The following is a 56952-nucleotide window of genomic DNA, read 5'->3' on the forward strand; positions in this document are numbered from 1 at the left end:
TAGCTTATAGTAATATACAAAAGTGAAGTTGTTTTTATTAATTAAATTAAAGCAATAACTTTTGTCTTTTAACGTTAGGGTTTTCACATTGATATAATTAGATCAAAATCAAGCAAGTTAATCAATTTGTATGTCCACGTCACATAACCAAAAATAATTAATCAATTAATAAGATCCTCTATTTATTTTTTTTTTCCTATCGAGGCGTTCGGGCTAACTTGCGCGTATCTCAATTAATCTTCGAAGATCATTGAACTAATCCTTGGGCCCATTGAACATCCTACAAACCCAATTTTTTTTATAACCAAGGTGTTTGATTTAGCTTGTGTACATCTTAACTAATCCCCAAGGTCTATTGAACACCCTACAAGCTCAATGTTCCAAGGTAAGCTATAAATGTGATAGGTGGCCTTAAGTTGGTTTGAACCCAAGAAATCAATGATGAGAATAAATCTTCTCGGCCACCAAGCTAACATCTTGGGGTTTAAGATCATCTATCTATTAAATAAAAATGAGTATGTATATAGTTTGCTATAAAGAAAGGGGAAACATAGTAAGAATAGACCTGAAAAACGACATGCCGTTCCCACCAAGTTGGATTGAAAGTATTTTAATTGGTGTTGGTGGGCAATTAGATCTCTTTCTCTACATTTCCAAGTTAAGTTGTTTTTTTATTTAAATAATTGAAGAGCATTATATTGAGGTTGGAGAACCCTTTGTTCAGAGCCCATATGTATATTTGTCCTATTGCTCTTCAAAGAGCCCGTTTTTGGTCCATATTTCAATTTTTAGTCCAGCCCAAATGAAAAATGGCTGCCAGTGAAGACTGGACAGTGACTCAACTTGGGCCATGTGGACGGGTATATCATGCAGAATATGATTAAAATAGAACTACCGTTTGATCTTTTTTGATGGGGAGTAAAAATAGCTTCCCATATAATACACAATATATTTTCATTGTATAATTTTTTTTTTATTTGTCAGCTTATTTTATAGAAATTTGATAAACGGGCTTAAATATGACTTAAGCCCAAAAACTAGCTCAAAAGAAAAGGAAGTCTAATCCAATCACTTATATATCTCATAACAATCCTTAAATTGCACCAAACTACGTATATACACAATCAAAACAAGAGTGGTACCAACCCTACCATATATCTACATTATAACAACCTCTAAATTCTAAATTGGGAATGTGGAACCATCCAAACAAGAGCGGCTCTGATACCATGATAAATGAGTTGGGGTAGAACTCAAACCCAAAAACTAACTTAAAAGAGAAGAGAACTCAATCATATATATATATACCTTGAGTCCATAACAACACATTAAATTGACGATATAAGACAAATACAATTTAACGATATCAATTGTAAATATGAAGGAAAAAGGTGGAAGAATGTTGTTAAACTTTTTTCACCTAACTATGTAATACACAATATATTTGATCTTTTTTGATGGGGAGTAAAAATAGCTTCCCATATAATACACAATATATTTTCATTGTATAATTTTTTTATTTTTATTTTTATTTATCAGCTTATTTTATAGAAATTTGATAAACAGGCTTAGATACGGTTTAAGCCCAAAAACTAGCTCAAAAGAAGAGGAAGTCTAGCCCAACAACATATAGATCCCATAACAATCCCTAAATTGCACCAAATCACATATATACATAATAAAAACCCCTAAATTGGCGATGTGAAACAATCAAAACAAGAGTGGTGTCAACCTTACCACATATCTAAATCATAACAGCCTCTAAATTCTAAATAGGGAATGTGGAACCATCCAAACAAGAGCGACTCTGATACCATGATAAATGAGCTGGGGTAGAACTCAAACCCAAAAACTAACTTAAAAGAGAAAACAACTCAATCACATATATAAACCGTGAGCCCATAACAACACAGTAAATTGACAATATAAAACAAATATAACTTAACGATATCAATTGTAAATATGAAGGAAAAGGTGGAAGAATGTTGTTAAACTTTTTCACCTAACTATGTACTTGTAACTTATAAATCATACATTAACAAAATTATACAAATTTGTTTGGTCAGATTATAATCCAATCCACATTCCTGAAAAAAAATAAAAATAAAAATATAAGATAAGAGTATCATTGTAGCTCACCCAATATGCTATATCATCCTACTCATGCCTTTAAATTAACCAAATCAACTAGTCAAAACCATCCATTAATTTTAATTAATACATAAGTTTGACCCCAAAATTAATTTCAAATACTTACAAGAACAAGACAATAAATATATATAAATGAAGATGGCTCTTGAAATGGAGTAGAAAAAAAGGAAACTAATTTTGTTAGTGAGTTTGTTGACCTAATGATAATGTTGTTATATATTGTTAAATTTGATGACTACAACTTTGTGTAATGGTCACATAATAAAACCAAAGCTGCCCAAATATTTATTTTATTTAAGGAGGCTATATTTTTAAGATTTTTAGAATGTCAAAACTAGTTGCCTAATCTAGCATGGTGGTTGGTCAATACATACCCATATTAGATTAACCATTTTATATTTGGTGGGTATTAAAAATAATAAAAATCCAATGCGTATTTTGAGGATAGATTTCTTCGAAATGTTGTGTATTAAGATTTTTCGTATAATTCACTTGGCCTGTCGTCATATAGTAAGATTATCTAGAGATCTTGTGTATGAGTCTCTTCAGTAGTCATTTATCACATTTGTAACTTATCTGACTCATTGAATTTATAAGATGTTTAATAGATCTCGATAATTTATTAAGATGTGCACAAACTGGTTTAAATATCTCAATTACCAAAAAAATAATTTTTTTTTTAAATATAATCTATAATTCATGCAATTCATATGAAGTTATTATATGTTAATAAAATAATTTAAATGGCAATTAATAAAATCAAACAATCTTTTGATGATAGAGTAGGAAATTTAGGGGAGTGGTTTTGTTTTGTGATAAGATAAACATCATGAAATTATCACCTACTTACTTCATTTCCTTCAAAATTGGCTCATCTTCTTTACATTCTTGTTGACCATTAAATACCCATTTATTTATTTAAAATTTATAATTAATAATCCTCAAATTTAGATTATTTATATATACACTCAAGGTGAAATTGGTTTAAAAATATTCTATATTAATTAATTCTATAAAGAATTTTCTTTTTGAGTTCTATAAAGAATTATTTTAATATGATTTTGTATCAATTTTATACTATATTTTAACTTAAAAAAAATTAAAAAAAATCACTTATTTTAAAAAACTCATCTAAGATTGACTCGAAGGGAAAAACATATTATTATCTTTATAATAAATACAATTTCTTAGAAAAATCCAAAAAGAGAGAAAACGGCAGCGTTTTATGAGCTTCCCTCCTGGTATATAAAGCAGAAAACAAACCCAACACACAAAACCTTCAAAACATAACTGAAACTACTTCTGAAAACCGAAATTAACGTTGGTTTGGTTTAATCGCATTACACTACTTTACTTTACCAAGTTTCTGAATTTCCCAATCACGACTTCATGGACCCCGAAACGCATCGTGTCAGTCTTGACGAGTCGTATCGGCCTCTCCCTTCTCTCTACTTGGCTTTTCTCTCAATCTGGTTCTTCTCTGCTTGTTCTTGGACCATTAATACCTATAAAAACCGCCATTTTCAGGTCATTTTCGTTTGTTTCGTTGATAAAGTTATCAATTTTGTGAAATTTTGAGTGATTTTATTAGTTGGGTTGGTTTTGTTTACTCTTTTCAGTTTTTCAATTGTTGGCTTCTGGGTTTGTTAATGTTGATGTGAGTTTAAAAATGGGTTCTTTTTGGTTTTGAGTTTTTGTAGTTGTTATGGACTTGTATTATGATTGGATGCTTTGGTTGATTTTTTTTCGTTTGTTAATGAGTTATTGTGCTTATTGTGATTGTTTTGAATTGTGTTAGAGCAGACGAATAACTTACAGTGGACGCTGGCCTCTGTTCCGTTGATTAAAGCATTGCAGCTTACTCTATCTTTCCTCTTCTGGTAAGTTTTTAAATTCTTTAGCTTTTGTGTGAAGGCGTTTTTGTAAATTTTTTGAAATATTTTCGTGAACTCTGTTCTTTTCATTGCTGCATTATGGATTGTGTTTTTAGTCAGCCGTGATCAAATATGGTAGCAGGAGAGGAGAGCTTATTTATTTCTGAACTGAAAATAGTATATTTGGGATACAATTTTTGAGTTTTATTATCAAGTTGTGGAATGCTGATTGCTATAATAAGATGTGTAGATAGGTATTATATATCTTACGGGCATACCATAACTATAAACAAATGGAGGAATTCGCATATTTTAGACACCTATCGAATTATATGACTACAATTTTTCAGTTTTGTTATCAAGTTGTGGAATACTGATTGCCATTATAAGATATGTAGATAGCTATTACATATCTTACAGGCATACTATAATTATAAACAGATGGAGGAATTTGCATATTTTAGACACTTATCGAATTATATGACTACCATTTGTATGGCTCTGGTTATATTGCCTTTGTCAATCTTAAAAGTATTCATCGTTGAAGTCTTTGAGCAACATCCTTGCAGGTATTCGTGTTTTCATCTTCAGACTTGCTCTCTGTGGATGTCCTTTGGCGTGTATATAACAGGAGTGCTATTTCAGACAGCTTCTTTTGTGTCCTTCTTGCTAATATCTCATGGATACTGCATCATGTGTGAGCGTCTTTCAGTAAATGAGCGCCGTACTACAGCTGCACTTGGGTGTGTCTTTTACTTGACTCTGGTTGGGTATAGAGCTTCTGTACCTTATTTCACTGTGAGTTTCTAGATTGGTGAATTTGTTGTGCTGTTGAAGTGGCAGAAACTGGTACTTTTTGCTGATTTTATGTTATCATCAAAACATTGCACTGATCTTTTAATCTGCTATTATGCAGGTCCTGCTGCTGCTTAATTATATAGTTTCATTTTACATGATTTTCCACCATATTTCTCAAAATCTGTCAGTATTACGAGAACAATTAGCTTTTATAGAGGACGAAGATATTCAAGCAATGCACGATGCTGTATATACAAAGTACATCATGTTTAAGTATGTGTGACACAATGAAATTTTTAACTCTATGTATATTTATGATCTCTGAATGTGCCAGTTTCAAATGAAAGAAAGAAAAAAAAAAAGTTTTGATGAATTTGAACTTGATGTGCTTGCTTTCTCTGGATTTGTTCAGGAAATTTCAGGGAGCTATGCAGATAGTAGCCATGGCAGAAATTGTGGTATGAATATGCTTTTGTTTCGACCTTCATTTAAACTTATGTGTGTAACTTCATTATATAGGACATAAATTTTGAGATAGTTAATTATTTTAATTTCAGATATACCTTAATGTGGATGACTCTTCAGAAAATTACTGGCTTCGCTTGTTAATTCGAGAATGGGCACAGTTCTGCATCTTTCTGTACATTGGGTATGTTAGATAATCAACTGCACAAGTGCTTTTTCTAAAAAATATTTTAATTTTCAATAGCATAAGGATTTATTTATCATGAACTGATTCAGATTAAAGTAAATAATTATTTTTACCTCTGATTTTCTATTCATCCATTTCTGTTCAGTAACCTTTTTTTTATCTGTTCTTCTCTCACAGGTGGACTTTTAGATCACAAGACTTGGCACCACGTTTCTCTGTTATGCCAACTACAAAGTCTAAAGGGGAGACAATGGTTCCTCCCATTTATAGCATTGTAAGTTAATTTGTTTCTAGAATTTTAGCCTGACATATTAATTCCCTCTATGGATATAAATCCTTTGATCTTATATTATATAGCATAAACAAGTATGCAAGGCATTAGAGCCTCTGGTAGGATTGCCTTCGAATATCAGAACTGCAAACAGAGCCCATAACTGTGTACCTTTCAAGGAAAATTTTTCAGATATTATTTCCTACTATTTATAATACTGAGCATTTAATTGCAGGAAATGGATGCAGCAACATTCAAAGATTTTAGTCGTCATGAATGGCATATTGGTGTTGTAAGTGCTACTAAACCTTTTATCAGTCTTAAGGTTTTGTGTACTATTTTTCAGTTTAATATATTTGTATAATCCTCCTCTACATTAAATTGCCAGCCTACATACACAGATTGATTTAGTGTCTTAATAAAATTGTATTTACCTAAGGTATCAGCTAAGGTACTGGGTTGATAAACATCACCCACTGTTATAATCATTGATGTGTTACATTGCTTAACCTAGTGGTTCTCAAGAGTCAATAACATTACCGATTCAGTAACGTACTAGAACCCATTTACAATTTTTCTAAACGTTACTTTGGCTAGCATGTGATTGTTTTGTGTTCATTATATTTGCTAGCATGTGTACTTACATGTTTTAATGTTGATGTAGCCAACTTCTTATGGTGATGAAAGCTCAAACGATTCAGTATTAGTAGTAATTCAGCATCCAAATGCATTTCGGATGAAGTCAGCCTCTGCACATCCTCAGAGCCTACATCTAGTCTAACTTCTTATACTTCAGATCCCCATTCGGATTCATGTTCATAGAAGAGTTATGCAAGTAAAGCAATTGACAGAATAGGTTGCTGCAATTTGGTTACCTACATCCATTCTTGGTGTAAGACAGGTCCAACGGGCAATCTTATATCCATTTGAAAGCCATACAATAGAGAAATCTGTAACTAAATGCAACAGATGGTAAAGGTTCATTCACTTCAATTAGAGCCTGGAGCCCATCTACATATGTATTCAATATTGTCAATCAATCAAAAACTGTATATTCTTTCCTTATGTGGGTTGATCTCATTATATACCCTTGTCTAATTTTTGGCAAAGATCAAGTATCTACCCTTCCATGAATCAGATTTTTTAGAAGGCCAAATAGATAGTAAAAAGTACCGAGGGCCTGTTCTTTGGTGGTTATTATGTTTGTTTCTGCTGGTTTTTTGAGGTTTTGTTGCTTGGCAAAAGATACGGAGTTTATTCATGTGAGAAGTCCAATACAACTAAGAAGAATATTTTCACCTACTCACTGCATTTACAAATCAATTGCTTATTGTTTGCCCAGGACATTGATTGGTGACAAATCGGCAATGAAAAGAGATGATGAATTATTTCTGTTTATATAAGTAAGGAGCAAATTTGTCATTACAATGAGATAAATATATTTGAGAGATAGCAAATATGTTAGTATATTAGCTTTAACAGAAGAATATTTGTTGTTGTTACATTCTTGTACACAAGAAAGAGGCTTGATGTCTAAAATTTTGATAATTTTTTTTTTTTTTTTTTTGGGGGGGGGGGGGGGGGGGGGGGGGGGGGGCGGGATTGGGGATTAGTTTGAGGGTATTTGAACTAATTTCGAGTCTATAAACACTCTACAAATCCAAAGGATTAAGTAAGCCACAATGTCATTGTGGCAGGTACCCAAGTTTGAACTAGAAACTCAAGGAAATGAGCAAACCTCCTTGATCGTCAGGTCAATCCTTTAGGTTTAAATTTTGATAATTTCTTATAGTCTAACAACCGGTCATCACTTAATAGTCCAATTAGTTGAATATTGGTGCTTGATATGTCCCAACCTCTTTTCTTCCCCACATTCAAGCAAGCATCAGAGGGTTCTCATCAAACCATTGTTTTAAAATTTGAACAGCTGGTTGGATCGGGACCCAACAACTTTTCCAGTCTGGTTTAGTTTTTAGGGATGTTTTGTAATATTTCAAATTTATAGGGACTAATTACAATTTTAGGGGTGTTTTGGAGATATGTCAAAAGTTTAGGGATTAAGGTAATTTTTGGGGGTATTTTAAAATAAATAAAAAATTTTAAGGATTAATTTGAAAACTTTAGGGGTATTTTTGTAATATACTAAAATTTAAGGATTAATTTTATTTTTTTAAAATAAAATTACTGTTGACATCACCAGTCCAACTGGTTTAACCATCGACTCGTGACCTGTCACCTTACGAGTCTCACAGATCAGGTTTTAAAACAATGCATCAAACAACAATGGTGCCTAAGTGGTAAGACATTTCTTTCTCTTCTAGCATAGTACTACTCTCTTCCAGACTAGCTAAAGGAGAAGAAAATAACTTAGCGTGAGGTGACTTTTCGCGGAGAAAAGGGTACATAAGAAGCTTGATTTGATTTCTTGATCTTGAAGTCCATGTCATACATCACCTTTGGCATTGATTCTTAGAGAAATCCATGGCATGGTAATTTATTTTAAATTATTCTTAATGTCTACTTCAAGACATGGAAAGTGTAGACAACGGAACAAGTTCCCAAATAATGTCTTATTCTTGACTCTCTACTTGTGTTTATTTAACGTTACAACAATCCTAGGATAAAAGTCTTGTTTAATGAATTTAATTCAGATTTATTTTTATTTTTATTTTTATTCTCATTAGTAAAATACGTGATGAACAGGTGAAAATACTCCCAATACAAGCGTTTTAACCCCGTTCTAATTATTACAAAAATTAACTATGATATCGTCATGACACTAATTAATAAAGATTGGCTCACAATTCAATCTCACAAACTCTCTCTCACAATCATGACGTGACAACTCTCAATTTGTTAGTTTGCAATTAATCAAACTAAAAAATTCATCAAAAACCAATTGCGAAGCATTACATCAGGGTTATAAAAAAAAGTTTGTAAAATTGGGTCGTAAGTATAGTATTGGCAGACGGTAATAGTACTAGTCAAATGTTCATTGTTTTTGTTTGTAGAAGCTGCTTTCTAAATACACTACCAAACAGGGTTTTAAAACCTGACCAGGGAAGTGACCTGATTAGGTCACTGAGTTGGTCGGTCAAACCGGTTCAACTGCTGAGTCGAACTGTGATGTCATCATACTGATGTAAGTGCGATCACATCATTCTGACATCAACATGACATATAAAAAAATAAAAAAATAATCAAAAAGTGGTTCAACCGTTGGGTTGAACCAGTTGGACCGGCCGTTCATAACAAAAAATCCGATCCAACCACGTTTTAAACTGGGTCATTTAAAAATTTTGGTTTTTTAGTCAAACCGACCCAACTCGATCACCGATTCTCGGTTGGGCCAGTCAAGCTGGGCCGGGTTTTAAAACCATGCTACCAAATATTTTTTCAGAGACAACAGACAAGAACAATACTATGTAGTCTATTTGGTAATTGTTTATTCAAATGTCTACTTAGTCTGACTTTGTTTAGCGAAATATGACTAAAGAGCAAATTTGTTACCATAGAGGGAGATAAATGAAGTGATTTGGAGATAGAGAATAATATGTTACTCAATATTAGCAGTACTTTATTATGATACAAAAACAATGCGGCATTGGTGGCAACAAGACGACCAGTCTTTACACAATTAGTCTAGTCAGTTGAATGTTGGTGCATGATGCATAGAGACATCTTTTCTCTCCGAATATTCAAAAAAACCCCGGGTTGGTTATGAAAACATTGATTTAAGCAACTGCAGGATCACTTCAAACAAATTTTTGCAGTGCCAACGAGCTTCTCGTTTGGCAGCCAGGGCCCTGGAACGATTAACTTTCAGCATCACTGTAGCTTCCCAACCAGACTTGTCCAACAAATTTCTGGTAGTTCTGACTGAGATGTTTGTATCGCAGTTGAGAGCCTGGACTGATCGGTTTCATTGTGAGCATACCTTCCCAACACAAATTGCTGTTTATCCATTTAAACTATCTGAAGTAAGGCCACACCCAAGAAAAACTCCGTTCCGTATCAGGTACAGAATCTTAAAACATCACAGGTATTAACAGAACAAGGAGAGAAGCTTTCCAACAAAAGCTGCTAATAAATCGACACTAAATTAGAGAAAGCCAAGAACTTGGAAGGTAATACGTTTACAAGTCTTAAAACATGAGTAGACAAGGAATTACAAGTTCTAAAACACTTGTTAATTCGGTTGAATTGAAGCATTTCACTCCAAGTCCTAAAACACTTAGATTGTGGAATGCAATGGAGGAAATTCGGCCTAAGCAAGTTCTAAAGAGGGAGAGAGTCTAAACATTTTGGCCCAAACCATTCCAGGCCAAAGCTCAACAAGGGAATCTCAAACCCACCAAGAAAGAAGCCTAAGTGTTGAAGTGGTCCAATCCGGCCCAAGTCTCATTCCAAAGAGGAAAATTCACATGAACCCTTATTGGATTCATTAGCATGATTCTCAAGGCCCAACTCTTACACCCTTATTAGTAGACTTAATTAAACTCATTAATCAAGTTTTGATATAATAAAGTAAACTTATTTCAACTAATGGGGTGGTTAAAGACATAGATGCTAGAATTAGGGAATCATGTCTCTTTTGCATTAAATAGGCATAACCTTGTTTTTTAAATGAATGACTTGTAATATTAGTTTAATTTATTTCATTTTAATGTATTTATCAATTACTTGTTTACCCTTGTATTTGAGAGAACTATTTCATTAAAGGCAACTATTTCATNATACTATGTAGTCTATTTGGTAATTGTTTATTCAAATGTCTACTTAGTCTGACTTTGTTTAGCGAAATATGACTAAAGAGCAAATTTGTTACCATAGAGGGAGATAAATGAAGTGATTTGGAGATAGAGAATAATATGTTACTCAATATTAGCAGTACTTTATTATGATACAAAAACAATGCGGCATTGGTGGCAACAAGACGACCAGTCGTTCCACAATTAGTCTAGTCAGTTGAATGTTGGTGCATGATGCATAGAGACATCTTTTCTCTCCGAATATTCAAAAAAACCCCAGGTTGGTTATGAAAACATTGATTTAAGCAACTGAGGGATCACTTCAAACAAATTTTTGCAGTGCCAACGAGCTTCTCGTTTGGCAGCCAGGGCCCTGGAACGATTAACTTTCAGCATCAGCCTAGCTTCCCAACCAAACTTGTCCAACAAATTTCTGGTAGTTCTGACTGAGATGTTTGTATCGCAGTTGAGAGCCTGGACTGATCGGTTTCATTTTCAGCATACCTTCCCAACACAAATTGCTGTTTATCCATTTAAACTATCTGAAGTAAGGGCAAACCCAAGAAAAACTCCGTTCCGTATCAGGTACAGAATCTATCAGTCAAGATGATGAAAATGATGGTATAAACAATAAGATGTTCAAAAAATTATAATGAGCAGCCTTGTTTAGGGTGAAAATGTAAGCATGAGGGAAGCTCACCAAAGCAAATGTCAAACTAGCAGTTCTGTTTATCAACCACCGTACTCCTCTCCAGTCCCTTTCTGATGCAATTCTTCTGCAAAAGAACTGTTTGATCCGGTCAATTTATCTGATGGTATCATCCACAGTTGCTAAGTAACAAAGTACCAACATTAGAGTAAAAACTTTTCACTAAGGCATGAAATATAGTATTTGGACAGGAACTGAAAAAAAAAAAAAAAAAAAAAAAAAACCTTGAATGATGCCCAAGTTGTAGACATTCCTTTCTCTTCTAGCATGACACACTTCTGAAGATGATGTCTGATGCTTCATTTAAACTTGCTAAAAGAGAACAAAAATAAAATAAAATTAGCATGAGGTACCTTCTCCCCAAAGAAAAGGAGACTTATTTCACGAACCGCAAATGATACATCACCTTTGACATTGATTCTTAGAGAAATTAATGACATGTTAAACTTGACTGACTGCAACAAAACAAACATCAATGAGCCATCACATGTATTAACAGAACAAGGAGAGAAGCTTTCCAACAAAAGCTGCTAATAAATCGACACTAAATTAGAGAAAGCCAAGAACTTGGAAGGTGATACGTTTACAAGTCTTAAAACATGAGTAGACAAGGAATTACAAATTCTAAAACACTTGTTAATTCAGTTGAATTGAAGCATTTCACTCCAAGTCCTAAAACACTTAGATTGTGGAATGCAATGGAGGAAATTCGGCCCAAGCAAGTTCTAAAGGGGGAGAGAGTCTAAACATTTTGGCCCAAATCATTACAGGCCAAAGCTCAACAAGGGAAGCTCAAACCCACCAAAAAAGAAGCCGAAGTGTTGAAGTGGTCCAATCCGGTCTAAGTCTCATTCGAAAGAGGAAAATTCACATGAACTCTTATTGGATCCATTAGCATGATTCTCAAGGCCCAAACTCTTACACCCTTATTAGTCTCTTACACCCTTATTAGTAGACTTAATTAAGCTCATTAATCAAGTTTGGATATAATAAAGTAAACTTATTTCAACTAATGGGGTGGTTAAAGATATAGATGCTAGAATTAGGGAATCATGTCTCTTTTGCATTAAATATGCATAACCTTGCTTTTTGAATAAATGACTTGTAATATTAGTTTAATTTATTTCATTTTAATGTATTTATCAATTACTTGTTTACCCTTGTATTTGAGAGAACTATTTCATTAAAGGCAACTATTTTATTGTAACATTTAATTTATGAAATTGGTTTTATCCATTTGAGAGAACTTTTGTGTTCTTGAGTGTGCATTCTTTATCCAACTTTTGGTAAGGGGATTTGGTGGTGAATCAATTTAAGTTGGTAGAGTAATCCTTTAGGTTTGAAGTGTTTTTACTTGTCTTAGTCCGAAAATTGCAAGTAAGTGATTTGAGCTCTAATCTTTGTGTTGGCCAAATTTTACTTGATTTTTGGTATGTGTTGTGTTGTATTGGTTGGAAATGGATCAGAAAGTACCCTGCATTAATTAACTGCTTTTCAATAACAAAAATGAAGATAAAACAGAAAGTAGGAAGCGCATTTAAACTGATAAACAAAATAAAAACTGTTGATAAAATGACAAATTCAAATTACTTACTCCATGATTCTCAAATCAACATCAGACATGAATAATCAGGTACAAGATCACTGGGGGTGGATTATTCTTTCGTATCAAAATTGAATCTTGGATTAAACTTTCCAGAAAACAGAACACATGAAATCAAATCCGAAAAAATTATATCATTGCTTGTGAGTCTATGACATTTGCAGCTCCTTGCATATAATTCCAATCAATTTTGATGTTGGGCCAGTCTTCTCCAATTTCCTCTAAACTAGGTGGTGGATGAAAGCCCTCAAGAACTAAGTCATCATCCTCATTAATCCTCTCCCATTCTCCGTCATTATCAAAGTCCAAAACACAAACCCAGAAGTTCTATTTCTGCGTTACTTGTATACTCTTCCCATTTGTAAGATTTCTCAACGCTCATTAGCGAAGCAGCCCTTGAAGAAGATTGTTTCAAATCTTTCAAAAATAGAAGATTGAAGGGTGATGTAACGGCAATGTAAACAGCAGCGCTTAAGTACCGTTAGTAAACAATGACGGCGTCGCTCAGTTAGTAATCGGTGACGCTAATAGCATTAGTTAAAGGTAACGACAATGTTCCGTTAGTTGACAATAAGGGTAATTCCGTTACATCACGTTGACAGCTAGCATCCATTAGTTGGCGATGACAGTCGTTAGTTAACGGTTATGGCTATGATTCGTTAGTTAACAGTAACGGCCACGATCGGTTAGTTAACAATGACGGTTATGATCCGTTAGTGACGGTGATGGCTATGATTTGTTAGTTACACTATCGTTCGCCTACCGTCAATTAACTATGTTTGTGAAGTTTCGTTTATAAAACGATAACAGTGATGGGATGTGTTTGCTTATCGCTAATTACTTGACTAATTCTGTTCCTCCCCGATAATATAGAAGTTTGGTTAATGATATATTTATCAACATTTTGTATCTCGAGGGAATCATAACAGGCATTATACAATTGAAATTTTTTCTTCCCAAAAACCATAAATAAAGGATGTGAAAATATATTAATATAAGCTCAACTACAACAAGCGTATGTCAGAACCACACTACTACTAAATTTTCTCAAAGAAATTCATGGCATGTCAAAGGGAAATATCAAAATGCAGAAGCTCTTTAAAAGAAGCCATTTACAGGTATTAAGTTGACAGTTTTTCAAGTCTGATCTGAAGAAATGTATACTTGTAACTGAAGAAAATTTTCCCATCAGTTAATTGTTTGAATTTATTGAAAAAGAAAAAAATGTCCAAACAGGATGAAACAGAGAACTAAAAGAAGAAAATCATACACAAGAGTAACAGAAGTGAAATCCGACTTCGTTTTTACTCCTGTGGTTGGTTGCATAACTATCTCCTCTGGCTCTGTTCCTTTCAGCAAAACACTTCAACCAGCATAAATTACTCAGAATGAAATCATCGAGCAGTTCAACATCATGGTCAATATTTCTGCATATCTCCTGCAATTAAACTCTGTCAAAGACAGGTTCAAAGAATCAAAAATTTTTGCTTATTCCAAACAATAAACATGATATAGGACTTCTAAAATTAGAGGATGAGGAGAAATTACCTTTGTGGGTTGATGGTAATTGCAGCCTTTTGAGATCTCGACGAAGGGGGCCTCCTTGCAGATAGAAATAAGTAAATTTGATGTTGGGAATGTGCGAGATCTTTGGCCAGTCCTCTCCTGTTCCCTTTCTGTAACGTTCTTCCAAAAGAGAACTTTGAAAAAACTGCAAATGTTCTAGTTTTGTCGCCCCCTGGAGAAGGCCGTCAGGCAGTGCATTTAATTTTCCACAGCGATTGATTGACAAGGAAACAAGACATGGCATGATTGTATTCCCGTAATCCCACTCTTCCCATTCGTAAATCTCCCAGAATTCAAGAACTTTCAACTTGGGGAAATGAATAACTGATGAAGATGACGATTCGCCGTCACTGTCTTTCCCCCACACCACTTTTTTCACACTCATCCTTCCATGAATCTTCAGTGATTCAAGAGATGACAATTTTCCCAATGGAGACAAATGCATACAGTTTGTGCAACTGTAGAGACGCAATTCCCTCAGCCTGGTTAATGACATCACCCAATTGGGGTGAAAAGTGCTGCCTCTGTACATTTCCATCTCTAATTTCTCCAAATTCGGATGCGGTTGCAAGGCCTCAAGAAGAAGCAATTCATCATCTTCCTTTTTCCTCTCTCCTTCTCCATCTTTATCGAATCTCAGCTTCAAATAGAAGAGGCTTTTCTTATTGTTGAGAACTTGTATACTCTTAACCTCACTCACATTTCCTAGCCCTCTTATTTCAAGCTTCCCTTGTAAATGTTTCAAAGCTTTCAAACATTCAAGAGTACTACATGCTTTACTATCATCACCACCACGGCCCCTACTTTCGAAGAATTCACTCAATGTTCGGAGACGAGTTAATTTCTCAATTGCCTTCGGCATGTAACTTAATGATATTGTTCCAAGATTAATCAAATGCCGCAAGTTTATTAACTTCCCTATCCCTTGAGGCAATTCTTTAAGCTCTCCACACCAAGAAATATCTAAAGTTTGCAGATTGTATAACTCACACAAAGTTTCCGAAAGTTTTTCTACTCTCTGACCAGACAAATTCAGATATTTCAAATGTATCACCTTCTTTATCTCTTTTGGAATGGCTGTAATCAAATTCTCTCGTATATATCCTGCACTTATATCTAATGCCCTCAAACATGTCAATTCACCAAATAAATTTGGTAGAACATCATTAGGCAACAAATACGGAGAACCTTCACAACCAATTAAGAGACTCCGCAAACTTTTGACGCTACTAATGGAGATGGGAAATGTAGCCCCATTGTTAAGCGTTAACATTGAATGCCGAGCTTTCTCATTGGAAGTGTTTATAACTAGCTCTTCGGTGCCCCCATTGAATTCTACAGTAAAATATTCATTCTTACTAAGAAATTGAGCAAAGTCATGAACTATATCATGCATCTTACAGCTTATGATATTCCCATCTTCGTCTTTTTCAAACTCTTGGAAGAAAGATCGTGATGCTAAGTGATCAAAATACTCTTGGCCTATTGTCTCCATCTCTGTATCATTTTCTAAACCAAGATAACCTTGAGCCATCCATAATTTAATCAAACGATGTTTATCTATTTTGTGATCTTTTGGAAAGATAGCACAGTATGAAAAACACCGTCTTATCATAGATGGCAAATCATTATAACTCAACAACAAAGGGGATAAAAGACCTTTCTCAATCTCCTCTAGTTTCCACATTTCACTATCTAAAATACGTTGCCACTCGTCTCTAGTTCTTTTAAATCGTAAGAGACTCCCGATAGTTTTTGCAGCAAGAGGCAAGCCCTTGCACTTTGCAACAATATCCCTTCCAATTTCTTCTAATTTTTCATACTCCTCACGGGGCCTACCAAAAAATGCTAATCGTCTAAACAACAACCAACATTGTTCCTCAGATAATTCCTTAATAGTAATAAGGTCAATTGATCCCATGATAGATGCAACTGTATCTTTTCGTGTGGTAATCAAAATTTTACTACCATAGGAACCATTCTTTAAACAATGATAAAATGGTTCCCATTTGTTGTAATCTTCTGACCACACATCATCCAAAACAAGAAGAAATTTCTTACCAATAATAGATTGACGAAGACATTGCATAAGAGACTCCAATTCAACTAAATTATCAGTTGGACATTTAAGACCTTCAATTATTGCTTTGGCAATCCTAAACTCATCAAAAGGATCCGATACACACACCCATACTCTTGTTTCAAAATTGTTTATGACCTTATCACTATTATAAGCAAGTTGAGCAAGAGTTGTTTTCCCAATTCCTCCCATCCCTACAAGTGAGATGAGATGGAGGCTTTTTTGCTCTTCATTGCTCTCACTTAACAACTTACTTACTAAAGAATTATTCTCATAATCTCGCCCGTATATTTCAGACACATCAACCAAAGACGTACTTTGAATTCACTCCGATCTTTCTATACTCTTCATTTCCTTAAAACTGTATGTATCTTTTTCTTGGGCAATAGCATCTAGATTTTCATTTAATTCTTTTATCTTGTGTGCTATATCACGACGTAAAACGACTTGTTTGATACCAAAGCAAGGACAAAGGAAGAAGGAACGTACCTTCTGCTTAGGAACAAGAGAATTTTGAAGATCTCCCTCCACTTGCAGTTTCGTGATTTCAGTATTCCACTCATCCAACACATCTTCCATGTCGTAGGATGTGTCTTTGAGCTGATCTAACCAACGTTTCACAGGTTTCTCCTTCACTTGCCTCTCCTCTGCATCAAGTAGCACAGCTTGAATGGCTTCAAGATTTCTCCGAAGTTTTTTCACTTCCTTTTTGACATCCCCAACCAGCCTCACCTCTTCTTCAATCTTTTGAGCAGCGATTTTAACCAGCTGCTCCAAGGCAAGATTAACAATAGCATCAGCCATACTCAGAGATTGTAAACAAAACTGAATGAGTTACAAAGGAGGAAAAATTGGAATATTTGTTTTATGAACATGCTACTGCTCATACACTACATGAAGCTCTGTGTTAGGTAATGCTTTGCTCCACATGCCAACTACTCTTCACAGTGTGTGAAAGCACAGCAAAGAGTTATTAATTATTTTACTAGCTATGAAATCATGCAGAGACATGTTAGTTGAAATTACTTGCCAACAAAACTTCTTCTATCTCTTCCGGTGAACAAGTTGGCATATAATTAAACATTGTTCTAGGATAGCTACCCAAAAACAATTAAAATAAAATAATTGTTTAATTTATTCTGATGACAACCATGAAATGGCTAATTAACCAATAAAAGTTGAGGCAGGTAACTCATCAAAGAGTTATTTACGGGAAAACGAAAGGGTTTTTAATATAAATAACTCGGGGCCCATAATAGTTAACCAAAATTTCAACGCCTATATCTATATAACCACCAAATGCCTTTTTTCCGAAATTATCCTCATATATAAGCAAAATTTTCTCCACCGTTCTCCCATTAAAAAAAAAAAGGTTTGAAGTTGATTTTGATTTTCGACTTTTCACTCTTTTATTGCATTAATCACAGTATATATTGATTAAAATGAGTATTTTGATTGCACTTTGATTGATTTTTGGGCAATTTTAGTGGTGAGAACAAAGTTAATCACGACACTTTGAAGAATGTTGTTGGAGTTTTAGTTAAGGTTTTTGGATTTTAAATTTCTAGGGTTTTCAAGTTAATGTGATTATTGTTGGGGAAGTTATTGTTTTTATGGATGTTGTGAGTGTTAGTGGTATAAGTGTAGCTGTGTTTGATGTGAATAGAAGTGTATTGATTTTGTTTGGGTCGGATTTGAGAAATTCCAGCCGATTCGACACTTAGTGTTATATGTCCCGTTGGCAGGGAAAAATGCATCAACTAAGAAATTTCTTATAAAGTTTCCTAGTTGGCATACTTTTTTACATCAATTGGTTTAAAGTACAAATTTTGTCTTTCTCTATTGACATAATTTTCTACACTATTAGCATAAAACATTTAGTTCATTGACGTATTTTTTAGTCAGTGGGCGTATTAAATTAGGCCAACCAAGAAAGAGTGAATAACAAGACACAATCATTTTAAGTTAACAAATCTAAATGCGAGGGTGAAATGTGAGCATGAGAGAAGCTCACCAAGCAAATGTACCGGACAATTCAGCACTTTGTTTCATCAACCGTATTTACTTTTTGGTTTCAAATGCCTTAATGAATTTTTGCCATTGACTGATTTCATAATTGGTCCTTCCTCTCCGCTGATCAGTGGCAGTGACATAATTTCGTATTAGCTACCAAGATTAGAAAATTAGATTTGCATATTAAAAAAATAGAAATAAATTGACAAGACATAACCAACAACCAGTCCGATATCTGGCACAGGAGAAACATCCGGTTCCTTTTTTTCGGATACAATTCTTCGGGAAGAAAACTGTTTTATGGTCGATTTATTTGGCGGTCTTATCCACAATTGCTAAGTTACAAAGACACAACATTAGCCCAAAACATTTCACCAAGACAAGAAATATTGTATTTGGGTTGCCACTGAGAAAAAAAAAAAAAAAACTTACACTTCAACGGTGTCTAAATGGTAGACATTCCTTTGTCTTCTAGCATATCACACTCTTCTGTATATTAAAACTGATGCTTGATAACTAGCGAAAAGAGAACACAATAACATAACAAGAGGTGCCTTTTTTGTGGAGGAAAGGGAATGTAGAAGAAGCTTGATTCTGTGAAGCTCATTTCATGCATAACTTTTTAGATTGAATCTTTAGAGAAACTCATGGCATGTTAAACTTATTTCGTCAGTACAACGAAACCAAAATACTAAAATCAAGTTTCTTGAATGGAAAAATAGCTTTAAAATTCCTAACTAGTAGGAAGACAATCAAAAGATTTCACAGAGCAGATAAAGAAGCTCCCCAATAATGCTGCATAGTGGATCCAACACTAATTAAGAGAAAGCAATAACAGATGCTTAACATTTCAAAATTACTCCAAGTTCTTGGAAAAGAACTCTGCTCTGAACTGCTTTCCAATCAAATATTGACAAACTTCCGAATGATCTAAGAATCCTGAAAAAGATAAAAACAGAGAGAACATGTCATTTTAACATTCTTTAAAATCATACAAAAATATGGATAAAAAAATTAAATAGGATTTTTAGGGAAAATTACCAGGTTCATGAAGTAACGTCACGGAAACAAAAGGTTTGGCTGCACCTAGCACAGTAATGAAACTGGATCATGAGGCACCAAACTATCATGGCAACGTTACTGGAGCATGAGTTACCAACATGTTACCGTTGTGTTACAACATCACAGTAATGTTACTAGAGCATGAGTTACCTGTAAAAGCACAACAGTAATGTTATTTAACATACTGTTGTGTTAAACCATAACAGTAACGTTACTGGAACATGAGGTCCTGTAACATTACAGGAGCATGAGTTACCAACAACGTTCCGGTTGTGCTGCAATATCACAATAATCTTATTGAAGCATGAGTTACCTGTAATAGCACAATAGTAACTTTATTGGAAAATGGGGTATCGGTAACGTACCGTTCTAGTGAACCATCACAACAACGTTGCTGGAGCATGAGATATTGGTAAGGTTGCCATTGCGTTAAACCATCCATAACAATAACGTTGCTAGAGCATGGGATACTGGTAAGGTTACCGTTGTATTAAACCATCCATAACGGTAACGTTGCTAGAGCATGAGGTACTGGTAAGGTTACCGTTGTGTTAAACGATAATGGTAACATTATTGGAACATGAGGTATTGGTAATATTATCGTTATGGTGAACCATCTTGGTAACTTTACTGGAACATGAGGTATCAGTAACGTTACCGTTATGGTGAACCATCTTGGTAACTTTACTGGAACAAGAGGTACCGGTAACGTTACCGTTGTGGTGAACTATCATGGCAACTTTACTAGAGCATGAGTTACCTTTGTGTTGCAACATCACAGTAATGTTACAGGAGCATAAGTTACCTGTAACAGCACAATAGTAACATTACTGGAAAATGAGGTACCAATAAAGTTACAGTCTTGGTGAACCATCACGGCAGCGTTACTGGAGCATGAGGTACTAGTAATGTACTGGAACGGTAACAAAAGCTACAAAAATCACTGGATGCTTGGAAAGAAAAGAGATGGATATACTTGAAATTAAAAGAGGGTTATTACCTTTGTCAGATTGAATCTTGGCCCAAAAAGATCAATCAATGGATTCAATGCATCAATTTCGAAGTTACGACATTCTTCTCCTATTTCATGTAAATAAGGTGTTGGATGAAAGACTTCAAATACTAATTCATCATATTCATACTCATCATTTTCCCTTTTGCATTTTTATCGAAGTCTAAACACAAACCTTAGAGCTTCTTGTTCTTCAATGCTTCAATACTCTTCACATTTCTCAAAGTCGAAGCTTGCCCATGAAGATCGATCAATCATTGAAGATTGGAAGGGTGAAGTAACGGCAAATTTACCTTTACTTACTAGGACCCTGATCTACCGTTATGAAACGGCAGCATTGAAGTACCGCTATTAAACGGTAATGTTGAAGCGCCGTTAGTATACAGTGACAACGATTTACCTTTTAAACATGAAAGTAACGTACCATTAGTTGACAGTGATGTGAAGATAACCTTTATTTAACATTGACGTTAAATCAACTAACGACTTTTTTTAACTGACATTTGATAAGTTGCATAATTTGAGTGTTTTTAGTTTTAATGTTAGTTTAGTTAATTTCTCATTTGTTTAATTTGATTTAGTATTAGTTTTTATTAAGCTTGAGATTTGAATGGTCAGCTATTGATTTGGATAATTTTTGTGTATTTTCAGGCTTTGATTGAGTAGATTGGAGCATTGGAATGAAATTGAAACTAAAAGCTTGAAGAAATTGAGACTATTTGACATTTTTTAAGGTCATAACTAGGCCTTGGTAATTCACCATGACCATGGTGGTGGAACAAAGATAAAACAAAGAGACCATAAAGCACCACAGCCTAGGCTATGGTGACTTAAATTTGGCCACGGCCAAGGCTATGGCAGAAACTATTAAGAAATTTCTGTTAGAATTTCTTTCATTTTTCACTTAGAACTCTTTTAGTATTTAAGTATAATTGAGATTAGTTGTCAAGGAATGAATTTTGCATATTTAATTTGGAGAGGAGAAGACGCATTCTTGGGGCTTGAAGACTAAAGATCAAATTTAAGAGTTTGATTTTTGTTTATTTTCAAGTCTGAATATGTTTCTTTCTTCTCTATTTATTTCTTTGTTCTTAGGATGGAGTAAATCTCTTTTGTTAGAGGAGGATGAAACCCTAATTATGTTTTAAACAATTTTTATTCTTAATACCAGATTTATGGTTATAAATTTGTGCAAGAGTTTAGGTTTAATGCTTTATGAATGTTGGATTGATTCAATTACCTTGATGATGTTTCGAATAGAGAAGTTGGGGTTTATTGCTTAATTCATATTTATAATTGTTTTATTGGAATAACATTACACAACGTATTAAAACTAGAAGTAATCGAACAAAGATTCTAGGATTAATTTGTGGTCTACCTAATTCATAACCGAATAAGGTGAATTAGTCGTAAGGGATTGATGATTTTATGCTTCTTAATTTCAGAGTAGCCGAATAGGGATTTGTATTAAGTTGAATATTATGCTTAAATAAGGATAATTGACCTTAGAAGAATCCTACCAATTCATAGCACAACCGAGTATTAAGAGTAGTTGTCAAGGATAGTTAGGGGGAAATGGGGAAATTTGTGCCTTAACTTCATTAATACTGTAAGGTTCTTCACATTATTTATTTGTTTAATTTAGTTATTTTTAATCCGTTAGTTTTACACTCTAAAATTTTGTCTTCTCAAATAACGTGTAAATAGTTTTAGGTAATTACAAATAATTGTTTTGATCTATGTGGGACGATACTCAAACTTATCATTTTATTACTTGAACAAGACTAGTGCACTTGCTTGGGTTGATTTAGTCGCATCAACGTTCGCTATCGATGACGTTAAGATGCTGTTATTTAACGTCAACATCAAATAACCGTTAGCAACTGTGACTTTCGGAAACCGTTAGTTAACATGAATTTATAATGCCTTTAGTAATGGTGACTTTACAATACTGTTTGTTAACGGTCACCGTTACATAATGTGACTTTGACTTAATTGTGAAGTTTTCTTCTTTAATGGTAACATTGACGAAGATGTGTTTACTTATTTGGTTTCCTAATTTTGTCTCTTCTAACCCATTATAGAACTTTATAGGATAACAATTTTCTTAATATTTTGCATCTCAAGTGAATGATAACACTCATTATATGACTGTATTTTGTTAAGTTTTTCAAAATAAGAAAAACATAAAGAAAAGATGTGGAGGTGCAGACAAGTTGGCTCGGACATCCTCTGTAAAAAAAAAAAAAAAAAAAAAGTGAAAATTTATTAATATAATCTCAGCAAGCAACCAAAACATATCCACAGAGTAAAAAAAATGAAACATGTTTCCGAGACACTGACACACAGGAAGAATATAGAAAATATTTCATGATAAGTAGGAAGCACATTTAATCATAAATTACTCCAAATGAAATCATTGATGGTTCGAAATCATGGCCAAAGTTCCTGTCTATCTCTGCAATTAAAAACAGCCAAAATTGTTGCTTACTCCAAACAATAATATGAATGGGCAAGTTTTGTCCTGTTCTCGACCAAAGTTGCTGCTCATCCATTTAGGCCAATCAAAGGAAGCGAACACAATCCTTTCTGCTGATCAATTCTTCAGGAAGAAAAACTGTTTGATGGTGGATTTGTTTGGCGGTGTCATATACTGTTGCTAAGAAACAAAGACAACATTGGAGCAAAACTACTCTCCCTAAGTAAATGTCTGGGGGTTTAATCCACAGCTTTGAAGTAAACAAAAACACAACTCTAAAGTAAATATAATTTCTGCTCTTTTGGTTGCTTGCATAACTATCTATCGGTACTCTTCCATACCGCAAAACATTTCAATTAAAAAAAGAAAATTAGCTTTCGTGCTGAAAATGAGTAAAGAAACTGTGTCTTCATGAGAAAAAAAAATCACTTAATATTCAAACCAGATAATTGGTTTAAGAAAAACTAATCATATTAGTAACTATGATTCCAACGTTCAAGAACTACTTGCCTTGTTTCAAATTTCCACCTATTGTGCAATCGTCGCGGCTCAAACAAAACTTAGTTCTGCACTTAAAAATGGTGTTGAAATGGCAAATATTTCTTTTTTTTTCTTTTTTTGGCAACCGGGGTGTTCAGCCCAGTTTGCTCGTACCTTAACCAATCCTCAGGATCCACTGAACATTTTACAAGCTCAAAGGATCTGATAAGTTACAATGTTATTGTGGTAGGTCCATTGAACATCGTACAAGTCAAAAGGATCAAGTAAACCACAATAATTATTATTATGAGTAACACTACACTCACTAACACTTTTCACTAACGCCATGTGTCAGTTTACAATTCATCAGTTCACATGGGTCCTGCCTGTCCAATAATGGATCCCACCTAATCAAGCCAATCATAAACTTACACATGGGGTTAGTGAAAGGAGTTAGTGAGAGAGGTTAGTGAGGTTAGTATTATTGTATTATTATATATGCGATACATATCCAACGATAGGATTCGATATGGGTCACCAACGATACGTATCAAAGAGTGTATCCTAAACCTTTTGATACGTTGATATATATCCTACGATACGATACGTATTGGTTCGTATCCTTAAAAATATCGATACAAATCGATATGACTTTATTAATTTATGCCTTAAAAAATTTGGGCCGGATCCGGGCCACACAACTCAGTTCACTAAAACCCACCCAAATTTACCCATTTTGCATGGAGAAGTGAAGAGGAAGATATGTTGCCCATTTTGCATGATAATAATAACACAAGTGGAGATATAAATATTAATATTGATCTTGGAAATGATATGAATAGTTGAGAGGAAATGATATAGATTTCTAATTTTGTGATTAATTTTGATTATCTAATATCATAATTTAAAGCTAATAATATCACAAAATTCGTTAATTAATCTTGGAGATGATATTAATTTTTATTATTTTTTAAAAAGATGTATCCTATGATACGATACGATACACGATTCAAAAAATTAGGTTTTTGATACACGATACGATACACAATTTGACAACCATGGTGGTAGGTCCGTTGACCATCATACCAACCTGAAGGACTAAGTAAGCCACAATGTTATTGTGGTAGGCGACCTTAAGGTTTAAACCCAAGAACTCAAGGAAGGAAGCAAACCTCCTTAATCACCAGGTCAACCCCTTGGGGTTGCAGGTATTTCTTTTTCTTCCTGCATAATACAGTTTAAATTAGCTAAAAGAGAATAAAATAACTAAGCATGAGGTATCTTTTAGTGGAGCAAATGAAACTTGGTTCTCCGAAGCTTGTGTCATACACAACCTTTTGATTGTTATTGCTTCCTAGAAAATTTCATGGCATCCTAAACTTGCTTCTGCGTATCAAAACAATCCTCTATGAGCCATCAGAGTTTCTTGTAGAAAAAACAGTAAAGCTCCCAGGCAAAAGCTGCATTAATAAATACCAAAATAAGAGAGCAAATCTCAAATACTTGACACATTTCAAAGTTCACAAATGTTTTTTGTTGGATTATTCAATTTTGTAGATTGTTATATGGTTATATGATGTATAGTTAGTGTAGATATATGATGTACTGTTGTTAGTATAACGCAAAAAGAGTAGTAGTAGTTAGTGTTTGTGAGTTAGTTAATTGAACTATAGTTAACTAATTAACTATAGTTAACAGAATGTAATAAAAGACTTTGTACTGTTCACAATATAGTTAGTCAAGCTGAATAATTAGCTTTACTCTTCGTAAATATCTTTCCCCTGTTTCTTGAATGTTCTTCTCTGATGTAAATTGAATATGGTATTAGAGCTTCTATCAAGTTGCGGGATTGTTATTTTTTGCCCAGAATTTAGCTAGCACTGAAGATTATTTGATTTTGATTTGATAAGTGTTCAAAGATTCAGGTCAGTTCTCTGTAAATCAATTGAGGAATTTGACAATTGATCAAGAATTGTTCAAAGATTCAAGTCAGTTCTCTGTAAATCGATTGAGGAATTCGACAATTGGTCAAGATTAAATCAGCTCTCTATAAATCGATTGAAGAAGTGATTTAAAGCAAGTGAAATGGCAACAAATTCAAGTTCGCCTCTCTACATCCATCCTTCAGATACTCCTGGTTCCATTTTGATCTCTGAGCAACTCACTAGAATAGAGAACTATGGAATTTGGAGTAGAGCTATGACCGTGTCCTTAAGAGCAAAGAATAAGCTAGGGTTTGTGGATGGTTCTTGTTAGAAATCAAGTTTTAATCAATCATTACATGCGCAATGGAAGTGATGTAACTCTATGGTGTTAGCATGGATCTTTAACATAGTCTCTAAGGATATATTCAATAGCATCATATATTCGAGCAGCGCACACCAAGTGTGGCAGGATCTACAAGAACAATATAACAAAGTTAATGGAACGAGAGTTTTGGGATATACAGAGAAATTGTGAATTTGGTGCAAGGAACCAACTCGGTTGTAGTGTATTACAATAAACTCGAAACCCTATGGGATGAATTGAGTTCATTGGTTAGTCTCCCAGCATTAGACAGTGAATCTGTCAGAGCTTACTTAGCTCATTTGAATCAGTAGAAGCTACTGCAGATTTTGATTGGGCTTAATGATTCATACACTCTAGTAAGAAGTCAAATTTTTCTAATGGCTCCTCTACCCTCGGTGAAACAGGCATACTCAATAGTTAGCCAAGATGAGAGTCAAAAGGTTCTTACTGGTTTCAATCATAGCACAGAAGTGACTACAACTTTATATTCTCAGGGGAGTGAGAAGAGTCAAAACCAGAACACAAAATATAAAGGAAAAAAATCTTATATTGAGTGTGATTATTTCATGCTCCAGGACATAAGAGGGAAAATTGCTATGAGCTACATGGATATCCAACGGATTACCATTTCACCAAGGGAAAAAAGGCTAAGGCTAATCAAGCTCAATCTGCCTAAGAATCAATTCCATAGACACAAATCGTGAATCTAGAGTCTAGAGCTAATCTTGGAAATATGTTGACATTGGAACAATATGCACAATTGTTGCAATTGTTGGGCAAAGAGAATGTCTCAACTCCATTTGCCAATTTAGCAGATAACACTATTTCTCTATACTCCAGTTTTAATAATGCGGATTGGATACTAGATTCAGGGGCCACGGATCATATGACCCATAATTTCCAGAGTTTTGAATGTACTGTTGGTAGCAAACCATCCATAGTAAACTATATAAGTCTTCCCAATAGTACAAAGACTCCCATTAAACATGTAGGTTCTGTGAGATTGCAGGAAAACTTGTGTCTTGATAAGGTTAAGGTTTTGTTCTTGCCAGATTTTAAATACAATCTACTGTCAGTGTCAAAATTGACTTCTTCTTGTCAATGTTCTGTTACATTCTATCCTGATTTCTGTGTTATTCAAGATCTATGGAGTGGCAAACTGAAAGGGATTGGTAAGCAATGCCAAGGGTTATCCCATTTTGTTCCTAGTTCACAAATAAAATTGTTTAGTTCTATTTTAGAAAAAAGGGAAGTTATGTGTAAGCATTCTTCTAGTTTAGGACCTGAAACAAATGTTAGTAAACAATCGAATTTACCTATTGCTTCTTTAATAAAGTCCATTGCATTACATATTAAGGATACCGCTCCTTGGCACAAAAGATTATGACATGTACCATTTTCAGTCCTTAAAATAATAAATAATACTTTACCTGAACATCATGATTTCCATTGTGATGTTTGTCCATTAGCTAAACAGACTAGGCTGCCTTTTGCATTAAGTGAGAAAAATTCCTTACATGTTTTCGAATTATTGCATTTAGACATTTGGGGGCCTTATATGATACCTACACAAGGAAATGCTAGATTTTTCTTTACTATAGTAGATGATTTCTCTAGGATTACTTAGCTATTTCTGATGCAATTCAAGTAAGATGTTTTCCAAACATTGAAAGACTTTATTCATATGATTAGAAATCAATTTAACCAAACACCTAAATGTATAAGGACTGATAATGGGTTGAAGTTCTTTAATCATCAATGTCATGAGCTGCTTGCTAGTTTAGGTATCATTCACCAAAGCACATGTGTATATCTCCACAATAGAATGGAGTGGTAGAGAGAAAGCATGGGCACATACTAAACATAGTTAGAGCTTTTAAATTCCAGTATGGCATCCCAAATTACTTATGGGGTTATGCTATCAAGGCTGCAGTATACATCATCAATAGGTTACCTATAAGAGTCTTAGATGGTCTTTCACCATATGAAAAATTCTATGGGATTAAACCTGGAATAAACCATTTAAGGGTTTTTGGCTGCTTGTCATATGCTACTAATTTAGTTCTCCATGATAAGTTCACTCCGAGATCCACACCTTGTGTTTTCCTTGGTTATTCTCCTACAAAAAAGAGTTACATCTTATTTGATTTGCACACTATTTGCATTAATAGAGATGTAGTCTTTCGTGAACAAATTTTCCCTTTCATATGGCATCCTTCTAACAAGCCTATTTTCTTAGATTCTTTTATGGCACAAGATTCTGATATTTCTGATACAATTTTACATTCTTGTCCTAAAAATACAAGTCTCCTGCAAGACACAGAACCAACAGATTCTTTGCCTCCAACTCATACTAATGCTTTACCTTCACAAACTGATTCTGTCCTTAATTCATTTGTTCAACCTAGAAGATTCAGTAGGACAACTAGAGACCACCTATTTGGACGACAAATTTTGTCTGTCTAACTTTGCCTCAGATCAATTTGACTATTGTCATTCCTTATCCCATACACAACTATATATCCTATAAACACTTGTCCCCTACTTATAAAAAAATGCCTATCCAGTATTTCAGTTCTTACAGAGCCTACTTCCTTCACCCAAGCATCCAAAGATCTCGATTGGATTGCTACAATGCAATAGGAAATTCAAGCCTTGGAAAGAAATGAAACTTGGTCCTTAGCTCCCTTGCCGTCTACCAAAGTACCAACCGGTTGTCAATGGGTATATAAATTGAAATATAAGGTAGATGGCACCCTAGAAAGGTACAAGGCAAGGTTAGTTGCTATTGGAGGTAGAACTGAACATGCTTCTAACGACACAGTAGCAGCCAAGGGAACAAGAGTGCCCAGTCAAAATAGAGAAGATTGCAACTGATATTTCGGAATAAGAATGCCCAGTCAAAACAGAGAAGATTACAACTGGTATTTCTGGCCAACAACTTTGTTACGTTTGTGATAGTGTTTTTTATTTTTGAATAGCTTATGTATAGGAGAAAGTTATGGAGAGTTTGTGTATAAATATTAGACATTGTCCACACTGAAATATATCTGAAAAACTCTTATCCATCTATCTCTCATCCAGTTAACTTTTTACATGGTATCAGAGCCCAAAACGACTCATGTCTAAACCAATCCTCTTCAAGATGTCTGCCTCCCCAAATTCCTTCACTTCTAATGTTGCCGAAACCAACCTTCCCATCTTCAACCTATCTTCCTCCATCAACCCCACCAAACTCACACGTCTTAATTACCCCACGTGGAAAGCCACCATGTTACCTTACCTCAAAGGCCAGAGAGTCTACGGATGCATCGATGGCACCGTTCAGCAACCTGCAAAAACCATCACTGCCTCTGATGGCTCTACCACTCCCAACCCCTCATATGATATTTGGGAAACCTAGGATAACCTTATTCTTCACTGCATAAATTCTTCTCTTTTTGATGAAGTACTTGCCCAGGTTGCTCACTGCAGCTCCTCCATTGCAGTTTGGAAGGCCCTCGACTCTGCTTTTGCATCCCAGTCTCGTGCTAAAGCCGTACATGTTCGCACTCAACTCTTTACCCTTCGGAAAGGTAATCAATTTGCAACTGATTACTTCATGACTATCAAACGTCTCATGGACGAATTGGCCATTGCTTGCTTGCTGGGCTCGGTCTTGAATATGACTCTCTTGTTTCCATGGTTTCTCATTGAGATAATTCTCTCAGATTGGAAAAACTTTATTCAATGCTCCTAACATGTGAAGCTCGCATCGAGCATAATAATTAAATGTTATCTTTGCCCATGGCTTTGGCTAATGTTGCCACCTAACAGCAAAACTTTACAGGAAGACGAGGTCGTGGCACCTTCTTAGAGGCAGGGGGCGTAATCCATCCTATGGCAATCGTGGAGGTGGCAACGGCAACACCAGTATGTGGTTTCAACTGTGTGAGAAACCTGGCCATACGGCTTCCCGCTGTTGGAAGCGCTTTGATCCAAATTTCCAAATCCCCCCACCTTGCCCAACTCTTGAAGCACACCTTGCCTCCAACCAATCTCAGTAGCACTCGACTGAACAAGAATGGCATCTCGACACTGGTGCGACGCACCATCTGACCAACAACATGAGTAATCTGAATATCCGAAGTGATGATTTTGCTGTCACTGATCAGATTCAAATTGGTGATGGTACAAGTTTGAAAATAACTCATATTGGAACTGCATCTTCATCTAACTCATCTTCGTCTTTTATTCTTGACAAAATTCTTGTTGTATCACAAATTACCAAAAATCTGCTTTTAGCGACACAACAGCAGCCAAGGGAACAAAGGTGCCTAGTCAAAACTGAGAAGATTGCAACTGATATTTCGGAACAAGAATGGCCAATCAAAACAGAGAAGATTACAACTGATATTTCTGGCCAACAACTTTGTTACGTTTGTGATAGTGTTTTTGATTTTTGAATAGCTTATGTATAGGAGAAAGTTATGGAGAGTTTGTGTATAAATATTATACACTGTACACACTGAAATATATCTGAAAAACTCTTATCCATCTATCTCTCATCCAGTTAACTTTTTACAGTTGCCAAGGGATTTACACAAAAAGCTGGGATTGACTATGAAGAGACTTTTTCTCCTGTGGTAAAAATAGTTACTGTTAGGCTTGTTTTGGCCATTGCTTCTATGAAAAATTGGCCACTTTATCACATGGATGTTGATAATGCAGTTCTTCAAGGAGACTTGCAAGAGGAAATATACATGCATTTACCTCAAGGGTTTCCTAAACAACATGATACTACTTTGGTTTGTAAGCTACACAAGTCTTTGTATGGCTTAAAGTAAGCCTCTAGAGCTTGGAATGCCAAGCTTACTATTGCCCTAATGCAAGGAGGGTTCCAGCAATCACCATTAGATCATTCCTTCTTCTTTCAAAAGGTTAATGGTCATATTGTCATTTTACTCATTTATGTTGATGACTTAGTTCTTACCGGTAGTGATTCTTCCCTTATTCAAGCTACTAAAGATCTACTGCATTCCTATTTTAAGTTGAAGGATTTGGGAGGACTCAGATACTTTTTAGGATTTGAGGTTGCAAGATCTTCCAAGGGAATTAGTCTTTGCCAAAGGAAATATGCTTTGGAGTTAGTTGTTGAGTCAGGGTTGGCTGCTGCCAAACCTTCTTTGGTTCCCCTTGATCCTAATCTGAAATTTACTATTGCAGAATATGATGAGCATTTTCCTAGTCAACAAAATTCTATCTCGCCAGATCCATCCAAATATCAAAAACTCATTGGAAGTTGCTTTACTTATGTTTGACTTGACCTAACCTTAGTTTTTCTGTGAATCTTCTTAGTCAATTTATGCATCAGCCTAAGGAATCTCACCTTTAAGCTGCTTTAAAGGTTGTGATGTATGTTAAAAACTCTCTTGGAATGGGTTTAATTTTTTCCTGCCTATGGTTCACTTCAGTTCTAGGCCTTTTGTGATTCGGATTGGGCTTCGTGTCTTATGACGCGCAAGCCTATTACTGGCTTCTGTATTTTTTTGGGAGGATCTTTATTGTCATGGAAATAAAAAAGGCAGGCTACTATTTCTCGATCCTCTTCAGAAGCAGAATATCACGCTATGGCCACAACTGTTTGTGAAATTGTTTGCTTGACTCAGCTCTTGAAGGACTTATCTCTTCCCATTCATCTATCAATTTCACTTTGCTGTGATAATCAGTTAGCAATTCATATTGCTTCCAATCAAATATTTCATGAGCATACAAAACATATTGATATTGACTGTCACATTGTGCGTACCAAGATCAAGGAAGGGTTGATTGTTCCTTCTCATGTTCCTACTCATGACTAGCCAGCGGATCTGTTTACTAAAGCTCTTTTTGGTCTTGTCCATCACTGTTTACTGTCTAAGTTGGGTGTGATTGACATACATCACCCACCAACTTGAGAGGGGTGGTTGGATTATTCAATTTTGTAGATTGTTATATGGTTATATGATGTATAGTTAGTGTAGATAACGCACGAGGAGTAGTAGTAGTTAGTGCTTGTGAGTTAGTTAATTGAACTATAGTTAACTAATTAACTATAGTTAACAGAGAATGTACTGTTCACAATACAGTTAGTCAAGCTGAATAATTAGTTTACTCTTCGTAAAAATCTTTCCCCTGTTTCTGGAATGTTCTTCTCGGATGTAAATCGAATATTTTTCCATGGTCTAAAACTCTGTTCCCACCATTACAAAACTGTCAAACCTCCAAATGACCTCCTCTCCTGAAAAATATTGATAAAACACAGCTTAGGACGAAAGCAAAATCGGACCTCACACAAGTATAAATACTAGCATCAACTCAAACATGATAAGTAACGAAATACTAGCATCAAATAAAGGAGTAGGAATTATTTACCTATCAGTGGATGGTAATTGCAGCCTTTTGAGAATTCAAAGAATTGGGCCTCCTTGCACATATTCACCATGTCCTTCCTCCAACCAAACTTGCTGCTCATCTATTTAGGCCAATCAAAGTAGCCAAGCTGAATCTAAACTCTGTTCTGTAGCGGGTACAATATGTTCAAAATTATAGTTAGCAGTCCAGTTTAGGAAAACAGATATATGTAAATGAAAAGGTAAAGATATAAGCATGAGGAAAGCTAACCAAACAAAACCAGACACTCTTTCACTTGTTTCATCAACAATATTTACATTTTGTTTGAAGAGCTTGAGTGAACGTTCTGCCAATGACTGACATTATAAGTTGGTCCTGGATCCATCGCTATGTCTTAAGTTGATTGCTGTTGGTCAGTGACAGAAACAAAATTTGGTATAGCCACAATGAATAGTGAATTAGTTTTGCATAACTAACCAGTTTGATAATAAACACAGATTCCCTCTCCCAGCCTCTTTCTGAGATTTTTATTTTCTTTTGGAAGAAAACTGTTTGATGGCCTATTTCATCCACGGACCACAGTTGCTAAGTAACAAAGACACAACATCAGAAGTACTGTGCGCAAAAGCATTGCAATAAAACTAAAAAAGAAAGAAAATTAGAATTAAACCTATTCAAGTTATATTCTATGATACTTTGATATTACAGAAGTATTCTAGATAACATATATGGTGTTGATAATTCATAATCCAATATTGTGGTATACAGGTATCTGCTCAAAGAGTTTGAGAACTTTGTTCACTACTTACACCAATCTTCTTCACTTTTGTCATCTCTCTATTGCTGTTCAGGACACTACTGGACGCATGTCATATAACATTCATAATTGGACTTGAAGAGGACTGCTTTAAACCACAAACGCCAATTCCCAAAAATTGTTTGTTTGATCGACTGGATGTCTTATTGCAATTTATGCTGTGGTTTGGTGGGTAAGACTGAATCTATAGTCTTCCACATTATCCATGTTGAAATGTTAATGGTCTTGATGTTTTTGTGCTGAATCATTGTACATATTGTGGATTCCATAATCTTCACACGGTGAAAGTCTCTAACAATATACTTTCCAGGTGCGGTATCACCATTATTGAACATCTTCATGACAACATTGGTACAAGAAAAGTTCTCACCATCTTAGTATTAGATTTGAAACAGTTGTTATCGTTTATAATACATAATACACAAAATTTGTCATTGAGACACCTCTGAAGGTGAAACTTTTTTATATTTCCATTCATGTCCTTTCCATTCAGGCAGTTGCTGGATGACAACCTGCAGCAAATATGAAAAACCTTCATCCAATTTCCGTACAATAGCAGTAATTGAAAACCATGACAAAGTGGAAGAAGAAAGATTACAGACCAGCCCTGTAGATTCAGGGGTTCCAACAGTGGTTTGGCAAGCCAATCTCCAATTTTTTGGTTGCTGCATAGAACCCACTGTACACCAAGCATGACTACCTCTTTGAAACAATATTTTTCACCTCATCACCAATTAATTAGATTATGAAATATTTCCTTAAATTATTCTTACCCTCTTAGCTTTCCTCTCTTTGTCAGTTCGAGGGTCGCAGCTCCTTTCCTTGAATAACCTTCCAACAGATCAAATTCATCAGATCAGATAATAAATCTTAACCCGCTAACAACAATTTTAGAGCCTGGAAATGGCCAAAAGCAAATCAGTAAAATTAAGTGCATAAAAGCTTCAGAACAGAAAATTCACTCAACCATACAAGTAGCACAGGTTCCTCCTCCACAATTCAGCAGAGGTCTAGCCTGGGAAAAAAGCACATAAATGTAGCTATTCATGTAATTTCAATGAAACAATGAACAAAACATATTTACATTAATAAGAGACAGAAACTTACATATGGTCCATACAATCAATATACCATCCAGCATATATTCTAAGTTTCTGCCCTCCACATGCTGTTCTAAAATGCATGTCTGGAGTCCATCCGGGAGTAACACTGACTAAAACAATCCGACAACGTGCCATTAAATTGCTAATAATTCTTTTACTACACATACAATCAGTACATATACAAATCATGTAAACTACATGAACAAATGCAAAATTGACTACGGAGGGTTCTTCTTAGCATTTGACTGGGAGTCATTATCCGGATGGTTGCAGTGGCTCTGATATTGCCTCTAGAGAAGCTGAAATGTCTAGAGTATTTGAGGCCTTTGCAAGTGTTGGAAGTGTAGTGGAATGAAAGGCACAGAACGAGAAGGCAATCTGAAAGAATTAGTTGAAGACTTCCCATTTGTGATATTGAAGACGAAAATGTCCGCTATAAGAACTTTAAATTATTAGGATAGTTTAGTAGCTGCTGGATATTTGCATGGGTGGTGGTGGCTTTTATTTATCTTATCTGAAATGTAGCGCGGCTACGGTTTATCTGGGTTGGATTTCAGGCCCAAAAAGGGCAAATCAGGGCTGGATTTCGGCCCATGAAATATGAAATGGACGCTAGACGGAGGGCTTGAACCTGAGAACTTGTGGTTAACAGCCACACGCTCTAACCCATTGAGCTACTCCAGCACTGAGGTGCCGAAACTCCATTATTTTCTCACTATTTATATTAGTAAGCTTAATTAATTAGGGTTTATGATTTTATCAATTAGTTTAAAAAATCTCAATTATAAGATAATTTCTACATTATTTGTGAAAGGTTTTGTTACAATATAGTGTTCTCTAATTTAAGGATCTTAATCTAGTATGGTCCAAGTTTGAGCTTTTACAATTCTTAAATCAATTTTGATAATCATCTTAAACATTAACTAACTTTCAAAACCAAATTCCCATGCTCAAATACACATAGTTAGCTCTCATTTTTTGGTGGGTGATAAACTCTTAACCATTGGGATTAGTTATACCTAAGAGGTTTTGTATTCAAATCGCAAAAGATGTACCTATCATATTTTATGCAATTACCTTGGTGATTGGACTTGTAGGATTGTCGTGGCTCTAAGAATTTGGTAGAACTAATGTGGGTTGGATATCTGAATAACTAAAAAAAAAAAATACCACACTAGTTCTATGGCATTTCATTTACTCGTTTACAAGAGCCATTATTTATGTTATCAATTTCTTAAATCAACTGTCTTAATCATACAACTAACATTATATATATAAAACCATCATTAGGTCTGATGGTAAAAGAGCAAAGGGGTCCACTATCGGTTTTTGAGTTTGAGTTATCTAAAATACTAATAGGGATCCTCACTGAGGGGATTTATCTGATCGTTTACTTTAGGACCCTGTAGATTAATAAAGTACGCATAAACTGACCCGAACACTTACTCATGAAAAACAAAAACATTATTATGTAAACTACGTATTCAACCTAATATGATATACTCTTTGATTAAGATATCATTTATTTATAATATTATGACTGTAATGAATTTAAAATTACCATCACACAAATATATTAAAATATATATATATATATATATATAAATAATAATTAATTAATATTAATAACACAAAATAGAAACATATAAAATACAAAGAAAGGAAACCAATGGCAATCAATATTTTCTCTTTCTCCATTTCCCCCCTCCTTAAACCCTCAACGCAAACACCCTTCATTCTTCAAATGCCTTATATAACTCCGAACTCGCGCTCCTTCTCTTCTTCTCCTTCAGACTTCCCTCTCTTCTCTCCAACCCCGCCACACCCCGCCACTCCCTCTTCACCGTCCTCCTACTCCGGCAGACGATACCGTTCCACCTCTGCCCGCAACGAAACCTCAATCTTCAAAAAAGAAACAAGAGCACAAACGAAAGAGGAGTTGTCCAATGGAAGAGAGTAAGAATGAACCCCTTTTGGGTTTAACAAAAGAAGGGCTGGGGAAAAGATGGTTCTGATAAGCCTAAGAAGAATCCTCAGCTTAAAGTTCGTAGACTAAACCCTACTAATAATATTTTGTATGTACAGGTATGGATGTTAGTTTGTATTTTGTGTTTTTGGAACTGGGTTTAGTTTGGTTTTTGAGTTTAACGTGTGTGGTTCAAGTTTGTATTGAAGTTCGTATTTTTTATTTTTGTTCTTGGTTTTGGGGCTTTTAGTGAATTCCTGGTTCTGGTTCTTGTGGTTTGTTTGGTTATGGATTTTATGTACTTCATCATGTTAGTTTTTGTATTTATGGGGGTTATTGGAAAAGGAGGTGAATTTAAGTTGTTTTTGGTTTGGCTTTAGTGGGGGTGTCAATTGTGTTTCGCTGGATGGGTTCAGATTATTGAGTTATTATAGGAATAAAATTAATTGTCTTATCGGTTTGTGATATGGTTTTGTTTTTTTCTTTAATTATAGATTTTGGGAACTGGAATGGATACTCAGGACATGTCGTTCAGTCTTGCTCTTCTTCGACAAGCAAAGATTTATTTTTAATGCTGGAGAGGTGAAATTTGTTGCTGAATTTATTAATGGAATTCTAGTAATCTCTTATTTAGATAATGTGTCTTCAACGAGGAAGTTATTTGAAACATGGTCTATAACTGTTATATGTCTATAAGATTGCACGTATGAAGACCATTTTAGTGATTCTTCTAATATGAAACCTATCAATTATGTTACTTATGCACTATTCTATTACAGGGGTTGCAACGATTCTGTACAGAGCATAAGATTAAATTATCAAAGGTAGGAAAAATCTGTAAACAAACTTTTTGTTTCCCCTTTCTTCCATTTTAATATATATTTCCAAGTTTGTCACCTTCCGTCTTTGAAAATTGTCTAGTGCAAGAGTTATTGATATGATGAATCTTTTTTCAGATAGATCACATTTTTCTTTCTCGTGGTTGCTCAGAGACGGCAGGTGGACTTCAGGTTAGTATCTTGATAGAGAAATTATGATGTATCCATTTCTTTTTGGTAGCATAAAAATTATTATTACAACAGCTGGGTAATGTTTTTAAGCATTACTATTATGAACAAGTATTAGGACTGCTCATGCAAAGAGATGATTGGCTGAGTTTTTACTTTACCTCACAGGTCTTCTTTGATTTGGCCAGTATTGGAGATGAAGGACTGTCTGTGAGTATCAGGCTGACTTCAGTTATAACTGCCTTTCTTGGATACTTTTAACTAAGAGTTTTATTTGCTTGGTGGTTACTCACCATTATCTAAAATTTTCGTTTGTTTGCTTAAAGGTCAATGTATGGGGTCCTTCAGACCTCAAGTTTTAGTTGATGCAATGAAGTCTTTCATTACCTGCTGCTATGGTTCACACACGGAGCTTTGGGACATCTCCATCCTCTGATGCTACTCTAACTGATTTAACAAGTTATCTGACCCATTGTTCTTGTTGATAATGAGGTTGTTAAAATATCGGCCTTTCTTCTAAAACCAAATTGCTCCGAAGGATCAGCAGTAAAGCCTGGTGAGATGTCTGTGTATATGTTTGTGAATTGCTGAACTCATGGGAAAATTTGATCCAAAAAAGGCTGGGCTCTGGTTTGAAAACCTGGGCCAAAATTTAGTGAACTGCAATCTGGGAAGTCTGTGAAGTCGGATAGCTCAGACATCATGGTGGGTTTCAAAGCAATTAATGAGGGGAAAACTATGTTGCTCTAATTTAGTTTTGGTGAACTGAAATTAGTTGCTAAATATATTTTTACCATTGTTTTCATATTTTTAGGTTCATCCAAGTGATGTAATGGGCCCATCTGTTCCTGGTCCCATTGTACTCTCGTTGATTGCCCAACAGAAGCCCATGTACTGGAGTTGTTGTCTGTGGAATCTCTCAGTAGTTACTTTGCAGATTGCTCACAAGAATGTGCCAAGACTGTGAGATCATTCATTTAACTCCTACTTCTGTCGCAGCCACTCCCAATTACCTGAAATGGATGAAGAGATTTGGTTCTGCCCAACATATTATGGCTGGACATGAAATGTGGTTGATTTCTTGACATTGTTCCTTCTTTGAAAGCAGTACTGGTGTGCCTCCTTGATTGCTGATTCCTCCTGGGTATTCATGATGTTTGTAGGAAGAATGTGGAGATTCCCATTCTGAAATCCAGTGCAAAAATAGCATCACGACTAATTACCTGTGCCCACAATTATTTCAGCTTCAGGTTTTTGGTCTCTTCAGCACCTTAATAATTCCACTATGGACTCTAGTGCTAGCAGGTTTGTTCTAATGCCATAAGACGATATTTGGATTGTTAGAAGTTGATATTACCATTTGAAATATTTGGGGGGCAACTGAGTTGTTGATTCTACTTCATTTTACTAGGGTCCTGATTCATGCCTTCTGAAAGCATTTCTGCTGAAAACTCCTTAAGGTATGATCAAATTTTCTTTGGTTTATTTTAGACATCATTGATAGGGGTTAATCCTCTTTAACACCATGCTTCCATGCTTTCTTTACTTAATGTAGTGGTTTTTTATTTAGATGAAACTTTCTCTTGATTTTCTGACCGAAAGTAATTTCATCAATTCCTTGATCGACCAAGAAGGAAATCAGCTTTCTTAGGCATTTAATTTAAGTGTAATCAATATCGTGCATCATGTCTAGTTTAATGAGAGGCGTTATTATTTGTTATCTCAAATCTGTGTTGAACTACATCACTGCATTCTTTTTTTTGGGTAAATATATCACTGCATTGTTTTTGCAATCTACAATCGACATATTATAGAAATAGTATCAAGGTTTTCTGCTTCTTTCTTAAGAAATTGGAAAGAAAAAACCTTAGTTTGGACCATAACTCTTTGTTTCTTTTTGCTTTAAAGTATCTGGGCCATTCTCTTTTGTTCTGCTACTTGGCATGATATAATGTTCTTTCTGGATTTAATGATATTTAGTTTTCTTTTTAGACCAATCCTATTCCCTTAATAAATTGGCCTTTTGTCTTGTTGTTGAACAGTTCACTCTAGTCTGCCTCATCTATTGGATTTGATGAACAAATATCCGAGTCTGGTGGCTCCCTTCAATAATGGAGAGTTACTTTCTGAGATTCCGGAGATTGTCGATGCTGCACAACATGTCAGCCAATTCTGGCAAGAGCATACAGGAACAAAAGAGGCGATATCTCCTGTGCAGGAAAACGAACTAATGATTGAGGAGCCATGGTGGATGAATAGACTTCCTAGTTGTTGGGAAATGAAGGAAGGATGACCTGGAGATTGTTCTTCTGGGGACTGGTTCATCCCAGCCTTCTAAATACCGGAATGTTAGTTCTATCTATATTAATCTTTTTTCTAAGGAAGCTTGCTCTTAGATTGTGGGGAAGGAACCCTGGGACAGCTGAAAAGAAGGTAACGACTAAGAAATTTTTGCTACAGGTTTGCCATGTTTTCCTGGTATTTTATTCTTTTGGGGTGACAAAGCTTATTGGTGTTGCATGACTGCTTGAGTACAGATATGGTGTAGAGGGTGCTGACAATGCTGTGAGGAATCTAGGTGTATTTGGATTTCTCATATTCATGCTGATCACCATGCTGGTTTGGCAAGAATTCTTGCTCTACGACGTGATCTGTTGAAAGGAGTGTCTCATGAACCGTTGCTTGTCGTAGGCCCAGCACAACTAAAGAGATTTTAGATGCATATCAAAGACTTGAAGATCTAGACATGCATCCTTAATTGTAGGTACACTACAGAAGCTTCATGGAATGATTTTGAGTGCAATGTGAATCAAATAAGGATCCCTCAACTCAAGGAAGTTCGATAATAATGAGAATTTGAACCATAAAAATGTGGTCCATACTGAATCAAATCTGTTTGCTAAAGGAAGCTGTATGCAAAGTTTTTGGAAGGACCAGGAAGTCCAGTTGATTACAGCACTGCTTTTCCATTGTAAAGAGCTGAAGAAAGTGCTCAGTGAAGCAGGGCTGGAGACCTTGGTTAGTTTTCCTGTTGTGCACTGTCCCCAGGCATTTGGTATTGTTTTGAAGGCAGCAGAAAGATAAATAGTGTGGGAAAATTAATCCTGGTGGAAGATTGTATATCAGGTGACACCAGGCCTTGCCAGGAGTTAATTGAAGCATCCTGTGGAGCGCAGTATTACATGAGGCAAGCTATCTAGTTAATTTTGAGTTTTTAATTGTTAATGCACTGGTGCCATATTTTTTTTTTCACACTGCTGTTAATAATCGATGATTCTGTTACGATGTTGACTGTTACTTGATATGGACTTGCGCCTGCTAATCAAAATCCCAGGGCTTCATAAGAAACTTAGAAATGAACTTAGCTATGAGATTCTTATAAAACCAAAGACACATCAAAATGCTTCTGTGTAGAAGATTTAGGGTCAGGTGATGAATATTCAGCTTGAGTGGGTTACTTTCCTTAGAAATGACTGCTGATTGATTAAGTTCTGTTTATTATATTGCAGGCAACCTTTGAGGATGGTATGGTGGAGGAAGCAGTGGCAAAAAACCACAGCACAACAAGAAGCCATCGAAGTCGGTTCAGGTGCTATCGGATTGTTCTCACACACTTCAGCCAAAGATACCCTAAGATTCGTGGTTGATGAAGACACCCCGATAAAACGTGCATAGCTTTTGATTTGAGAGTATTAACCTAGTGGATTTGCCTGTGCTCCAAGTTTTCCCTATTTTAAATTGCTTTTTAAAGATGAGGTGCCAATTGATGAGTCAGATGATGTTATGATGCTGTAGGTGTAGCTTCTTAATAAAATAATTGATTGATTATAGTTATTTTTTATGATTCCGTTCTATCTACGATACTTGTTTTCAGGACCCTTATAAATTCATTGTAATATACAATGCTCTGGACAAGTGTATCTGTCGGCCACTGAAAGTTTTAGAATAGCACCGTTGGTATGAATGATATTAAAATGTAAGTCGCGATCAGTGGATGTACTGCGAATTGGAAAAATAGGTGAGTACCTAACGTGGCCCAACCTTTAGAATAGGAGCTCTCGACTGTTGGTCGAGTCAATCAAACCTTATGTGAGAAAATTAGTTCAATAATGACACCAACCTTTGAAGCTTTAGGGTTTATGATATGACAAAACTATAGGCTGTAAACCACCAAAATTCTTAGTGACATATTCCTATCCAAGGTTTAGTGAAGTGGCAAGTTTTCACCGTTTTATAAAATCTAGATTTTTACCCTTAAATTATCATAAGTCAAAATAGTATTTTTGACTTCTATACAGTTGCAAAACTGTTTGATTACACGCCATTAATCACCGTCACCATCAGCCATCACCACCACCACCTTTCAACACATCACGACCGAAACCTCAAAGTCACCACCACCCATCCACCACCAAACAACCGCCACAAACACCAAATCACTCACAAATTCAGCACAAACCCCCCAAAAACCATCACCAAATCATTCACAAATTCAGCCACAAACCCATCCAAACCCACCACAGACTCAGCTGCAAACCTATCCAAAAACAACCACAAACCAAGCCAAAAACCACCATAAACTGAGCCCAAACTTACTGAAAGCCCAGATTGGAAATGTGGGATTGTACCTGGGAGAGAGAAATGAAACTGAAATTGTTGAGAGAAGAAGAGGAAAAAAGGGCAATCCAAATCTGGTCACAGAGTGATAGCCTTACGGCAGCCAAATCCAACCGCCTCGGAGCCTATTCTGACAAGGGAGGAGAGGAAGAAGAAAGAGAGTAGGAGGAAGAAAAGAAGAAAGAGAGAAGAAAAGAGGAGAGAAGAAGAAGAGGAAGATGGGTAGAGAAAAAGAAGAGGCGGCAGTGGTAGGGTGGTTTTAGGTGGTTAACTGAATATGGGAGATAAAGCAGGGAGAGAGAGGGGTGCAACGGCTGGTGGTTTGAAATGGGTGGGTTCAATTACCACTTTACCCTATAGGCTTTAACTGTCATCAGAAATAATTTTATGTTAATTCAAGGATAGGAATTTGGAATATTCAAGGATAGGAATTTAGAATTTATAAAACAAGTTGGAAACTTGCCATTTAGCTAAACCTTGGGTGGGAACTGTTTCCCGTTTGCATGATTGCAACATCTTCTTCCACTGTTCCACATTAACATCATAATCTTATAAGCATTGGCAAGTGAAACTTCATGTACCAAATCGTAACCATACAAAGAGATTATGAGGTCTTTGCGGGCACAGACAATCCGTCAATGGAGGCATATCATATCAGAGTGGGTGAGTATATACATGCCTGATGCTGCCAATTAACTGATTAAGGCAGTATCATGTCAAGTTGCGTCAATGAAGGCCTGTCAATGGATACAGGAAAGCATACTTGTGTTTATGTGGGAGTAAAACCAAAAATTAAAAGAGGGATGTATTCTGAACTCTTCTTTTATCTTTATGTCTTCTCATAATTTTCTTTTATCAGTATTAGCGAGCGGTTGTATATACACTCTGCTCAGGATAAGCATACTTTGTACTTATGTGGGAGTAAAACCAAGGAAAAGAGAGATGAAAACACTCTAAGCATTCATTGCAATGGAATGGAACGCAATCAGTGAACAAATTCGAAAACAATCAAAGAGCTAACAGCAAAGAAACTCACTGTAAGAGCTGTTACAATGCAAGAGAGTAAAAAAGAGTCCTCTTTAGGTTCAACAAAAGAAGGTTTGAGGGAAAAAGTTGTATTGATATGCCAAATAAGAATCCTCAGCATGAAGTTCCCAAGCTTAACCCCATAGTACTGTTTCATATGTCCAGGTAATGAAATTTTTGTGCTGTGTGTTTTGGCTTCGTGGGGTTTGTTCAGTGTGTTTTTATGAAGGGTTTGATTTTGTTCTGAGTTTAACGTTCTGGTTGAAGATTTGAGTTTAAAGTTCCTAATTTTGTTTGTAACTTGGGTTTTACATCTGGCTTGGTTGTTACAGCTAGTTTATTATGGATTTTGGGAACTGGGTTTAAGTTAGTTTTCTGAGTTTATCTGGAAAAGAATGTCAATTTATAGTTTATGGGATTTTGTTCCATGGTGGTTTTGTGAGGTGGGTTTGGGTTCTTAAACTTCTATAAAACTAAAGTTTTCTTATTGGTTTGTAATTAAGTGTTGATTTTTTTTTTTTTTTAAATTACAGATTCTGGGGACTGGAATGGATACTCAGGACACTTCGCCTTCAGTCCTGCTCTTCGTTGAAGAGCAAAGATTTATTTTTAATGCTGGAGAGGTAAAATTTTCTACTCTACTATGGAGTTCTGGTCATCTCTTATTTGGATAATGTTGACTTGTCACTTCCAAGGTCTCTGTTCAGGAATAGGGATGGGCGCGGGTTGGGTCGGGGCCGGGGACCCCATGCCCCATCCTTGTTACCCCCTCCCATGCTGTCCCTAGCCCGTCCCTATGGGTGGGGATTTTTCTCATAACCATCCCCGGCCCGTGGGTACAAAATCTCTCCCATCCCCGTCCTGGCCTGGCCCGATGAACAAGGCTTTGCAGGGAATTTCTCCCTGTAGGGATTTTTGCCCCATATAAATCAAAACTTTCCGTAACAATAATATTTAATTAATTTAATTGTGAAAAACTAGCACGTTGATAGGTATTATATTTGACTATTTAATTTCAGTAGTTAATTAATTAAAAATGCATAATTTAAGGTAAGAAAGTATAAAGTCTAACAATTTCTTGTAAAATTTAAATTAAGATTAAAAAAGCAATACATAATTATTACCATAAACTGAATTAATTGTTATTAAGTTAGTAACACATTTTCTATATAGTATTAAATAGAGGAATTCAGATTCTACATTCTAATGTTTTATGTTGCTGAGGCATTACCGCATTGTAATGTTCTACTGAAATAGTCTCATCTCCTAAAAGTCATAAAATAAATACTTGAAAGAAAATTTCGTTGAAAATTGATATGAATAATTGAATATAGTGAATAATAACAATTTCTTGGCAAAAACTGGAACATGCTAATAGATTTTAAAGCAATAAAATATGAACATCATTCAGGTTGCATTGTAATAATACATCCTTTCAGGCTGCATTGTAATAATATAAACATCCTTTAAGCTGCATTTTAAATTTATTTTTGGGTTATGTCCCATGTATTATTATTTTGTGAAATTCACAAAGTAATAATACATATATTTAATTATTAGACTCTCTTATTTAAATTATTTTTCTATAAATTTAATACAAACATTAGAAAATATTATAAAAGTAAATATCATAAATTTAAATACATTACTTAAAATCATGATTTAAACTTTAACTTTATATACAATATCGTAAAGGAACAAAAAANATGGCAATCAATATCTTTCTCTTTCTCACCATTTCCCCCCTCCTTAAACCCTCAACGCAAACACCCTCTTCATTCTTCAAATGCCTTATATAACTCCGAACCTGCGCCTCCTTTTCTCTTCTTCTCCTTTCAGACTCTCCCTTCCTCTTCTCTCCAACCCCGCCACACCCCGCCACTCCCTCTTCACCGTCCTCTCCTACTCCGGCAGACGATACCGTTCCACCTCTGCCCCGCAACGAAACCTCAATCTTCAAAAAAGAAACAAGAGCACAAACGAAAGAGGAGTTGTTCCAATGGAAGAGAGTAAGAATGAACCCTCTTTTGGGTTTAACAAAAGAAGGGCTGAGGGAAAAGATGGTTCTGATAAGCCTAAGAAGAATCCTCAGCTTAAAGTTCGTAGACTAAACCCTACTAATACTATTTCGTATGTACAGGTAATGGATGTTTAGTTTGTTTATTTTGTGTTTTTTTGAACTGGGTTAGTTTGGTTTTTGCGTTTAACGTGTGTGGTTAAAGGTTGTGTTGAAGTTGTTCTTTTTTTTTCTTTTTTTTTTTTTTGGTTCTTGGCTTTTGTGGCTTTTAGTGAATTTCCTGGTTTCTGGTTCTTGTGGTTTGTTTGGTTATGGATTTTATGTACTTCATTCATGTTAGTTTTTGTATTTATTGGGCGTTATTGGAAAAGGAGGTGAATTTATAGTTGTTTTTGGCCTTTTGGCTTTAGTGGGGTTGTTCAATTGTGGTTTCGCTGGATGGGTTCAGATTATTGAGTTATTATCAGGAATAAAATTTAAGTTGTCTTATCGGTTTGTGATATGGTTTTGATTTTTTTCTTTTCTTTAATTATAGATTTTGGGAACTGGAATGGATACTCAGGACACTTCGCCTTCAGTCTTGCTCTTCTTCGACAAGCAAAGATTTATTTTTAATGCTGGAGAGGTGAAATTTGTTGCTGAATTTATTAATGGAATTCTAGTAATCTCTTATTTAGATAATGTGTCTTCAACGAGGAAGTTATTTTGAAACAATGGTCTATAACTGTTATATGTCTATAAGATTGCCACGTATATGAAGACCATTTTATGTGATTCTTCTAAATATGAATACCTATCAATTAATTGTTACTTAATGCACTACTTCTATTACAGGGATTGCAACGATTCTGTACAGAGCATAAGATTAAATTATCAAAGGTAGGAAAAATCTGTAAACAAACTTTTTGTTTCCCCTTTCTTCCCATTTTAATATATATTTCCAAGTTTGTTCACCTTCAATTTTTGAAAATTGTCTAGTGCAATTGATATGATGAATCTTTTTTCAGATAGATCACATTTTTCTTTCTCGTGTTTGCTCAGAGACGGCAGGTGGACTTCCAGGTTAGTATCTTGATAGAGAAATTATGATGTATCCATTTCTTTTTGGTAGCATAAACTTATTATTACAATAGCTGGGTAATGTTTTTAAGCATTACTATTATGAACAAGTATTAGGACTGCTCATGCAAAGAGATGATTGGCTGAGTTTTTACTTTACCTCACAGGTCTTCTTTTGACTTTGGCCAGTATTGGAGATGAAGGACTGTCTGTGAGTATCAGGCTGACTTCATGTATAACTGCCTTTCTTCTGGATACTTTTAACTAAGAGTTTTATTTGCTTGGTGGTTACTCACCATTATCTAAAATTTTCGTTTGTTTGCTTAAAGGTCAATGTATGGGGTCCTTCAGACCTCAAGTTTTTAGTTGATGCAATGAAGTCTTTCATTCCACATGCTGCTATGGTTCACACACGGAGCTTTGGGACATCTCCATCCTCTGATGCTACTCTAACTGATTTAACAAAGTTAACTGACCCCATTGTTCTTGTTGATAATGAGGTTGTTAAAATATCAGCCTTTCTTCTAAAAACAAATTGCTCCGAAGGATCAGCAGTAAAGCCTGGTGAGATGTCTGTGATATATGTTTGTGAATTGCCTGAACTCATGGGAAAATTTGATCCAAAAAAGGCTGTGGCTCTCTTAGGTCCGGATCCATCGCAATGTCTTAAGTCGATTGCTGTTGGTCAGTGGCAGAAACAAAATTTGGCATAGCCACAATGATAGTGAATTAGTTTGCATAAACTAACCAGTTTGATAATAAACACATAGACTCCCTCTCCAGTCTCTTTCTGAGATTTTTTTTTTTCTTTGGAAGAAAACTGTTTGATGGCCTATTTCATCCACGGACCACAGTTGCTAAGTAACAAGACACAACATCAGAAGTATTGTGCGCAAAAGCATTACAATAAAACTAAAAAAGAAAGAAAATTAGAATTAAACCTATTCAAGTTATATTCTCTGATACTTTGATATACAGAAGTATTCTAGGTAACATATATGGTGTTGATAATTCATAATCCAATATTGTGGTATAAGGTATCTGCTCAAAGAGTTTGAGAACTTTGTTCACTGCTTACACAATCTTCTTCACTTTTGTCATCTCTCTATGCTGTTCAGGACACTACTGGATGCATGTCATATAACATTCATAAATGGGCTTGAAGAGGACTGCTTTAAACCACAAACGCCATCCCAAAAATTGTTTGTTTGATCGACTGGATGTCTTATTGCAATTTATGCTGTGGTTTGGTGGGTAAGACTGAATCTATAGTCTTCCACATTATCCATGTTGAAATGTTAATGGTCTTGATGTTTTTGTGCTGAATCATTGTACATATTGTGGATTCCATAATCTTCACACGGTGAAATCTCTAACAATATATTCCAGGTGCGGTATCACCATATTGAACATCTTCATGACAACATTGGTACAAGAAAATTCTCACCCATCTTAGTATTAGATTTGAAACAGTTGTTAGTTATTAATACATAATACACAAAATTTGTCATTGAGACACCTTGAAGGTGAAACTTTTTTAATTTCCATTCTGTCCTTCCATTCAGGCAGTTGCTGGATGACAACCTGCAGCAATATGAAAAACCTTCATCCAATTTCCGTACAATAGCAGTAATTGAAAACCATGACAAAGTGGAAGAAGAAAGATTACGACACGCCCTGTAGATTCAGGGGTTCCAACAGTGGTTTGGAAGCCAATCTCCATTTTTTGGTTGCTGCATAGAACCCATGAAACACAGCATACTACCTCTTTGAAACAATTATTTTCACCTCATACCAATATATTAGATTATGAAATATTTCCTTAAAATTATTCTTACCCTCTTCAGCTTTCCTTCTCTTTGTCAGTTCGAGGGCTTGCAGCTCCTTTCCTTGAATAACCTTCAACAGTCAAAGATTCCATCAGATCAGATATATAAATCTTTACCCCTGCTAACAACAATTTTAGAGCCCTGGAAATGGCCAAAAGCAAATCATCAGTAAATCAAGTGCATAAAGCTTCAGAACAGTAAAATTCACCTCAACCATACAAGTAGCACAGGTTCCTCCTCCTCCACAATCAGCAGAGGTCTAGCCTGGGAAAACGCACAATAATGTAGCTATATCATGTAAATTTCGATGAAACAATGAAAAAACATATTACATTAATAAGAGACAGAAAACTACATTAGGTCCATACAATTCAATATTACCATCGCATATATTCCTAAGTTTCTGCCCTCCACATGCTGTTCTAAAATGCTATGGAGTTCCATCCGGGAGTAACACGACTAAAACAATCCGACGACGTGCCATTAAATTGCTAATATTTTTTACTACACATACAATTCAGTACATAATACAAACATGTAAACTACATGAACAAATGCAAAATTGACTACTGGAGGTTCTCTTTAGCATTTGACTGGGAGTCATTATCAGGATGGTTGCAGTGGCTCTGATATTGCCTCTAGAGAAGCTGAAATGTCTAGAGTATTAGGCCTTTGCAAGTGTGGAAGTGTAGTGGAAGTTGAAAGGCACAGAACGAGAAGGCAATCTGAAGAATTAGTTGAAGACTTCCCATTTGTGATTATTTGAAGACGAAAATGTCGCTATAGAAATTAAATTATTAGGATAGTTTTAGTAGCTGCTGGATTTGCATGAGTGGTGGGGCTTTTATTTTATACTTCTGAAATGTAGCGCGGCTACGGTTTATCCTGGGTGGATTTCAGGCCCAAAAAGGGCAAATCATGGCGGGATTTCGGCCCATGAAATATGAATATGGACGCTAGACGGAGGGCTTGAACTGAGACCTGTGGTTAATAGCCACACGCCAACCCACTGAGCTACTCCAGCACCTTGAGGTGCCGAAACTCCATTATTTTCTCATATTTAATTAGTAAAGCTAATTAATTAGGGTTTATGATTTTATCCATAATTAGTTTAAAAAATCTCAATTATAAGATACTTTTCTACATTTATTTGTGAAAGGTTTGTTACAATATAGTGTTCTCTATATTAAAGGATCTAATCTAGTATAGTCCAAGTTTGAGCTTTTACAATATTAAATCAATTTTGATAACATCTTAAACATTAATCTAACTTTCAAAACCAAATTACCGATGCTCAAATACACATTAGTTAACCTCTTTTTGGTCGTATGATAAATTCTTTAGCCATGAGATTAGTTATACCTAAGAGGTTTTATGTAAAATCCCAAGAGATTACCTATCACATTATGCAATTATCTGTGATTTTGAATTGTAGTATTCCGTGGCCCTAAGAATTTATAGACTCCATGTGGGTTGGAAACTGAATTAAACTAAAAAAAAATACCACACTAGTTCTATGGCATTTCATTTACTCATTTACAAGGCCATCATTGTTATCAATTTCTTAAATCAAACTTGTCTTAATCATACAACTAACATTATATATTAAAACCATCATTAGGTGATAGTGGAAAAGAGAAAGGGTCCACTATCGGTTTTGAGTTTGAGTATCTAAAAACTAATAGGATCTTATGAGGGAGATTTATCTGGTCGTTCACTTTAGGATCGTGGATCAATTAAAGTGTATAAACTGACATGACACTCACTCACGAAGAAAAAAAAAAAAAAATTATATATGTAAACTAATATTCAACCAATAGATATTACTCTTTATTAAGACATCATTATTTTATAATATTAGACTGTAAATGAATTTAAAATTAACCTACACACACAAACTGTACACACACACACACACCACACACACACAATTATATCAACCAAAACATATCCACAGAGTAAAAAAAATGAAACATGTTTCCGAGACACTGACACACAGGAAGAATATAGAAAATATTTCATGATAAGTAGGAAGCACATTTAATCATAAATTACTCCAAATGAAATCATTGATGGTTCGAAATCATGGCCAAAGTTCCTGTCTATCTCTGCAATTAAAAACAACCAAAATTGTTGCTTATTCCAAACAATAATATGAATGGCCAAGTTTTGTCCTGTTCTCGACCAAAGTTGCTGCTCATCCATTTAGGCCAATCAAAGGAAGCGAACTCAATCCTTTCTGCTGATCAATTCTTCAGGAAGAAAAACTGTTTGATGGTGGATTTGTTTGGCGGTGTCATATACTGTTGCTAAGAAACAAAGACAACATTGGAGCAAAACTACTCTCCCTAAGTAAATGTCTGGGGGTTTAATCCACAGCTTTGAAGTAAACAAAAACACAACTCTAAAGTAAATATAATTTCTGCTCTTTTGGTTGCTTGCATAACTATCTATCAGTACTCTTCCATACCGCAAAACATTTCAATTAAAGAAAGAAAATTAGCTTTCTTGCTGAAAATGAGTAAAGAAACTGTGTCTTCATGAGAAAAAAAAATCACTTAATATTCAAACCAGATAATTGGTTTAAGAAAAACTAATCATATTAGCAACTATGATTCCAACGTTCAAGAACTACTTGCCTTGTTTCAAATTTCCACCTATTGTGCAATCATCGCGGCTCAAACAAAACTTAGTTCTACACTTAAAAAATGGTGTTGAAATGGCAAATATTTTTTTTTTCTTTTTTTTGGTAACCGAGGTGTCCAGCCCAGCTTGTGTGTACCTCAACTAATCCTCGGAATCTACTTAACACTCTATATGATAAGCCACAATGTTATTGTGATAGGTCTATTGAACATCCTACAAACCAAAAGGACCAAGTAAACCATAATGTTATTGTGATAGACAATTATCTTACGATATGCGATACATATCCGACGATACAATTCGATATGGGTCGCTAACGATACGTCTCAAAGAGTGTATCCTAAACATTTTGATACGTTGATATGTATCCTACGATACGATACGTATTGGTTCATATCCTTAAAAATATTGATATAAATTAATACGTCTTTATTAATTTGGGTCAAAGGTAAAAAAAAAAAAAAAAAAAAGACAAATTTTGGGTCGAATTCGGGCCACACAGCTCAATTCACTAAAACCCACCCAAATATATCCATTTTGCATGGAGAAATAAAGAGGAAGATCTGTTGCCCATTTTGTATGATAATAATAACACAAGTGGAGATATAAATATTAATATTGATCTTGGAAATGATATGAATGGTTGAGAGGAAATAATATAGATTCTTAATTTTGTGATTAATTTTGATTATCTAATATCATAATTTAAAGACAATAATATCACAAAATTCATTAATTAATCTTGGGGATGATATTAATTTTTATTATTTTATTTTATTTTTTAAAAAAAGGCATCCTACGATACAATATAATACGATACACGATTCAAAAAATTAAGTTTTTGATATACGATACAATACACAATTTGACAACCATCTATTGAACATTATACAAGCCCAAATGACCAAGTAAACCACAATGTTATTGGGTAGGTGGTCCTAAGATTTAAACCAAAAAACTCAAGGGAGGAAACAAACCTTCTTAATCACTAAGTCAACCCCTTGGGGTTGTAGGGATTTCTTTTTCTTCCTGCGTAAGACAGTTTAAATTAGCTATAAGAGAAAAAAATAACTAAGCATGAGGTATCTTTTAGTGGAGCAAATGAAACTTGGTTCTCCCAAGCTTGTGTCATACACAACCTTTTGATTGTTATTGCTTCCCAGAAAATTTCATGGCATCCTCAACTTGCTTCTGCGTATCAAAACAAACCTCTATGAGCCATCGGAGTTTCTTGCAGAACAAACAGCAAAGCTCCCAGGCAAAAGCTGCATTAATAAATACCACAATAAGAGAAAGCAAATCTCAAATACTTGACACATTTTAAAGTTCACAAATGTTTTTCAATGGTCTAAAACTCTGTTCCCACCATTACAAAACTGTCAAGCTTCCAAATGACCTCCTCTCCTGAAAAGTATTGATAAAACACAGCTTAGGACGAAAGCAAAATCGGACCTCACACAAGTATAAATACTAGCATCAGCTGAAACATGATAAGTAACGAAATACTAACATCAAATAAAGGACTGCTGCTCATCCATTTAGGCCAATAAAAGTAGCCAAGCTGAAGCTAAACTCTGTTCTGTAGCAGGTGCAATATGTTCAAAATTATAGTTAGCAGTCCAGTTTGGGAAAACAGATATACGTAAATGAAAAGGTAAAGATATAAGCATGAGGAAAGCTAACCAAACAAAAACAGACACTCTTTCACTTGTTTCATCAACAATATTTACATTTTGTTTGAAGAGCTTGAATGAACGTTCTCCCAATGACTGATATTATAAGTTGGTCCTGGATCCATCGCAATGTCTTAAGTCGATTGCTGTTGGTCAGTGGCAGAAACAAAATTTGGTATAGCCACAATGAATAGTGAATTAGTTTTGCATAACTAACCAGTTTGATAATAAACACAGATTCCCTCTCCCAGCCTCTTTCTGAGATTTTTATTTTCTTTTGGAAGAAAACTGTTTGATGGCCTATTTCATCCACGGACCACAGTTGCTAAGTAACAAAGACACAACATCAGAAGTATTGTGCGCAAAAGCATTACAATAAAACTAAAAAAGAAAGAAAATTAGAATTAAACCTATTCAAGTTATATTCTCTGATACTTTGATATTACAGAAGTATTCTAGGTAACATATATGGTGTTGATAATTCATAATCCAATATTGTGGTATAATGGTATCTGCTCAAAGAGTTTGAGAACTTTGTTCACTGCTTACACCAATCTTCTTCACTTTTGTCATCTCTCTATTGCTGTTCAGGACACTACTGGATGCATGTCATATAACATTCATAAATGGACTTGAAGAGGACTGCTTTAAACCACAAACGCCAATTCCCAAAAATTGTTTGTTTGATCGACTGGATGTCTTATTGCAATTTATGCTGTGGTTTGGTGGGTAAGACTGAATCTATAGTCTTCCACATTATCCATGTTGAAATGTTAATGGTCTTGATGTTTTTGTGCTGAATCATTGTACATATTGTGGATTCCATAATCTTCACACGGTGAAAGTCTCTAACAATATACTTTCCAGGTGCGGTATCACCATTATTGAACATCTTCATGACAACATTGGTACAAGAAAAGTTCTCACCATCTTAGTATTAGATTTGAAACAGTTGTTATCGTTTATAATACATAATACACAAAATTTGTCATTGAGACACCTCTGAAGGTGAAACTTTTTTATATTTCCATTCATGTCCTTTCCATTCAGGCAGTTGCTGGATGACAACCTGCAGCAAATATGAAAAACCTTCATCCAATTTCCGTACAATAGCAGTAATTGAAAACCATGACAAAGTGGAAGAAGAAAGATTACAGACCAGCCCTGTAGATTCAGGGGTTCCAACAGTGGTTTGGCAAGCCAATCTCCAATTTTTTGGTTGCTGCATAGAACCCATGAACACCAGCATTACTACCTCTTTGAAACAATTATTTTCACCTCATTACCAATTATATTAGATTATGAAATATTTCCTTAAAATTATTCTTACCCTCTTCAGCTTTTCCTTCTCTTTGTCAGTTCGAGGGCTTAGCAGCTCCTTTCCTTGAATAACCTTCCAACAGATCAAAGATTCATCAGATCAGATAATATAAATCTTAACCCCTGCTAACAACAATTTTAGAGCCCTGGAAATGGCCAAAAGCAAATCATCAGTAAAAATCAAGTGCATAAAAGCTTCAGAACAGTAAAATTCACCTCAACCATACAAGTAGCACAGGTTCCTCCTCCTCCACAATTCAGCAGAGGTCTAGCCTGGGAAAACAAGCACATAAATGTAGCTATATCATGTAAATTTCAATGAAAACAATGAAGAAAACATATTTACATTAATAAGAGACAGAAACTTACATATGGTCCATACAATTCAATATTACCATCCAGCATTATATTCCTAAGTTTCTGCCCTCCACATGCTGTTCTAAAATGCATATCTGGAGTTCCATCCGGGAGTAACACTGACTAAAACAATCCGACAACGTGCCATTAAATTGCTAATAATTCTTTTACTACACATACAATTCAGTACATAATACAAATCATGTAAACTTACATGAACAAATGCAAAATTGACTACTGGAGGTTCTTCTTTAGCATTTGACTGGGAGTCATTATCAGGAATGGTTGCAGTGGCTCTGATATTGCCTCTAGAGAAGCTGAAATGTCTAGAGTATTTAAGGCCTTTGCAAGTGTTGGAAGTGTAGTGGAAGTTGAAAGGCACAGAACGAGAAGGCAATCTGAAAGAATTAAGTTGAAGACTTCCCATTTGTGATTATTTGAAGACGAAAATGTCCGCTATAAGAACTTTAAATTATTAGGATAGTTTTAGTAGCTGCTGGATATTTGCATGAGTGGTGGCGGCTTTTATTTATCTTATCTGAAATGTAGCGCGGCTACGGTTTATCCTGGGTTGGATTTCAGGCCCAAAAAGGGCAAATCATGGGCTGGATTTCGGCCCATGAAAATATGAATATGGACGCTAGACGGAGGGCTTGAACCTGAGACCTTGTGGTTAACAGCCACACGCTCTAACCCATTGAGCTACTCCAGCACCTTGAGGTGCCGAAACTCCATTATTTTCTCATATTTTATATTAGTAAAGCTTAATTAATTAGGGTTTATGATTTTATCCATAATTAGTTTAAAAAATCTCAATTATAAGATACTTTTCTACATTTATTTGTGAAAGGTTTTGTTACAATATAGTGTTCTCTATATTAAAGGATCTTAATCTAGTATAGTCCAAGTTTGAGCTTTTACAATTATTAAATCAATTTTGATAATCATCTTAAACATTAATCTAACTTTCAAAACCAAATTACCGATGCTCAAATACCACATTAGTTAACCTCTCATTTTTTGGTCGTATGATAAATTCTTTAGCCATTGAGATTAGTTATACCTAAGAGGTTTTATGTATAAATCCCAAGAGATTTACCTATCACATTTTATGCAATTATCTTGATCGATTGAACTTGTAGGATATTCCGTGGCCCTAAGAATTTAATAGACTCCAATGTGGGTTGGATAACTGAATATAACTATAAAAAAAATACCACACTAGTTCTATGGCATTTGTCATTTACTCATTTACAAGAGCCATCATTTATGTTATCAATTTCTTAAATCAAACTTGTCTTAATCATACAACTAACATTATATATATAAAACCATCATTAGGTGATTAGATGGTAAAAGAGTAAAGAGGTCCACTATCGGTTCTTGAGTTTGAGTCATCTAAAACACTAATAGAGATCTTTATTGAGGAGATTTATCTGGTCGTTCACTTTAGGATCTTGTGGATCAATTAAAGTGTGTATAAACTGACATGACACCTCACTCACGGAAGAAAAAAAAAAAAAACATTATATATGTAAACTACATATTCAACCTAATATGATATTACTCTTTTATTAAGACATCATTTATTTATATAATATTAAGACTGTAAATGAATTTAAAATTAACCTATCACACACAAACTGTACACACACACACACACACACACACACAATATATATATTTAAAATTAATTAATAACATATAATATACAAAGAAAGGAAACCCAATAGCAATCAATATCTTTCTCTTTCTCACCATTTCCCCCCTCCTTAAACCCTCAACACAAACACCCTCTTCATTCTTCAAATGCCTTATATAACTCCGAACCTCCGCCTCCTTTTCTCTTCTTCTCCTCTCAGACTCTCTCTTCCTCTTCTCTCCAACCCCGCTACACCCCGCCACTCCCTCTTCNTTTGGTTATATCAGTGCACGATGTAGTCCTTTGACCTGAGACATTGTAGTCAGATCCGATATGGATGTGTATGGTTCATACGGTGTATAAGTACGAGACTAATCATGTTTCATACAATAAAGCTTATTTGGTCATGCGTTGTTCATATGCAGAAACGAACGATGGTCAAGAGGGGATCCATTGACTCGGAAATATAGGATCGGGAGTACTGCTGACTCCATCCGGATTCGAGTTCCTAGATGAACATGGATAAATGTTAGAAAACAGAATCTCTGGCCAGAGTCTATTATTAATCATACAAAAGCAAGTTTGTGATGACGAGTTCCGGACATATTGATCGATGATTCAGTAGAAGATCAAGTTTAGGATTTTGACGTTCCATGAATCCATACTCGATTAGGATATCTCAATGGAGGGACTTTACCTGCATGGTACGTATGATCTGAAATGGGTTCGATGAAGTATTTCTTCATCGTGGTTTAGGGACTATGGCACATTGCTAGATGTTTACCATAGTCGTTGGGCCTCCGGACAGATTTTCGGATTCATCCAGAACCGGCTCAAGGCTAATCCACGGTGGACCTACATGGTCACACCAATAGCCTTGAGAAGTTAGAGAAGGATGAGAGAGAGAAATGATTATCTGAAGAGGGCTAGCACCTTCCGAGGGTAATAATGGGATTTCTATAGTAATAGTTACATAGAAAACTATTTGTGACATTTTCAGGGTTAAAATGATCAAGCAATAATTAATTATATTTAATTATTAAATCTTAAAGTGTTAAGATTAAATCTCAAAGTGTTAAGATTAATGAGATGAACAAAAACAACATTTTAATAGTTAAAGGGTAAAAGGGTAAATTTATGGGTTGTTAATGTAAACTAAACAGCCCTTGAATAATATTGATTATTCAAAGGGTAACATAATAAATTCGTGGGGTCCCTTTATACAATAAGATTTTATTGTGCTTGGAAATGAAAAATAAATAATTACAAAATTGCCCAAGTATATATAAATGCAAAAGGTTGCATTTTTATTCATAACACACATTGTTCACTCAAAGCAAAACTAAAACTCTCTCTAAAAGCCACGACCACTCTCTAAACCTGTCAAGGTGGTGTTAAAGTGTGGAGGTCTCATCTTTTTGGGGCTAATCTTCATCAATCTAAAGCAAAGGAGAATGTATAATCTCATTTCCATGCTTTGTTTAAAAACCGGTTTTTGAATCCATGCTTTCATGCTTTTATTCTCCATCTCCACCACTCTTCATGCATGCTGATTCTTACACCATCCACCACCAAACAACCACCACAACCCACCACCAAATCACTCATAAATTCAGCCACAAACCCCCCAAAAACCATCACCAAATCATTCACAAATTCAGCCACAAACCCATCCAAAACCCACCACAGACTCAGCTGCAAACCTATCCAA

The 56952-nt window shown here is 35.2% G+C and overlaps 5 protein-coding genes and 2 pseudogenes across 6 annotated transcripts; 3 read left to right on the top strand and 4 right to left on the bottom strand.

The window, feature by feature from the left end:
* The first annotated feature begins 3442 nt into the window (after window positions 1-3442).
* On the top strand, window positions 3443-6872 carry LOC116128268. Its single transcript, XM_031413983.1, has 9 exons — window positions 3443-3678; window positions 3955-4031; window positions 4595-4823; window positions 4942-5096; window positions 5236-5281; window positions 5381-5472; window positions 5653-5749; window positions 5982-6038; window positions 6411-6872. Exons 1-9 carry the CDS (start codon window positions 3541-3543, stop codon window positions 6525-6527), a joined length of 1008 nt encoding a protein of 335 aa, XP_031269843.1. The 5' UTR covers window positions 3443-3540; the 3' UTR covers window positions 6528-6872.
* Window positions 6873-13956: 7084 nt separating this feature from the next.
* Window positions 13957-17215, bottom strand: LOC116128240 (putative disease resistance protein RGA3). The gene is made up of 2 exons (XM_031413964.1): window positions 14358-17215; window positions 13957-14247 (listed from the first exon to the last, which is right to left on the bottom strand). The coding sequence occupies exons 1-2, from the start codon at window positions 16645-16647 to the stop codon at window positions 14228-14230; spliced, it is 2310 nt and encodes a 769-aa protein (XP_031269824.1). The 5' UTR covers window positions 16648-17215; the 3' UTR covers window positions 13957-14227.
* Window positions 16780-17259, bottom strand: LOC116128242 (putative disease resistance protein RGA3). Its single transcript, XM_031413966.1, has one exon. The coding sequence runs from the start codon at window positions 17257-17259 to the stop codon at window positions 16780-16782; it is 480 nt and encodes a 159-aa protein (XP_031269826.1).
* Window positions 17260-33149: 15890 nt separating this feature from the next.
* LOC116128243 lies at window positions 33150-34488 on the bottom strand (annotated as a pseudogene).
* A 1566-nt stretch (window positions 34489-36054) lies between these two features.
* Window positions 36055-40980, top strand: LOC116128245 (annotated as a pseudogene).
* Window positions 40981-44452: 3472 nt separating this feature from the next.
* Window positions 44453-46294, top strand: LOC116128204 (tRNase Z TRZ3, mitochondrial-like). 2 transcript variants are annotated; one of them, XM_031413897.1, is made up of 6 exons: window positions 44453-44838; window positions 45251-45340; window positions 45550-45594; window positions 45723-45777; window positions 45942-46007; window positions 46104-46294. In XM_031413897.1, the coding sequence occupies exons 1-6, from the start codon at window positions 44485-44487 to the stop codon at window positions 46142-46144; spliced, it is 651 nt and encodes a 216-aa protein (XP_031269757.1). In that variant the 5' UTR covers window positions 44453-44484; the 3' UTR covers window positions 46145-46294. The 2 variants fall into 2 exon arrangements, with proteins under 2 accessions (XP_031269757.1, XP_031269758.1); XM_031413898.1 differs by having other exon boundaries at window positions 45942-46005; window positions 46101-46212.
* A 6355-nt stretch (window positions 46295-52649) lies between these two features.
* Window positions 52650-54084, bottom strand: LOC116128205 (photosynthetic NDH subunit of subcomplex B 3, chloroplastic). The gene is made up of 6 exons (XM_031413899.1): window positions 53814-54084; window positions 53612-53722; window positions 53459-53515; window positions 53253-53315; window positions 53082-53144; window positions 52650-52991 (listed from the first exon to the last, which is right to left on the bottom strand). Exons 1-6 carry the CDS (start codon window positions 54024-54026, stop codon window positions 52911-52913), a joined length of 588 nt encoding a protein of 195 aa, XP_031269759.1. The 5' UTR covers window positions 54027-54084; the 3' UTR covers window positions 52650-52910.
* Window positions 54085-56952: the final 2868 nt, after the last annotated feature.

This window comes from Pistacia vera, unplaced genomic scaffold (assembly GCF_008641045.1).
Source record: "Pistacia vera cultivar Batoury unplaced genomic scaffold, PisVer_v2 Contig198, whole genome shotgun sequence".
Classification (NCBI taxonomy): domain Eukaryota; kingdom Viridiplantae; phylum Streptophyta; class Magnoliopsida; order Sapindales; family Anacardiaceae; genus Pistacia; species Pistacia vera.

Bases quoted from the DNA above. Each gene is read 5' to 3' on its own strand.
- LOC116128268 (XM_031413983.1), top strand. From the start codon at position 3,541: ATGGACCCCGAAACGCATCGTGTCAGTCTTGACGAGTCGTATCGGCCT. The intron at 3,679-3,954 runs GTCATTTTCGTT...GTGTTAGAGCAG, and splicing joins ATAAAAACCGCCATTTTCAG to ACGAATAACTTACAGTGGAC. The intron at 6,039-6,410 runs GTAAGTGCTACT...ATGTTGATGTAG, and splicing joins ATGAATGGCATATTGGTGTT to CCAACTTCTTATGGTGATGA.
- LOC116128240 (XM_031413964.1), bottom strand. From the start codon at position 16,647: ATGGGAGGAATTGGGAAAACAACTCTTGCTCAACTTGCTTATAATAGT. The intron at 14,248-14,357 runs GTAATTTCTCCT...GTTTAATTGCAG, and splicing joins ATTACCATCAACCCACAAAG to GAGATATGCAGAAATATTGA.
- LOC116128242 (XM_031413966.1), bottom strand. From the start codon at position 17,259: ATGGCTGATGCTATTGTTAATCTTGCCTTGGAGCAGCTGGTTAAAATC.
- LOC116128204 (XM_031413897.1), top strand. From the start codon at position 44,485: ATGCCTTATATAACTCCGAACCTGCGCCTCCTTTTCTCTTCTTCTCCT. The intron at 45,341-45,549 runs GTGAAATTTGTT...CTTCTATTACAG, and splicing joins TTATTTTTAATGCTGGAGAG to GGATTGCAACGATTCTGTAC. The intron at 45,778-45,941 runs GTTAGTATCTTG...TTTACCTCACAG, and splicing joins GACGGCAGGTGGACTTCCAG to GTCTTCTTTTGACTTTGGCC.
- LOC116128205 (XM_031413899.1), bottom strand. From the start codon at position 54,026: ATGGGAAGTCTTCAACTTAATTCTTTCAGATTGCCTTCTCGTTCTGTG. The intron at 53,723-53,813 runs GTAAGTTTACAT...GGATTGTTTTAG, and splicing joins TCAATTTTGCATTTGTTCAT to TCAGTGTTACTCCCGGATGG. The intron at 53,516-53,611 runs GTAAGTTTCTGT...TTGTTTTCCCAG, and splicing joins TTGAATTGTATGGACCATAT to GCTAGACCTCTGCTGAATTG.